The sequence below is a fragment of the Colossoma macropomum genome, unplaced genomic scaffold (assembly GCF_904425465.1).
Source record: "Colossoma macropomum unplaced genomic scaffold, Colossoma_macropomum, whole genome shotgun sequence".
NCBI classification, from domain to species: Eukaryota; Metazoa; Chordata; class Actinopteri; order Characiformes; family Serrasalmidae; genus Colossoma; species Colossoma macropomum.
The window spans coordinates 37,366,051-37,432,231 of record NW_023494791.1 but is presented as its reverse complement, the minus strand read 5'-3'; the positions used below and the strand labels follow the sequence as shown (position 1 = coordinate 37,432,231).

At 40.1% G+C, this 66,181-nt stretch overlaps 1 protein-coding gene across 1 annotated transcript; it reads left to right on the top strand.

Moving 5' to 3' along the window:
• The first annotated feature begins 16,575 nt into the window (after positions 1–16,575).
• On the top strand, positions 16,576–62,111 carry tbc1d9 (TBC1 domain family, member 9 (with GRAM domain)). The gene is made up of 21 exons (XM_036575001.1): positions 16,576–17,121; positions 26,298–26,408; positions 30,313–30,431; positions 31,579–31,807; positions 32,760–33,021; positions 36,628–36,835; positions 39,650–39,856; positions 40,977–41,150; positions 43,908–44,058; positions 45,813–46,027; positions 47,360–47,477; positions 48,000–48,285; positions 49,491–49,620; positions 49,795–49,893; positions 51,111–51,179; positions 53,067–53,307; positions 54,661–54,726; positions 55,821–55,907; positions 57,224–57,292; positions 58,089–58,192; positions 59,847–62,111. Exons 1-21 carry the CDS (start codon positions 17,001–17,003, stop codon positions 60,633–60,635), a joined length of 3,855 nt encoding a protein of 1,284 aa, XP_036430894.1. The 5' UTR covers positions 16,576–17,000; the 3' UTR covers positions 60,636–62,111.
• The last annotated feature ends 4,070 nt before the right edge of the window (positions 62,112–66,181 follow it).

The window sequence follows — 66,181 nt, the reverse complement described above, 5'->3', positions numbered from 1 at the left end:
TTTCTGGCAAACTATTTTTGCCAGGGCCCCCTGGAGGTTTAGGGACTTCTTCTCTAAACCTAAAATGCTTACAGCAGAAAATGGCTCTGGTTTTAGAGTCAGATATTTCCCTTACTGACAGGAAGAGACCCTAGTTGAGCACTCCTACTCCTACCTGAGAAGGATACAGACCCAGCAAATGTATTAGAGCAGAGAAAATCCCAAAATAAGCAGGACAAGAGTACTTCAGAGAACAGCCGTCTTAAAGGGATCATCTTGTGAAAATGGCTTCATTTGGTTTAGGCAACCAGGCCATCTGGGGTTTGTGGTAGAAAAGGGATGAACATGTGTTGTGAATGAGAAAAGTGGAAAGCCTAGTAGAGTGATACCCAACTCCAGGGTCTGGAGTACCACTGCCCAGCACGTTGTAGTGTTCTCCCTGCTCTAACACACCCTTACAAGTAGGGTTTGTTAAAAGTCCTTTACCCTGTTGAAAAAACTAGCACTGCAAATGCTGGGTTTTGAATGCTACTATGCTGGTCAGTGGCAATTAAAGCCGTTATGCAGGTCACCACCAAAACCAACATATTGTCACTGTCCAAAAAAAACATGCCTCTCTTTTTAATTTTCTGCCCTATTTGAGCACAGCAGCTGTCCTTTACATTGTGTCAAAATTACATGATGAATGGACCAATAGAAATGCTATAAAATCACTTTGGGGGAAAAATCTCTTTACTTTGATATACATTGAAGGTGAAAACGTTTTTGCGTCTCCTATAAGGTTACCATTTTGGAGACGCTCATGTTTTGGATGCTTGCATGCTCCAGCTAATCCAGCTTGAGACAAGCATAAACCAGCATAAACCAGCTTAAACTAGCATGGAATTGATGTAGCCATACATGTGTAATGATTTTTCATTAGAATTATACACATTGGCTTTCATTTCATGTACATTTACTGTTATTCATTTAACAGATGCTCTTCTGCTCCAGAGGGACAAACATTGGAAGCCAAACCAATACAAAGATTATAGAGAGAAGAATCTATAACCTAATATTATTCCACTAATATAAATTATTTTTCAACTACTTGTTCAGTTAATATTATTCAACTGCTTCTTTAGTCATTATTAGCGGACATTATCAGCCACTTTAGCATTTTTGGGTGAAGTATCCATTTAATTTTGCTTAAAGCTGCACTGTGTAAGTCTTGGGGATTTGGAGACCTCTCTGGTGGAAATGTGTAACTGCACGCAACGTGCAGAAGAACATTTGGTGACATCAGTTGTGTTTCAGACCCCTACAAGCGGATGACTCTGATGATTGCCAGTGTGTTGAAAGTGTATCGAAAGAGAACTCAGTCAAAACTTAGTGAAGAACGTGTCTTCTGAGGTTGTGAATTATCTTCTATTGTCATCATCAGTATAGTGTCAAATTTTGCATTCCTTTTAACATCAAGCTGGGCTTTCTCTTTGACGCCTCTGACATTGTTTTTCTTCCTCCTGACTCAGCAATTCTACTTCTTATAATTTTAACAAAAAAATCTTACATAGTGCTGCTTTAATTTCAATTTTTAATGGGTTGATATCACAATGTAAAGGATCCTAATGGTTTAACAGGAGACCAGTGGTTGATTCTAAATGCATTTGATGGTTTTCTAATGGGATCTAAAGGTGTTCTACAGGAAACTGAAGGTCTCTATTTGAAACTATTAAGCCAATTCGCATTGGAAAGCAACAACCCCAATGGTTTCTAATGGTCCTTTTTCAGTTGAGTGAGTAGCACTGCAGTTCGTAGTGATGTGAATTTATCAGCCAGTCAGGTCAATTGGTCCTGTCCACCAATAAGAGTCTGCTCTTACAATTCCCCAAATAGCCAGCCATAGTTACTGATGTTATAACCTGTCATTGATAAATTATGGAGAGAGACTTTACCATCTAATGAACATAATAACATTATTTTGCATTGTGGTTCTTACAAAAGCTATTGAAATAAAGGTAGAACAGGAATGGCCTACACACATTCTTTGGAAGCAGGGAATTTTTATTCTTAAATAAACACAGTTTAAGCACTGAAAACAAATCAAACCCTTAAAAAACATTACATTGCATCATAATGATAAGCAAAATACAAATATCCAATACACAACAAAACTGCAGCATCCGAAAATGAAACCCTCTCTTTCCTTCTTCAGTTACTGTTACTGTTACTTTCTGATTGTTGATATGATTGTTAATCTCTTTTATATGGAAAATAAAGGATAAAATAAACAACAGAATCGGCTCCTCAGCTGCCCTAAGATCAGCAGATAGAATCACACTACCCGGGTGAGGATGATCACTGAGGTGACCAGCACTTGTGGCCGGTCTACTTTTACTGTCTGAACCAGAAACCTCCTTTTTGCTCCCACCTGAGAATATATGGAAAGAGAATATATAGCAGTGCCCTGTTTCTCTGCTCTGTTCACATGTGAACAGTGATTCACCCTCACATGAAAACCACACTGTAACGGATCACACACACTTTCCTTTGTGTTTTGAGTTTGATTTCTCCATAACAGAAGCAGATGTGTCTTTTAGCTTTTATTTATCAGTTCAATTTTACTGAGTTTTATTTCATTCCTTTGTTGTCCCCTGTATTTTGTTTGCTTTTGGTGCCCCTGTAAACTTGTATCCCCTTAAACCGGGGCAAAACCACAGTTAGGCCAGGGTTGGCCTGGGGCTACCCAGATTGTTCACAGGCTTACTCAATCAAATCAGGAAAGAATATATATTAAGCACATTCGCTTTAAATAATGAATATTTCTGTCAATGTTGTCATTGTATTATGGCCAATCAAATCATTATGCTTTTTTGCCAAGCTCCCGCCTTCTTTTCCCAATCTCCAATCACTGCTTAGCAACTGCCTATCCACTACTGCCTCAAGCCTTCAGTTCGATGATGTTTGAATTTGCAGCTCCAGTGGTGGTTAAATGACGTAACTGGGGAAATTTAAAAATGAGGTTCCGAACGGCAGAGTATGTAATTTTCTACCCAACTGGATCCAAAAACAAATTTAAAAAACTGCAAATTTGGTACTTACTGTGTCCTTGAGTCTAACATTACTTCAGTGCATCAAGTGATTCGATGCACCAATTCATCACAGGTAAGACATAAACAGACCATAAACATTTTTATGCACACCACATGAGTATGCTTTAGCCTACCATGACTAGATTTAGGCTTTTAAGTTGTTTTCCATGTTGTTGCTCAGCTGTCTGATTTCAACTTAGTTCTTTGAAACCGCCCACTGCACCAGTATGCTTTAGCCTAGGATAGTAAGGTTTAGTTTTTTGAGTTTGCTATGTTGTTTTTCGTCATCTTTTTACGTCTCAGCTGTCTGATTTTAACACAGTTATGTTATTTTCATTGGGCAAACGTGCCTGTTTCAAGTTGATGCATGCTTTACTGAAGGGTGTTGCAGTATTGGTTGTGTTTTCTTTATTTAGGTGTAGGTCAACTGAAAGACTGATATAAACTGAAGTTGCTGTCTAATATATGACACGTCTGCAGTCATGTGCAAAAGTTTGCACACCACTTAAACATGGCATTTTCCTGCAATTTTTTAGTGTACAATTTCTATTCATATGAGTTTAACATATTAAAAAAAACATTAAATAGAAAATAAAATACAGAATGTGCCATAAGTTTGCACAGGCCACCTTTTCCTTTTAAATTTAGCTCATAAACGGTTATTGTTCGTTAAAATGTACAGAAGTGTGTTCTCTGTAGAGAAAGTGTAACTTATTTTACTTGGAAAATCTTTTGTATGCAGTTGCATTTGCTGCATGTAAAAATGATGTACACATTTGAATCAAGTAAATTAATGCATCAGTTTTTTAGTGTAATTATAAGCATGAGTTGTTAAAGACCCTTTGGGTGTAAGAGGTTTAGAAGGTCTTACAGTGTCGTTGTTGTTGTTGTTGTTATTGGTATGTGTTGCACACCAACCCCACATTTGCTGGTGTTTAATGACAAATGTTAAGCTGCCATTGTTGGAATGTTAAAGATTGCAGCCCACAAAGAGTTTGAGAATCATTCAGGGGCATCACAATGGAGGTGAATCTAAAGGCCCTGAGGACTTTAACTGCATTGGTGAGTAGTTGCATGCTGCATGTAATGGTATCAGAATGAGAATCACCAGCACAAACATTTACCAGAATTTGTCATCTGTGACCCCGGGGTCACACAAAGGCAGATAATATCAGAACGGAAATGTTTGCACAGTCTGGTCTCTTCATATTTCCTCTCTCTGGTTTACTCTCAGTCTTTCACTCTTACACTACACAATACTGAAGTGTCTCCAAAGTTTAGTCATTTAATAAAAGGCCAGTTTGAAATGTTTTTTTCTTTTATGTATTAACCACTAGAGGGCACTGATGTTCCATTCTGATCTGAACTGCAGGAACCCTGGAGATGTTGATAACAGCAATCCTGGTTCAGCTCTCCGTGTTTTGTATTTGACTTCACCATTTTATGAATTGTATCTCATTAAAGATGTTCACATTATAAAAGTACAGTGTTAGTCATTCAGAGTGGTTTGATGTGAAATGGGTTCATTGTGGAGAAACCTATTGATTCAGATTTCTTTACGGCGGTGGTGATGGGAACCAGGGGTCTTGATGTTTACAATACAAACATAGCCATTTTGTTTACTATCCAAAACAAGTACTGAACCTACACACATCCTCTGAGTTTTAATATGTAATGTGATGAATCTGACAAAAGAAGTTTTCTTTGGGGACTACTGCCTTACAATGCCCTGCATGTAACCCTCCACCAAGGATGGATTAAAAAATACATTTTAGGCCAAAAGCTTTATCTAGAAGTGTCATAAAACAATGCCTCCAACATCAGGCAGCATAGCCATTCATAGACATTTCATGTAATAGCTTTCAGCGAGGTAGCTATTAGAGTAGTGGGCTTTCACTAGAACAGAGCATTTCACATCAAACCACTCTGAATGACTTTGTTTACATCATAAAAAAATGAAATTTTGAAAAAGTTGAATTCCAATTTAAAGGAATGGATCACAGAAATAGTTTCCCATACCATAAACATAGTCAATCAGCGAGACATGTTTGGTGTCTTAGCCTTATTTAGCTAAAGTAGCTAAAATAATGAAAGTCTGTGTTACTCAACTCTACGTAAATTAAAATCTTTTTGGGTCAGAGACTTCTATAACATTAGTAGAGCTGCCATCATTTATTGATGTATTGATATTTATTAATAATTAATAAGCAGAATGTGTCATTTGTCTCTTTCCTTTTTGTATGTATCACCACTGTACAGGAAAAAACACCATCAGAATATTTTTCATGCTTAATTGAAGTTTAATGTTTAGTTGTGAGGTCTTTTCACATTAGATTTTTATGGATTTAACACACTGAAACCTTCAACGTCAAGTCCAATGCGTTTTTTTTACTTAACAATGAGAACACGCGCAGAACCCCAACTGAGAATTCTGTTAGAAAAGGACTTAAGGCTGTGTCGCCCCCTGTGGCGCAAATGGAAACTGTCCTAAGGCCTATTTGAACGGGTTTAGGTTTACATAGGGAATAACGGAGTAGTGTAAATTTCACCAGCGTTTCTCAGTGAGTTTAGTCCCATCCAAATGCGCCATGTCAATCATTTTTACTGACTGCGCACTCCAGCTTCAGGAAAGAGTCCAGCGACTTTTACCTTCCACTAAACAAGCAGTAGAAAAAAATCAGGTTATATTAATCCCGTCAAATCAACATGTCGGTAAAAATGCTAAAATCAAGCTGATATGTAACATGACTGTCCTGCCTCATGTGTACAACTCATGTAAAAATTACAGAAAAAAGTTTGATTTTATGCAGTGGACTTGACTGTTTGCTGTGAATTCCCAAGCCAGCACCACTAGCCATCATCGATAAAGCATTAACTATGCTTTATGGTGAAAATCTGCCATCAGGGTACCAATCAGTTGTGGGAAAAATGATGCTGCATTTAATAATTAGCATAGCTTGCTGTGATAGGCTAATTTACTCAGTAAACAGCGGGTGAATGTGTGCTGGGTCCAGTGCTGCTCTGTGAGCTACATTATGAAGTAGGCTTTGCGATGGTAAGATGAGTTAACTATCAAAGGTGAGTCATCTATCTATCTAACTATTCACTTTTTCACAGCTGAATACATGCTTGTGTTGTAGGTTGCCTTGTGCAGTGCTGTCTGGCTAGCTTTCTAATCGTTAGACTCATCCATAAACTGTAGTGAAGGCAGCCTAAATGAATGACTCCTGTGGTCTGTCTTATAAAATATTTTTCTTGAAGTTAAAACATTGTGCACTGAAAAAAGGTATGTGTTTTATTTACTTGATTTAAATACATAATTTCCTCATTAATAACTAAAATATGTTTTATCTGTCAGTTTACTTTCAGCAATAGTTGTACTGATGTATTATTTTATTCATATAGAATCAATGAATAGGTTTATGTAAGACTAAGAATTCACTTTTTATGTCATTTTAATACAGTCACTCTTTTTATTTAGTATTTTTCCCATCAGTGTGATACCCTAATAAAATCTCTGGGTCTTATCTGGCCACCCCACTCTAAAAGCTCTAGATACACATGTTAAATTTTAGGGTAAATGAAGTAATTTCTTACCTTGTGAACATCAGTCATAAACATTGCAGACATCATGTGGTAAACTGGCATTTATGGAGCGCTGACATCATATATAAATTAAAAAAAATGAATAGTCATGCCATATTAACGTGTGGGAACGAGATCCTATTGTGTGGCCTTGACTTAGTAAGGCATGAGAATGAGGTCAGTAAGTCACGAGTTAGTAAGGCATGGAACGAGATCATGCCTTATAGACTATGGTCAAGGCTTAATTATCTCATTCTCACACCTTACTAAGTCGTGGCCACATATTGTTTTTATTTAGACAGAATGTCACCAGCAGGGCTCCGTAGGCGTTACCCCACCTCCCTGTGGAAAACTATTCTTCCAAATAGGGCCTTTGATCTGATGACTATGTAACTGTAAAATACCCATAGTTTTAAATAATTTTAAAGATGTTAAATGTTCATAATTTTGTCAATTGTTCAAAATGTCTTATTTTCCCAGCCCTAAATATTAGCTTCGTAACTCCAGCGCAAAACTATCGAAGCTAAATTTGGAAACCAAAAGAAAAAGTGATTTGATTTTTTTCCTTTTCTTGGTGCACCATGTTAATCCTGACTTCTGAAGGCCTTTGTAACCCCTCAGTTCCTGCTGGTTATGGCTCTAAATCTGCCTGAGGCTGCTGGGTGTAGCTGTTGGTTTAAATATAGTCATGATGTGAGCGGAGGCTTCGTTCATCTAAAATGAAGGGCGCATAGATAATTAATGTGATTAATTCCACTAACTAGACAGCTGAGCATGCCGTGGCTGTATGAATGACTCACCTCCCGAATCTTCCATTCCTGTCTTCTCCCTCTCACCCTCTCGCACTCCCCCTTTCTTTCTCACTCTCTCCCTCTCATTGGCTCCCTAGTCATGATGGTGTGAGAGGAGAGGAGGGTTTTACAGGCCGCATTGGCATGGAAACAGAGCCCAGTGTCTCGCGTGTTGTCTTTGCTGCCTGAGCAATAAGAGGAAACAGGTGTGCTAAATTTAGACTCTGAGAAATGCACAGAGAAAGAAAAGAAGGAAGAGGAGAAGACGAGGAAGAGTCCGAGCAAAACTGACTGCAGCACTAGCATTTCCACTGCATGTCAGAACTAGTTTTCTTCATGCTATGGTTTGTCCTCTCTCTCTCTCTCTCTCTCTCTCTCTCTCTCTCTCTCTCAGTGAATACATAAAGGCCTTTGACCCTGTTTTGATCCTGTAAATGTAGCTAAGGAAGAGGAATGGAGATGCTAGCATTTATTCCAGCCATTTTTATAGCTACGAAGACATATTTGCAACTTTTAGAGTGATGGTTTGTCCAAAAATCAACTGGACACAGTTTCCCCAGCCTTTACCACAAATGTAGTTGATCAACCAAAACAAGTTAGCTTCATTCTTTTTCCACTGGAGCTATGAGGCTAACGCAGCTAACATGTAACGAAAGTACCAATTAGCATTGTGCTGTTAGCCGCTGTTATCAATCACACATTTGTTACAAACTGCATTGAGAAGTGAAGTAGTCTCAAACAGACTTGCGAATGTTGTTTCTGACAGTGTATGGCATTGTTTTTAAAGTTTACCTGCACTAACAAAATGACAAAATCACTGCTGTCGAACCACAACGTAGTTTTCCGACCCACGACATTCAGTCTGATATTTAATGCTTATGTTTCTCCATTCAAACATCATTTAAATCTCCAGAAACAGAGACGTAAAGTTATACCGGCTGTTTGCAGCTCCGTTAGGCGGGCGACTGTTTATCTCTCGACTGTTAACATTAGCACAAGTTATCTAAAGGCTGGCATTGTTCACATCTGTGTTAATTAGCTGATGTGGCCTTACCCTCCTATGATGACAGAGTTTTTTCTCCTCTTTATGCAACACCATGAGATCCTTTACCCACCCTTACATGAAGAGCCGGTGGGGTTCTGTGCTTTTAAATGCTTTGAGGGACCAGAATAGCGAGAGGGACTGTGTATAAGATAAATGTTAATGTCAGGAAAACACAAATTTGGTAGCTTTCCGCCAGTTTAAGCGGGACCAGGAGTTCAGGGGGGGAAACTGTATAAGAATTGCAGCCTATTTTATCGACTTTGTCGAGGCAGCGTTTATTCACTTCCAAAGTAAGGGGAGTAATTTTAGCCATCTTTCACCTCTAGTTACGTTGTTTCTATCTTGTGATCTCATATATAATCTAGATTCCTGGGTTTATCGTTGTAAATTTGATTTTGTCAGCTGTTCGACCTCAATTTACAAGAGGGAAACTTGGCTTTTCCCAGTTTTTGGCACAGTTTGAATGCAGTGTATGCTAAATACTTCAGTAAAAGTTGAAAAACATTTGCAAACTCCACTCTAAGACCATAATTCTCTGCTCAGATGCAGCTAAATATATTGTGGATATTGACTTTACACATAATCCATTTTAACTATCATAGCTTGTTTTGGAAGAATGGATTATTTGGTGTTATGTCGGCAAAGAGAGGTATGTACTAAACACAAGGGTGCCAATAAGTGTGTTTTTAAAAGAAGTTATTGTTAACTTAGTTAACCTGTTAACTTTTTTTTTCCTGAAATGGTATAACCAATGTAATAGGAGAGCTGTTCTCACATACTTTGGGCTACAGTCATTATCTTGGTCTCATTTGAAAGGCAAGACACTCAGGTTTTTCCCCAGCCAGCGTAATAATTGTATGAATTACTAAAGAGCAACAAGGGCTAGAACAGAGGGGTTTATTTTTGCCTGTTTCACAGATCGCTAAGCTGATCTCTGACTCTTGCTCTGTTATCAAGACCACATGTTTTGGATTATGATGTCACTGTGGATAACAGCAAGGCTTTGACGGTAAGAATCAACAGATTTCCTAGTGTTTTCTCATTCTGTGCTTGTGTTGCAAGTGAGATGATCATTACTGCTGTGAATAACGGATCATAAAATAGTGCTGGAATCAAATCCGGAGATTTCAAGCTTTCTAACTGTATATTGCTTCACTTTGTTGGATTTTATGCCTAAAAAAATGATGTATAAAACACCAAAGTCAACACTTCGGTGGATGTGTGCCAGTGTCTGTACAGTGATCTAGAAGAGTTTAAGCCTGTGTGAATAATGCTTGTGTAAGTAGTCTACATTTGATGTTTTAGAGGTTTCTAAGAAAAAGATATTAATTACATTTATGGGTCCAAATCCACACAAAACTCCTGTCACAGTTCCCGGACCTAAGAGGGTCCAAAAGAGAGAAGCTGGAGCCTGAACTTAGTATTTTCCAGGCCTAGCATGTATGGTTTTCCTCTTTTGGGCCTGTTGTTCCTTATGAAACACAAAGGGAAACCACAGTGATGGTAGAAAGTAGGACACTGTAATGCTGTGTGAACAGTGATGGTGTAAGTAGTCTACATTTGACAATTTAGAGTTTTTGAAAAAAAATTACATTTGGCTCTGAAAATAGTTTACTGACATCGGGTTTGTTCTGGGTGATTTGTGGTCACATGCCATACACTGTCTGAAAAAGGATACAGTACAGGTACGTTTTTGTTCACTTAGAAGGAACAATAATGGTCTTGATTGTATCAAATTGGTGCACATTAGGTACATTTTAAGGTATGCATTCATTTTCCCAGGAGAAATACACTATACAGCCAAATGTATTTGGACACCCCTCCTATTTTTTGAGTTTAGGTGTTCCAGCTACACCCATTAGGAACAGTTGTATAAAATTGACAAGCACATAGCCACGCGATCTCTATAGACAAACATATACACAAATGCTTTTCTGACTGAATGGGCATCACAAACACGTTCCAAAACTTTGTGGAAAGCCTTCCTAGAAGAGTGGATGTCGTTGTAGCCACAACTCTAAAGTAATGCTCATGGTTTAGGAATGAGATATCCAACAAGCTCATATAGGTGTGATGGTGAAGTAACAGTACCATTGGCCATATAGTGTATTTGTACCTTTTCATAACCTCATATTTTAAAATAGGTTTTCAGCTAAAATAAAAGGATGGGTGTATAGAGTCAATGTAACCCAAAAATATATGTGTAATCAAGAATGACTCAATTATGTTTCTGAAGTAAAGGTACTGAAGATAAGCCATCACAGGTAAAACCCCAGTGACAGTTTTATACCTTCGTTGGAGAGTGTATGAACATATTTCTGGTAAGTTGTAAAATCTAAAAATCTTTAAATCAGTGGACCTAATATCCACCATTGTGTCATTTTAAACTTCCCTAAAACATTTCTTATTAACCATCATTGTGTTTTCCAATGAGATACGTCATGTACTTTCACATCCTACACCATCAAACCTATAGTGTATTAGCTCACTTCCCATGTTAGCAGAAAATGTACATTTAGATGTAGATAGTTTCCCTGGACTTTGCCTATCACTGGTAAATAGATGAGAGTTTCAGACGTCACCAAAAATACCTTTGTAAAAACCTCAGAACAGTGAGTTTCAAATCACTTACCAGTTTATGGGCAAGACATGAGTCTGTAGGGACAGCTACCAGAGAAAGTACAGTTTTCTCAGTTTCAGTTTGACTCTACTCTCAGTACGGTGCAACTGCAAGTACAGCAGCGAGTCCCTAAGACTTCATTTCAGAATTGGTATGTGTTTGGTTCAGGTCAGTGGGTCAAATCAGGTACTTCACCAGTATATATATAACATTAATAATGGTGCGCTTAATTCACCACTAAAAATAAAAAAGAAATGTAACCTTTAATTTGTAAATTTATATATATAGATTATGAGTCAGGCAACAGCTATAAAAAAAGCAAGTAAAATAAAAAAAAGTATAAAATACACGCAAGTGTATTTTGACCCAACACTCAGTGAGAAGGATGGTTAGAGAGGCAACAGGTTCTCTGGGGATCATGGATGGAGATTTGCAGTAAGTAGATATCAGCATTTTGGGGTCATCAAGTCTCCAAAGTTGCAATTACACTCCACTTGTGTGCTGATACTTTGGAAGGTGAGCCAGAAGAAAGCCTCTTCTGTTATCTATCTAAGCACATGGAGTTCAGTAGTCCCTAACTGGAACCGGGTTCTGTGGTCAAATGACACAAAATAGAGCTTTTTAGCAAAAAAACGCTCAATGTGGTTTTGGTGTAAAAAGATTAATGGTTATGAATGGTTATACAGAAAAGACCACCATGCTCTCTGTTAAGTGTGGTGGAGGATCTGGGAAGTTTTTCCTCCAAAGGCCCTTTAGACCTTAGAATGCAAGGCATCATGGACTTCATGAATAACCCAGACATATTTTAAATGAAAATCTGGCCGCCTCTGCCACAAAGCTAAGGCTGAGTCATGGTGGGATCCCAATAGGACAATAATCAAAAACACGTGTCCAAATCCATAAATAGACAAACAAATAAATAAAGTTCAACATCCACAGAGTGAAGCTTTTGACAAGGCCACCCCAGTCCCTTGACTTAAATCCCGCTGAAAACCTGTGGTCTGTGAGCTGAAGAGGAGCTAGGACCCTGGAGGATCTGGAGACATTCTGCATTGTGGAGGGGTCTCAGGTTACATGCTCTGTATTATCCAGTCTCAACAAGCCTTATGGGAGAAAAGTCATTGCTGTTGTGTTGGCAAAATGAGGTTGTACACGGTTCTTAATGCAGGGTTGCCAATTATTGTGACACATATAGTTTTGTTAAAAAAAAAAAAAGTATTTTTGATGAGGTTCTTCTCAGATTTTTTAGTGTGAGATTGAGCTAATTTTTATATCCATCTTTATGAAGGGAGGCAGCTGACTATAAACAACAGTTTGGGCACAGTGGTCTTGCGGCTAAGGCCTCTTAATGATAAATGAGCTTATGTGCAAACCACTGTATCTTTACCAGCAGTGTAGGGGCAGCACCTTGAAAACTTCTCAGACTCAACAGAAAGGAACAACAGGAAGAGAAAGAAACACAGTGGTAGCATTTTATAGCTCCAGTGTGGGATGAAGTGGTTAGTTTGCATCGGATATGACTAATGTGACTCTCTATTCATTGTAGAAGTTGTCACATGAGATTGTGAAATGTCAAGGATGTAATAAACCCCTTAAACACTAAGAGACAGTCTGTCTACTTCAGGTTCTCACCATGCAGAAACACCTAGGTTGCATATTAGTTAGTCAATGCCTTAGATTAACCCCTCCAATGGCCAGGACATACTGGAAGGTTTACTGGATAATAAGCCAGAGGATGTGGTAAGCATACAGTTGTATGCAAATGTTTGCACACCCCTGGTCAAATTACTGGTTTTGTTGTTTTTTTAAGCAAAAACAGGACACATTATCTACAGAGAGCAAAATTAAATATACAAATTGTAGTGCACAATTTCTGCACAGGGCATATTTCATGCTTCATTTTTCCCAAAAAGCAGTAATTGTGCGTTAACATGCAGAATCATGTTCTCTGTAGAGGATGTGTTAACTTACTGTGACTTAGAAATTCAACATGTAATTTGACCAGGGGGGCCCAAACTTTTGCACAGACATGAATATCAAGCCAATAAGGGCTCAAAGGGTTTAAAATGTTATGCAAGAACTTTCTATTCTCCTGTTAGGCCCCACTTCCCACTTCTGTCTTGTGCAATCATCTGCACATGTGCACACAAGTGTAGTGTAAATGTACATAATATACTTCATACGGAAGGGTGACGATTTAGAAGACACCCACAAAGGGTGTCTTAGTACAATATTGGGCCACCACAAGCCACAAGAACAGCTTCCATGCACTTTTCCCTCAGTTGGTGGTTTGATGATGGTGGTGGAGAGCATTGTCAAACACTGTCTGGCACAACAGGCGGTGCTCAACAGAGTTCTTTGCATTACTGATGTAACAATTTTCAATATGTGAATCACGTATTATGTCCTTCCCATAGATCTAAATGCAGACGTGACTTTAGGCACTGAAACACTAGCCATTGAGTATTCTTTGTGACTGAAACTCCTACTACATGCCATAGAGGACGCTGGGATGTTATTGCTTAGTGGTATCATGCAGTACAATTGTCTGGAAGCATCTGCACTAGTTATGTTTCTCCACTCATTTATTCAAGTTTTTACTTTGTCAGTCTTCTATAAGCGTTGCTCACCTTTTCAGCTATAAAGACTGTGTATATGTACTGTATAACTGTACACCTCAATACTTAACCTCAGTACTACATAACTATATATAACACCATCTGAATATCTTTTACATTGTTTTATTGTATGATTCATGTTGACACTTGTTGGCACCAAGAGAACTTTCTTGTACATCTTGGAGAATAAAAATATACGGTAACACTTTAGTTGAAAGCTACCTACATAGGGACTTCATATCACATTCTTTATAAATATATTACTACACATTAAGCAATACTTGAATATTTATAACCAGCTCAGGTCAGTAATCGCAAGATTATATGAGATGTTTTATGAAGTAAATGGCATTGCATTCACATTAAACTAAACTAAAACTGCCTTAAACTAAAATGATAGGCGTATGTTCCCTTATAACCCTGTTATAAAACATCATTTCCAGGTAATGACATGATCATAAGGCAGAGGTCTAATAAAAATACCATAAATCAGTTATATAGATCATTTTAATGCCCTTGAACTTAAGTCATAATTTTCATACATATTTTCCCATACCTATGAATATACATATTTCTGTTCTGTAATTGAGTAAAAGTAGAAATACTCAAGTAGAAACATACAAAACTGATAAAGCAGTATTATAAGCATCTTATAAGCGCCACTGCTGCTGAATGATGCTTCATAACAGTGTTATAAAGTGAACAAATGTCTGTCACTTTAGCTTAAGACCCCTTACATCAATACAATGCCATTAACTTCATGAGTCATATGTCATCTTGCTATTACCGGCTTAAGCTGTTAATAAATGCTCAAGGACGCTTTGTAAATGTGTTATGTAGCCTCTATGGAGATAGCCTTCAAAAAAAGTGTTACCAAAGTTTCTGATTCTGATTCTTTAAACTTGCCACAAGATTTTCAGCAATGATATATAGACAGGCACATAACAGACACAACAACATGGTGAGTAAGAGTATAAAGCCGGTAGAAGTTCATGTAGGGATATTTCTGCAGTCATGAAACTCATTACAGATCATTACAGAACTTCAAGAGGGATCTGACAGTAGGCTCAGAAAAGTGTTTCACTTCTCTGTTCCCAGTGATCACATGCTCACAGGTTGTCTCAACACATAATCCAGTTATATAAAGACTTTTTCATTCATCATCTTTGCATTTTTTGGATTGATTTTAGGTCTTCGGAACTGAATGTGGTTCAAAGGACATCCTGTTTGTTACTTTACCTGTCAGTCTAGCGATGTGCGCCGTTGTCTCTAGGCCGCAAACCCAAAATCAATTTTGTTCCATTTCTCTACATTATGTTAGTGCGCTCTGTTATTTTCCTATGAAGAGAGGAAAGAGGTCAGCGTAAGGAACAAAAACAAACACGTTGACCGAGCTGTGAAACCATAAAAAAAACAGCTTTATAACCTCCCCCGCGCTCATCTCCCATTTGCGATTGACACCCTGCTGTGGTTGTCAAGGGGAAACCTCTGTCTGCCCAAACTCAGCGTCTCCCCCACACACCAGGGCAAAAGTGGCTGCCAAAACAAAGAGCACGTCTAGCTACACGGCTAGCTACACAGCTCATCAGCTGGTGTTAATGAGGTTGGATTGGTGAGGGGGGGGTGGGGGGTGGGGGGGTGTCATTTTAAAAAGCAAGTTTTTCCAGTTTGGCCAGATAAACTGAAGACAATAACTGCCCAACTGTGGAGTCTCTAACAGGGAAATCTCGTTTTGTGAGATGCTGCTCGAGGCTGGTATTTATGGAGTACCACCGAGTGTTGTCTTCTCCATTGTGTTCCTCTACACTGTATTATGATATTTAAAAAATCGCTTCTAGTTCAGCAATCTTACACCATCATGCTTTCTGAAAGCACGTCTGATTTAGCTCTGCACTCACTCACACTGATTTGAGGCAATAGTGAAACACCCACATTATGTTGTTGTGGACCACTGACATACACAGCACCCATCAGAGAGAGTTTCACCACCCACATATAACATTTAAATGCCATTGTTACAAACAATAAGTTATGCTGTTAATGCGTAGTATGTTCTCAAATGGTTTGTAATTTCAGTTTCTGGTGTTATTGTGATCAGTCTTCCAGTCAAACTGGGCAGACGGCTCCCCAGTTAACGTGAATAAATATTAAAACTTTAAATTAAAAATAAACAAATAAAATAAAATTCCAAAAATGTTTGTAAACTGTAATAACAACCTTCTTTCTCTAAATTGAGGCCTACCTCAGTGCTCCGCCCACTACGGTGGCATAACGGCGTGACGTGCAACTGCGTCATTTTTCCACCCGTTTTCCGACCATTCCTACTATCCCCGCCCACCTGCTTTGGTACTGGCTTGTTGTCTCACACTACTTCTTTTATTGAAGTAAATGAAAAGTTTGTGCTCTCGATATTAAACTATACTACAAGATATTATTTATTATAATTCAAGTATGTTTTATATTTTAATGTTGGATTTTTGTTGTAATTTAAGAGCAAATTTTAAGACTATAATGCAATTAATGATGAATAAATATACAGATATGCATATACAATAATTAATAAAGTTAATATACAATTAACAATTAATAAACACGGGCAATTTTTACTAGTTTAGATGTTATAGTTTCATTTGTTACTATTATTAACATTATTTTTTAATGTTATTATTATTATTATTAATATTATTATTATTAGGTAGCAGTAGTAGTGGTGGCAACGATAATACAGAAAATGCTTGTCGGAATACAGGTGGGGAAAAAAACTCCTCAACGTGAGGTGTAGTTGTAGTTGCAGGCGCTGCCTGCGGGGGCGCTGCAGAGCAGCTGTGGAAAAATCGCATTGTTTATTTAGCGTGGAGGGGAAGCGCGTAGAGCGGAGGGGGCGGTGCGGGAACGGCAGCTCCATAATAACCGTAACAATATCGATAATCTGCTTGTACTCGCTTTAATGCTGCCAACGGCGCTCGACGCTCGACGAGGAGTTCTGTTTTTAGCGCGTGTGAGGAACTGAAGCCATGCAGTGAGCGTTAACGGCTAAGCGCGCGCTGCCCGTGAGGATGTAGACAGCGCGCATCGCTTCTCGCTCGTTGGGTTTGATTTCTGCGCTTTTTTGTGCATTTCTCGCCTTTGTTTGGGGTCGTGCTGTTTGATGCCAGAGCGGCCGGTAGAGAGACAGAGAGAGAGAAAGAGAAAGAGAGAGAGAGAGAGAGAGCGAGAGAGAGAGCCGCGGATTGCTGGAGGTTCGGCTTTTTGTTGTGTTTTTGATGCTGGAATCGAGCTGAGCTGAAGAAGATGTGGGTGAACCCCGAGGAGGTGCTCCTGGCCAGCGCGCTGTGGATGACCGAGAGGGCCAATCCGTACTTCATCCTACAGAAGCGGAAAGGACACGGAGACGGTGGAGGAGGGCTGGCCGGTGAGTGCTGACTAGCGTCGGTCGCGTTCACGTTACTACACTGGGCAGTGCGCGTAAACGCGTAAAGGCCGAGGCTTTGTGTGAATGGATGAGTGAACGGGCTCCTGCTGTGGTGTCGCCGCGTGACGAGTTTGTGGTATTTAGAATGAGGGTGATTCAAATTGTGATGACTGCATGGGGCCAGGTCGTGGGTCAGGTGTTTGGAAGGGTCACTAAAGTCCACCTCATGCGTTAGAAGCAGGAATTGGGAGAATATGCGTGTTGGAGCACACGTCTTGTGTTTGGAGGGTCACGCAGGTAGAGGTGTGCGATATGGCAGAATGTCATATCACGATATTTCAAGTTTCCCACGATATTTTGTTCTGACATCTGATAGGTTAGAACAAGCCCACATTTTTAAAATACAACCGGAAACTATTTTACACTATGTCTTACTTTAAATCCAGGTAAACCTGATTAATTATGCTCTTTGTAATCAAACATGACGATATCCATGATGATATGGTCAGAAAAGCAGTTACAATCTCAGTCATGATAACGGTAAATATTGTCATATTGCTGACTCCACACACAGGTCTATCTAATGAGCCTCACAAGTTAGGTGTTTTGGGGTCACTCTTGTTCTCGTCATGTACGTCCAAGTCATGCTTGAGATGTTTTGAAGTCACGCATGCTGATTACACGTGAGGTGTTTTGGAGTCACGTGTGCCCAGTGATGCATTTCATATAGTAAAATTCCTAATTTAACCAGATAACGTCAACCAACAGTCAAGAAAAAGAGGCAAGAACCATTCCTACTGGACAGTCCTCACCTAAGTCTGAAGGTCCCTATCTTAGTGAGAAATCCTGACGTGTGGAACACCTCCTACACAATTTCTGGTGTTTATGGTCACACATGGCCGCGTTAGATATATCCAGGTCACACCTCAGTTGTTTATGCTCATGCACGGCCACATCATGGATGACCGAGTCACATTAGGTGTTTATGGTCTGGCATTTCCAGGTCATGGGCCATGTAAGTTAACATCACATATCAGGTGTTTGAGGTCACTGCTGTCCAGATGCAGGGCTGAATAGGTGCTGTCCCACTGTATGTAATTACTGTAGCAGTGCTTTACTGTTGTTTCGCAAGTATTCAAAAATAGATAATTCTTATTTAATTACAATCTGCTCTTAATAGATTACAGCGTTTAAGGGCCGTGGATACAGATCAAAAAAATCTTAGTTTAGGTCACAATACCGGAGGGATTATCCACTGAAAAGCTTTTTTAAGACCAAGATCTGAGCCCAGGTTTGATCATTGTAGAGAAAAGTGTTGAAAGATCTTAACAGTGAACAATAGAGCAATAGAGCCTACATGAATTCTTATGCGTTGAGTAACAGTTGCAAAAGTACAGTATCTTTAAAAACAATGGCCTTTTTTAAAGCTCTAAAAACTTCTGTATAATTACAAGCTCTAGATGACGTGTGACTCCTCAGATGAGACGTCCGTTTTTGTTTACACCTGACCGTGTGCTGTTCTCGGCTGTAGAACGCTCCTCTGGCACGCTTACACAGGCTCCTCTGAGTGCGTGCAGAGAAGCAGAGCTCACTGAGACATTCCTGCTGAATCATTGCACCAGCTGTGTGCATTCATTGCTTAAAGTGGGCCACCGACAGAAGCAGAGCAGAAGAATCAATATAATCCCTGAAGGTGCAGGAGGGATTGTATGAGGAGGGGGGACTCACTTTTGTTAGCCTCTCGTAATTGTGAAAAAGCAAAGCTATTTCCAGAGCCACGTTGAAGGAGCTGATTCAAGACAAAGTGTTTCAGTGAACTGTTCCCAAATGCACAACCCATAAAAAAACGCAGGTCTCCTAACAGCCACCTGCAAGACCTGGTAGACCACCAAAACTGTTACCTTCAGATAAACAGCACTTAGAGATTTCATTTTTGAGAGAGTGGAGAAAATCAACTCCACTCTTGATTCAGATCTGAAGAATCTCACAGATGTTTGTGTCCATCCTTCCACTGTGAGAAAACATCTCGGCACTATGAATCTAAAAGGATGTGTAGCTGACAAGACGGTAGTAAGAAAAGGAAATTGGCAAAAAAAAAAAGAACAAAATTTGCAAATCAAATAAGGAAGCTGCTGGTAGAACAATGGACTGACCACCCCAGAGTCCAGACCTCAGTATCACTGAATGTGTTTGGTTTTATCTGCATTGTGAAAAGAAGAAAAATGCAACCAACTTCTAAGACTGAACTTTGCAGATGCAGAAAAGGTTCCTGCAGATTTCTTTGCACATCTGAAAGCAAGTCTCCTGAAAAGAATGAAATCTGTAATGAATATAAAGAGAAATTTGATGTTAGATTTAGTGTTGAGGTCGGTTTCTGTTGAAAATATGATCCTGATTTCCTCTCTGAGTGGTCTCAGAATTTTGCGCAGTTCTGTAAGTTTTCATTTCTCACCCAAAATGGCAACTTAAAAATCTAAAAATCACATGGTATATTGCTTTTACTGTCTATATGCCACAGAACGTTGTGTATTCAGTGCAAAACAAATCAGAATTTCACCACTGAAAGCTTAATAAAGCTTTGAACAGTAATCAGTTTTAATCATTGTGAGATTTTACAGCCTTCGCTTATGTTGTTCTGATGTGAGGGAGAAAAAAAGACTGTCCCACTGAAGAGCGCTCATTCTGCAGAAGATTTTCCTTTGGGAATCATAGCATATGTGAGTGTGTCTGTGTTTGGAAAGAAGTGCCTCGAAATTACTGAGCTGCTCCTCATTTGTGTGCAGTAGATTAACTGAGGCTACTGACATTCATTGAGCTTCTACAAACGGAATGTATTCCTCAGTAGGCCATCTTAGCAGCAGTAGAGGCTATCTAACTAAACCTTACCTTATCTTACAGAAAATCAATGTTGAGTACAAAACCTGAGAAGCGTTTTGACTGACATGTACTTCTCCTAGGTCTCCTTATCAGCATCCATAGGTAGGTCAGTATGTCATCTCCCACTGCCACCAGTGTTGTTATCTGTAATTGCCCAATTGAAGCTGCGTCATGCTTTGTTGTTGATGAGATATGTATCATTAAAGGGGATGGTAGTAAGGAGCTTCTGTTTTCAGTTACTACCTAACACGCCAGGCCTTTGATTTCAGGAAGATAGTAGCTGTTCCTCAGCCAATCCGTTTGAAGCACTACACAATAGAACAGCCTTCAATCCTGATCTTTCACGTGTTGTCTGGATCTCGTCCACGAGAGCCCGCAACACTATGTGTTTTTGTTTTGGCCATGTGAGAAGCACACCTGACCGAAGATTTGATGGCAGTTGCTGTGGTTAAATCAAGCACATGTGCTGAGAAGCTGCTCACCAAGCAAAGTAAATCCTTGATTTTTCTAATCTTTGGAGAAATTAGCGGGCACATGTGCGTAAGTCCATTAGTTCCTGCGAGGGACAGGATCTTAGTCGCAGCGCGGGTGGGTGGCGATGATGTCATTGTTATGTAAATGCGTGAGCGGAGTGCCAGTTGGCGCTGAGAGGAGAGGCAGAGAGCTTGGCACACTGGCCCCACCTTTTCTGCAGCTTTGCCCGGAGAAGGCCAGGGCAGCCAGGGTTTGGATGAAAGCTCCAGAGGCACATGCACCATCCACGTTTGGCACCAAGGCCTGGGCTGAGCTGGAGAACGTGAAAGGATCAAATCTGAGATTGTGGTCTTAACTAAAGTGAGCAGAGAAGCTCAGTTGTAATGAAGTAGCTTGGCCTGGCCACATGGATGGGGGGCAACTTCGGACCATGCCAGTGGATGCCCTTAGGTTAATTAACACTATTGAGACCAAACAAGAGTGGGTAAGGTATTTATTTATGTGCATTCATGCTCCAGTACAGGCCCTACTGCCCCTTTGCAGGCAAATTCAGTCAAACCTCTGCTTCCGTATCATTAAATAACTCATTGTTTGTTGTTGCTTTAATGCCAAGCCCAGTTTCCCAGCTTATCTAACAGTCTAGGGTGGAATAAAGGCAAGAGAAAGAGGAATAATGTTGTTTTTGTGCTCTGGAGAAGTAAGCATACAGGCAGCTGCTGCCCAGTTTATTGCTTTTCACCGCAGACCTCTTAGGTTCATGTTATTCGAGACCGTATTGATTTTAAGCCTTCGCCAGTGAGCGACGCTCCGCCTGAGCAGAAGCCAGAAATCAAATGGAAGAGAATTGAAAGCAGGCTGCAGTTAAACATGACAATAATGAGAGAAATGATTATTTCGCCTGAAAGCCAGCTCTGTGGCTTCCAGCGTGGAGGACGAACAGTAGATCGGTTTGTATTGTCTGGGCTGAACTCGCAGGACAATAGGTTCCGCTAAATGACCTTGCCTCTGTTTCTATCCGCAATACATCACATGACCCTGCCTGTTCCTCTCCAGCAAGCAAGGAAAGCACGGCTCACCAGCTTTTAAAGAAGGAACCGAAATGGCCATCTGGCCGGGAGGAGTCCTCACATTTCCACATTTACGGTCAGGGCTGGAGAGAGGAAGTTAGATCCATTTGTGGCCGTTTTATCATTAGACTCATTGTTTGCCGGTTTGTGTATGTATTTTGGCCTTTTGGAAGCCCAACATGTCTTGAGCTCCACACCAGAAGATTTTGCTTTGGAATAGTCTATAGCGATTTCAAGTTGGTTGCAGTGGCTCCCAACTTTAGTCAGTAAAAATCTCTTTGATGTCTGCCATCACTCAAATAACCCCAAAGCAAGTTGAATTCATCCGTAATTCTTTGAAGATGAAGTCCACCAATTTAAAGACTACTGCATAGTTCAGTTGTTGAGATGGAAACAAAGTCATGCAGAGATGCAAAATGACTCATTGCAAAGAAACTTACTGACTTATATCTTTATAACGGTGGTTGTAGTAACCAGGAATTGCGATGTATACAATGCATACATAGACTAATCTAAAATGAACCGTGAACCTACATATGTCTTCTGTGTTTATGTGTGTAATGTTGATAATGGTGAAGTTTCCTCTGGGTACTAGTTTGCCTTAAAACATCCTGTATGTACCTCCGCCAAGAACGTAATTAAAAATATACATTTTAGACAAAAGCTTATCTCAGAACTGTCATAAAACAATGTCTTCGGCATCAGGCAATGCTACTATTTCATGTGAAAATTTACAGTCAAGTAGCTTTTAGAGGTGTTATGCTCTTTGGCCATCTGGTTCACCACTGCAGTTCTGATTTGGTTTGTCTAGAATGAAGCATTTCACATCAAACCTTTAATATCAGTACTAGAAAAGGAATTTGAGAGGTTCTCAGCCTCAGTAGCTAGATATGTTAATTCCATGACTCAATAAAAGAGATTTAGCACCTTTGTTTATGGTTGGAGATTTCCACCAAGCTATATTTGATGTGTTTACCTGTGGATTTTGGGAAAATCTTTATCTGTTATTCCTGGCTAATACTGGCAAATATCAACTTTTTTTACTTAACCCATGTAAAATCTTATAAATATGAAAAATGATTGCTCTCCTTCATAAAAAACTTGTTTGTAAATCTATGAAAATTTGAAAAGCTTGGAATTGAAGGCTAAGGTGAGCATTTATTGGTTTTGTAATGAAACGTGATGTACGAGCAATCCTGAGAATGATGTGCAAGCATTAAGGTGTTGGATGAGCAGGAAGAACAGGTTTGTTGGCTGTGCTTAAGGGTGCAATCATGTGATCTATTTGTTTCTCCACCCTCTTGAGGTTTATTTTGCAGTCCTTGTTTTCCTTACCCTACATATTAGTCACACAAGATTCTGGCCTGGCCTTTTTAGTCAAGTCACAGAATATTTTTTGTCATCTTCTTTCTCCAATTTTTTTGCCTGATTAACCCTTTACTGCTCTCTTTTTGTGTTTGTGCCATGTGTTTGTGTTAGGCATGTAAAGGTGGCTCACTCATCTGATCAGTACTGTGAATGCAGACATGCTGTCAGCCTGTGATTGTGTACTGAAATGCCAGCATCAGGATATGAATGTGGTTCAAATCAGAATGTACCCATTTAGATCTCATTTCAAGGAAAACAGCATATGGTTATTGGGGTGTTATGATTTTCATGCATGTCTAAGCATGGTCTAAGTGGAAAAACTTAAGGATGATTAGGACTAATTGGATTGCCAATATGTTGGCTGCACTTATGTTTTCAGCTCAATTTCAACCCATGGGTCCTGCTTCATCTGTCAAATTAGACAGTCAGTTCATTACAGCTGAGTTCCCTGTTCAGCGTGTAGTTCTGTGCGGGCTGTCAGAAGGACAGAGCGAAGAGGGTTGCAGATGAGGAGCGAGTGGGAGAGATGGAGCTATTGATATGTAATTGTATTCAGATGCCTTATTTAAGGAGCCCCTGAAGCAGAAGAACGGCTTCTCAGAAGACCCTGAGAGAGAGAGAGAGAGAGAGAGAGAGAGAGAGAGAGAGAGAGAGAGAGAGAGCGCGTGTGTGTGTTATTGTGTGGATGAGCATCAGTCAGTCTGCAGATACAGAAGAGAACTGAGAGTCCTCCCTGCAGACAAACACAAAGCCATGCTTCTGCTTTTACCAGAGCTGCCATGCTGTTGCCTTTGAATGACACTAATGTTGCTTTCATACACACCCCTTCAAAGCAGCTCACAACTAGCTGCAAAATCTCTAGCTTCTGTCAAAGGCTGCTGAGGTGTACTGGGAAGACTTTGGGGGAAGACCCCCCCAGTTTTCCAAATCAGATTTTTGGCTCTTCCCACAAACCCCTCAGAATCAGCCAGATGTTGTGAGAGAAAATGGTGCTAAATATTGTTTTATGTCCAAATGTGTCTCATTGACGCCTCCTTTACATATCAGCTTTCATGTATGGCCGTCAGACACTGGTATATGTTACAAGCTATTCATGCTATCAGTATTAGCTGAGAAGCTGCAGAGCTTCTCGGCTTGTAGCGAGGCCTAGGAGACCGCCGCGTCACCTGAAGCAGCTGGCTGAGCGAGGGGTGCCACAGGAATGCTGGTTAGTCTTAATACTACAAAGATGGTTCTTCAAGGGTTCTTCAGTAAAGGCAGTGGTTCTGTTTAGAATCATGAGTTCTTTAAAGATCCATTTCATGCTTAAATGGTTCATTGCATTGTGAAATAGCAGAGCCCTTTTGGTGCAATATAGAGCAGTTTTCAAAAAGGTTCTATATAGAACCATATACAACACATTCTCTATCAAACTGAAGAACCATTTTCGAAAAGGTTGTATATAGAACCATATACACGTTCTCTATTAATCTGAAAGAACCAATTCTCACTACAGGTGAGAAATGGTTCTTCAAATTAATTTGAGGAACTGCAACTCAAAAGTGCAGAATATATCCACGATATGCTCAGAATAGAGTATTGCAACATAATTTACCACAATACTGATAAATATTGTCAGTTTGCCCACCCCCGATTTGTGGCATATCAGTAAAACAGCGATGACAAAACTCATATTTTAAGAAGGTATACTAGATAAACTGTTATATCGCCCGCTAATAGGTGCCAGTATACGAATACCGAAATCAATATTCCTATTCGGGTGCTTGTTCCATTTCAGCACAGAAAATATACAGATCAGCACTTCAATGTAGTGATGCTTTTCTGTTTTAACAAGAGTGTAAAATGGTTTTGTGAGTATTGGAGGTGGGCAATATGGTAAAAATCTAATATTGCAATACTTCAAGAAATTTTTGTTGTGATATTTTTTCAGACATCTGATCAGAGAAAAAAAGAACCAGCAGTGTGGCATTTAAAAAATTGCTAAAGAACTGTGAATACAATGATTTTTATTCAATATTTGGCACTAAATCCAGTCAAACATGACTCATTTTGCTCTCATTATAATGAAAAATGCAGTTGGTCAGTGTGTACAAGGACTAATTATACCCATAATATTTTCAGAAAAGCATATTGTATTGTATTGTGAAATAATTTTTCATGATAATGATATATATGGTCATATTGCCCGGCCCTAGAAAGTATAATGGATTCTGTCAGCTCTAACTTCAGTAACAGAACAGTTTTCAGGCTGTGTCTTACTACATGAATAGGCACTGAATTGACTTTGTTAGCTGCCATTAACATTAACATTAGCTGTTTTCATACAGAACATGATTTTGCCCCAAATGATAAACTCTTACAGCTAAAGTTTCCTACCAAACAGTCTATGCTATCCTATCCTATTTCCTACCAACTACTCCTGTGCTTTACTGTCCGTATCAAGAACCAACAGGCCAAGTGGCGTTTCACTGTCTAATCACATCTTCACCTCTTTAACAGCTATGCGTGAATGTTTTATTGCAGTTCCTGGGTCACTTAAAAGGACTGATTGGCCTCTTGTCATGTTCACGCCTGTTTGGTAGCTGGTGTGAAACCATTGTGTCTTGATGCGTGAAACTGTGCCACACCAACCTAAAACTGCTGAGGTGTGAAAGTGTTCAGCGGAGCCTTTTCAGACGCCTCCAGCAGTCATTGTTTGAAGCCCAGCGACCGGCTTTGATTCATTTTATTTAGGTGACAGAAACTGACGCTCTGTATTTCCGTCTCACTCTCTCACTCACTCACTCACTGTCTCACTCACACATACACGCAGATAACCCGTTAACAAGTGGAGTACCACATTGCCAAACCTAAGAGGTGTATAATAATGGACATCCCCAGTTAGCTACGTGTCACATCTGTGTGAATCATTCCAGTGCAGTCGCTTCATCATGGTCATATGCTTCACAAAGTTATGGAAGTGTGGAATGTTTCTTTTTCACTTCCATAGTAAACATGTTGTACTCTCTTTGAGTTTAGTTTTCGGCTTGTGTGTAAAAAGAGCAGTCCAGGGTTTTTTCCAATCACACAGTCAAAATGCTGTTTTCCCTGGAACACCTTTTATTTACACCTTGACTGCTGTTATGATCATGATTTTTTTTTATGCATCATGAAATCTCAGATTTCACCACAGTTTGATTGGATTATTTTAGTATGATTTTCATACAGTGTTTGACAGTGATACATTTTAATATGTGTATTTTTCTTTATTAAATATTATTACAATTACATTCCAAAGTTTGTGCAGTTGAATTGCCATCATGATGCACTGATGCATTTTTACACTCCTATTTCCCACATTTTCCCATTCTCTCTAAAGTTACTAATGAAGAATTCCTTGTTTTCCTGCAGGTTTGCTAGTGGGAACTCTGGACGTAGTGCTAGACTCCAGTGCCCGTGTGGCCCCGTACAGGATCCTTTACCAGACGCCCGACTCTCTGGTCTACTGGACCATCGCTCACGGTAACATGCTGTCTTCAGTAACCCCCCACACCCCCACCACCCCCTTTCCACAATATTCTCTCACATCCGGCCTCTTTCTCTGGTGATCTCCGAATGCCAGCCATTACATCATGCCCCACTGGGCTTAAGGGGGGGCAGTCAAAAGCTCAGAAATCAATGATCTTTATCCTCCTTCCCTTCAAATGGTGTTTAACTGGTGTGTACATGATTGTATGATCTCAGCGCTTGAATGATTGAGTAGTAGGCATTGAGGTGGTGTTTTGGTAGGAGGATGAGTCCTTATATAAACTAGGGATGCACCATATATGAATCGTGAGCCCATGCCAGTGTAGTTTTTTGCATATATATCTGCTGATGCTGATCGTATAAAATAGATCTGTGTGTATTAACATTACAGAAAAGATCATTTTTATAGAATCACAAGCAGTGGTGTAATTGCTCGAGTGGGAGGGTGGGTTCAAATGGTCAGGTGGGGTATATATCCAAGACAACTTGGTGCGTAAATTTAAAATATGAATGACTTTTAAATATGTATGATAGATTAGGCTTATTTTCTATGCACATTTCTGCTGGTGCCAATACATAAACAGCACATTATAACGTAGAAATCCATCTGAATTAGCATTATATAGAAATGTGATGTGTATCTGTAAAGCTAATCCAGGTGGATCTATTCCCAGTGTGGCTTTTATACTGTAAAATAAATAAAATGTAGACATTTTAGTGCTGTAGCCCAGTGTTGTCTAAACATTCTGCTGTTCCAGAGAACAATAAATACATCATTAAATATTGGTTTGTAATATCGGTCAAATCTAAACATCCGTCCGATGCTGATACATCTTTTAAGCAGTTATCTGACGATACCGATATCGATATTACTCTGCATCTCTAATAAAATTGCTCAGGTCTTTGGCCGTGGTTTGTGTTGTTTACTCTGATGTGCACTGCTACTGGTGCACTATTGATCGAAGAGCCAAAAATCTCCCTCTTAGCTGCAGGCTTTCAAGAATAGTGCATCTGAGCGTGCTTAATCGAATTTGGCCTTGGCACTTACGGTAGCTGAGTATGATATTCTCCATCCCCTCAGCAGTCTTCACTGCACTGTTTAGAACCACAATCACTCTACCTGTAGTGTGAAGGCAAATAATGGCTCTGCTCAGATTAAAATCAGTGCTACATTATTTCTTTCTGCAAAAATTGTATCCTGGCAAATCAAATCAGCTTAAATGTCGTCAGTCATTTCTCCTCATTTTGAGTGATGAGTAATGTCAGATATGATTGACTACAGTTTAGCTGATGTTACTCGTTCCATGTTTACAGTACATAGAATCATTTCTGTTATTACTCATTATGAGTGTGCTGCGAGATTATTTTTGGAGAATCTGAGAGAGAGAGAGAGAGATGGAGGGACTCCTCGCCCCCCCCTGAGGGAGACAGTGTTCTCTCCAGGTCTTTAATGTGGTCTGAGCAGGACGGGGGCTGCTCAGAAGGGGTGGGCAGATTTTACAGCATTCACCACTTCACTGCTTCACTTCCTGCACAGCGCACTTCATTTCTTTAGCTCACTGTGAGTGTCCCTGAAAAACTGTTGACATATATTTTTCACTAAATTTTCTTCCTTCCTTACTTTATTGTTTGTTTGTTTTTGTTTGTTTGTTTGTTTATTTGTTTCTTTCTTTCTTTCTTTTTCTTTCTTTCTTTCCTTCTTTCTTTCTTTCTTTCTTTCTTTCTTTGTTTTGTCTGCATATCCATCAGTTTCTTTTGTCTAATTTCTTTCTTTATTTCTTTCTTTCTGTTTCTTTTTTCCTTCCTTCCTTCATTTCTTTTGTCTACATATCCTTCCGTTCTTTAGTTTATTTTCTTTCTTTCTTTCTTTCTTTCTTTCTTCTTTCTTTCTTTTCCACATCCATCTATCTTTTGTGTAACTTCAAGGTGCCTGAAATATTGGTTTACAGTGCATGTATTTTTCAGTAGATTTTTCCTTCCTTTCTTCCTTCTTCCGTCCTTCCTTAATTCCCTCTTTCCTTCTTTTGTTCCTGCTTTCCTTCCCATCTCTAACCATAAATCCATTTCTTTATCACACTGTGAGTGATCGTGTGTGTGTGCGCGCGTGTGTGTGTGTATAGTACTCAGTAATATTCCCAGCTGTATGTCAGATTGTATGTTGGTCAGGGTTTTCGTTCTGAGAGCTTTTGAAGTGACTTCTCTCGAGAGTCATTACTGCACTGCTGAGAAATATCAGGCCATAATGTACGGCCCCATATTATGCCTATATTTCTTTGACTATGATAGGTTCGGATTCTGTATCTGAGCACACACCAGTGTTAAAGGACTAATACCAACATCTTGACCAAAAGAACAGCGTCTCATTCTGTGTCAGAACTCCAGATCTGGCACCAGAGGAAGCTCACGTTTTGCCTTTTTTGCCTTCTTTTTAGCCTTGCTTTTAATTCCGTCTTGATTATCACTGAAGCACTTTTGATGCTGTGCACTTCTTATTAATTACTCCCTTTGTGAAGAACAGTTTATGGCTTATCCATGGATTATGGCATGTTAATATTGGAATTTCGCTTTATTAGAGCCTCTTTCAGTAAGCTCCAAAGCCTTTTAAAAACAGCTGCTATTACTGCAACACCTGCTGCAGACAATCAAATCTTATCTACAGTTTGCAGATTAAGCTGTCTAAAAGAAATGACTCTGTCAGCTCTTATAGATGTTTTAGTGTGAAAAAGTAATAGGTGTCTAGAGAAGGTGTAGTCTGGGGCAAAACTGTTTGGAAGCTGAGACCAAGTTAATGATGGTAAGGTACTTACGACAGCTGTTAATAAATATTGAAGAGACTGCACAAGCCGGACCCTTGCTTTGAGTCTGTGTCTTGTTAACGACAACCTGGGCACAGTGGATGATTTTCTAGCTCTGAGTCTGTCAGACATTAAAGAAAATGACAAAAAGAGGCCGGCAGAGACCACAGCCAGGTCATGCTTTCACCATGTGAGCACCCGAAACATAGAAAACAGACTGATTATTACGTAATGTAGCCGTATTTTTATGTGATACGGCTGCAATAATTGAAACTTTAAAAAAACCTATTTGGAGTTCATGCACACTGTAGTGAGATAGAAGCAGGTTAGAATAACTTACAACAGGCCTACTGTTAGAGTTTTAGTGAAGCACTGATACCTTGTATATTCACCAGCTGATGGTGACTGAACCTGCTGATTAAAAATGCAATATATTAACAAGCTCTAGTGTAATGTAAAATTTTGACGTCTTTTGAGGTCCGTGCCGGTCGCGGTCAAGCTCCAGTGATCTGACGTGAATTGAACCTTGTATATGCAGGTAACTAATGGAGGCCCGTTGGAGCTAAGATAAGCTTATTATGTGGACAGTGCAAATGGCTAATATGTGAAAATTAGTGTAGGTCCATGGGGAGCTGTATAGATATGGAATATATAATTAGGCCATGTATTACATTTAAGCTAAGCTCTGTCATTTTCTGCATTTTTATGTTTAGCAATTAAAGACAGTGTTAAAGGTTTGCTACAGAAGAAATTGCCATTTCATTGTGAAGAAGAAATTTCAATTTGCACAATTGTTAGAGCTGCGTGATGTGGACAAAATACTAGTATCTCCAGTATGTTACATAAACACCTTGTTTCTTCAGAACACTCGTCTGGAGTCATGATTGTGTGCTGTGAGCAGGTTAACCCGGGTTAGAGGGCTTATTTGGACATGGCTTCTGCAAAGGCCAGTGTCCTAATAATGATAAACAAACAATATATTGTGCAGCTCTAACAGTTTTCAGTTTATTATTTTAAAATTGTTATGTATTAAGGTGAATAGCTTGTCGCTATCGTCTGTAGATGCTCACGGTTTGTGCTGTGTATGTGTGTATATTTCTCAGGGAGCTCCAGAAGAGAGATCACCGAACACTGGGAGTGGCTGGAGCACAACCTCCTGCAGACTCTGTCCATCTTTGAGAATGAGAACGACATCACTACCTTCGTCAAGGGCAAGATTCAGGTGAGTATTACACCACGCTCAATAACAATAACAACACGGAGCACGGCCATTTTTGTTAGCAGGTTCTGTTGGTCCGTGTGAGGTGGTTTGGAACAGGACTATTGTTTACTGAGGTTCAGGTTCATTATAGAAGGCCGTTCATTCCACAGTTATTCCTGTCAGACTGTAAAAATACTGACACTACAGATTCATTTTTGATAAAAATCATGGATCTTGTAGGTAATCACTTAAATGATAGTCCTATCCAGGTAAAAGTAATGGCAAAATGGGCTTTATAATTCTAAGGGTTTGAAGCATGTGGTTTTTCAGGGGAAGACTATTTAATAGCTCAGTTCTTCTTTCTCTTAGGCCTCATGAGGGATCATGAGACCAAGATTAGTTACTCACAACTCACTGAATTTGCCCTTTATTAGCTTTTGAAGGAACTGTTTTAGGCCAGCATATTAGACTGATGAATGTGTTGCATAACATATCACACACTTGGTCATCATATAAACATACATAGCTTTAAAATAGATCAGATAATTGTTCATATGGCTACATTCTTTAAAAATGGTTCTTTAAAGGTTCTTTTTTAAAAGGGGATGGTTCTGTTTAGAACCATGAATGCATACATAAATGGTTGTTTGCATGGAGGTTGATGGAGAATGTGTTGTATATGGTTCTGTATAGAACTGTTTTGGGAAAAAAGGGTCCTTTTATTAACATGATGTCAAGCTTGCAACAGTAGAAGAACCTTTTTGGTGCTATCTAGAATCATTTTTAAAAATGTTCTGTATAGAACCATATACAACACATTCTCCATCAATCAGAAAAACCATTTTACCATGCAATGAACCATTTAAGCCTGAAATGGTTCTATGTAGAACTCAAGTAAACTGTAAGTGAGTGTAAAGGTTACCCTGTAGGTGAAATTGGTTTGGTAAATGTTATGTTTATGTTTATGAAATTAGTTCTTGTTTTTTGTGTTGCTCGTTGCTTTATGGGCCGAACACAGAGACAAAAGAGAGTTGTACCTGTTCCCTGCTGTTATGTTAGCGAAAGACACAGATGATAGGAAACAGATGGTGTTTGTATTTGCAGTTGCTTTCTGTCTGTCTCTCTCACTCACATTTCCTCACTCACTCCTTCACTCCTACCCTTACAGGGTATCATTGCCGAATACAACAAAAATCATGATATCAAGGAGGACGATGACACAGAAAAATTCAAGGAGGCCATAGCGAAGTTCCGGAAGCTCTTTGGAATGCCGGAGGAGGAGAAGCTGGTGAACTACTACTCCTGCAGTTACTGGAAGGGTAAAGTACCCAGGCAGGGCTGGCTCTACCTCAGCATCAACCACCTCTGCTTCTACTCCTACCTGCTGGGGAAGGAGGGTGAGTGTTATAGCGAGATACAAGCACAAAAACATCTCCTCTCTATTGTAAAACCTTGTGTCTCTGAAATGGTCATTTTATATGGGAACAAAAACAATGGGCTTCATTCACTAACTGTGCTTAAGAAGAACTTTCTTCTGAAAAAACACTTATGCAGTTTGCACAGTGAGTCTGACATTCACCAGTGTTTTCTTATTTGAGATTTGTTCTTAGGTAAGAACAGAATCTACAGACACTCAAGAGCACAAAGTTTTAAACAGTTTTGCACTTTAAGAAGACATGCACTATAGTACAGTTTATATGTATAATGTATGTATGTTTTTCAGGGCCTATGGCCCTTTACATTGTGTATAAATTTATTTTTTTATAGTTTTAATTTAAGTTTAAAAACTTGTATTGTAAGTGGCAGCTAGTATTTTTAAATCTTGAACATAACAGTAGATAAATAACAAATAAATTACTAAATGAAAGTTATAAGATCTTATGATAGCAATGATATGTAACATAATCAATCTGTGTAAATGCACACGACCAGTCATGTTAATCTAAACTTCTACTTTATTGAAAGTAAAATTTGTTTCTCAGATAGGCTGAATCTGATGTCTGCTGTAAATTCAAATGTAAAAAAGTAAACAAAAAAATGTTTTAAATGCTGAATAAAAAGTGAATCTCAGAAACAATAAAGTCTCATCATATAGCTGATTGAGTGTGTAAAGCTGCATCAAGGCAAAAGGGAGGCTAATTTCTAAAATATCTGCATAATTCTGTAGATCTTATTGCATAGTTCTGCTGTCTTTTGTTATGATCCAAAAATGTAGAAAATAAAAAAAAGTAAAAGACAAGATCGACCTTCTATGAAAAGATGTGTCCAAACTTTTGACTGGTGCGTGAGCAGCTGCTTATGGAGTTACTGTGGTGTTAACACTGCTGTTTGTTCCTCTCCCCATTATAGCCAAGCTGGTGGTCCGCTGGGCAGATATCACACAGCTGGAGAAGAATGCCACCCTCCTGCTGCCGGACATGGTGCGAGTCAGCACACGCTGCAGCGAACACATCTTCTCTGTCTTCCTCAACATCAACGAGACCTTTAAGCTCATGGAGCAGCTGGCCAACATTGCCATGAGGCAGCTTCTGGACAACAAGGGCTTTGAGCAGGACCGCTCTCTGCCCAAACTCAAGAAGAAGTCACCCAAGAAAGTGTCAGCCCTCAAGAGGTTAGTAGACAGTGCTAATGACTTTCGTTGCCAATGCTAATAAACAGAGCTAGAGCGAGGTTTGAAGTAGAAAGGAGAAGGAAGTGAGGCTGCATCTGGTTCACTGATAAAGGGTGCATTAAATAAACATGGCATACCTGAAGAAGTTGGCATAAGTGTTTATAGCGTACTCATATTTAGCTTTCAAGCTTTTAGACCAGACTGGATCTCTGTAGAGCTTCATTCTTCTGCATGTGTCCTCCCTACTCGTAATACATTATCGATTATAGACCTCTGAAGTCATTTCTAGCCGGCATCATGCCCATATAAGGAATTCTAGGTTTAGACAGTTTTCCTTTATAGGAAAAATAAATGCTGTTTTCGAAAATTGCTGCTGTCTCACCCTGTGTTTAAACAAAAGTGTCCCAAAGTCAAAACGTTTTGTCCTGCATTGATACTTAACCCAAATGTTACTGGGTCCTGTGGTTAACAAGGTCATCACTGAGTCAAAATATGAATAGTGCCACATCCATGCTACCAACACGCTAACACTCATGCATTGAAATGATGCTGCATGAAAGTTAAGTCTGCTACTGTACCTTAGCAACGTGTTCACCGCTACTTCAGAATGTTATGTCATTAAGTTGCAATTACAAGACCAGAGCCCAGTTGAGCTGACCTGCTGAATGAAACAATGGTTTTAGCAAGCTGTAGTTAGTGAACTGGCTAACACTGTGAGGATGCAATGACCTTATCAGTTGAGGAGGATGCAATGACCTTTCAGTGTCATTAAGTTCAGTTTTACATTTTGTGGACTTTCGCGGACAGTGGTGGTCTGAAATATGAGGGGGGCTGTTTAGCACTATTATGTAACAACATCAGCAGCTTGAACTCTTGGCTAATACTGCCACAGAAACTTAACTACCACACCTTTGGGACATTGTTTTTTCCCCACAGAGAGCGATTTGCCGTAGAGAAATCCAGCTTAGACCCAGTGTTCCTAGTATGGGCATGACGCCGACTACAAAATGTCAGCATGACTTCAGTGGTCTTTAGCACTGGCAGCACATAGACCTCTGAAGCTGTTCAGTCATTTTTTAGTTAGTGACATGCCCATATAAGAAACTCCAGGTCTAAATCTTTTTCCCCATTGGGTCTGTTGGCTCTGTTGTCAGACGCTGTTGTTAGTGTTTCACCTGCCGCATCTTGAGGGTAAATAATTCTGCGTAAGATGTTAGATGTTTGACTGGAGTGTGGACTGTTCATTTTCCAAATACGCATTTAGCACTAGGGGTGGGAATCACAGGCCATCTCACGATATGATATTAACACGATACGTTGCCCATGATATTGATGATATCATGTTACTGCGATTCTGTGATACTCGATATATTGCAAGACAGTACTTTATGATACATCACAATATCTGTGTAACTGAAGAAAATAAAATACTCCTAAACAGGCAAATAGCAGGAATTATTTATTTATTAGTGTCATAGAATTTGACCAACAATATGAAACAATGTGCACCAAATCGCATAGCTTAGCTTCACGCCTCTTTAACACACGTACACCGACTGCACGTGTCATCATTCCACTATTAAATAGTCACAACTGTGCCTCAGTGAAATCTTAACTGTGTTAACGAAAAAATATGTACAGAAATTATACATTAATGCATATTTTGCTTTCAGGCTTTTCCACTAGACTGGATCTCCATGTGTGCTCCCTATTCATACTCAATACATTACCAATCGTAGACCTCTGAAGTCATTTCTAGCCGGCATCATGCCCATATAAGGAATTCTATGTTTAAGCACTTTTTCTCTATAGGAAAAATGAATGCTGTTTTCGGAAATTGCTGCTGTCTCACCCTGTGTTAAACAGAAGTGTCCGAAAGTCAAAACGTTTTGTATTGAATTGAATTGTACTTTAAATTTAATTGTATTGTAAATATACACAGAAAAGATATATTAATGCAAAAATACGCATTTCTCTTTCAAAATACTGGTAGCCCTCGGGGACATAAAAAGGAAGTTTTGCTTAGAAACTGTATTAATTGTGGGCTGACTTTGAGTTGTGATAACATTAGCTCTTTTCTCAACAACCAGATCAGGATGATGACAAAGAAGTTGGCTATTCATGTTTGTTGTGTTGTCCGTGTACTTTTTTAAGAGTCAGTTCTTGCAAATCGCAGAGTCTTTGTCTATTTAATTTGTCCCTTCAATGCTGTAAAAGCCAAAGTGGGCCCAGACCTTTGACTTGAAAGAGGACGGTGCCTGTCTGACATGTGCCCCCCCCCCCGTTGTCCGCCATTCCCCCCCCCGTGAGTTTCTTTTGTCTTCACCGCAGGTTTACTCTATTAATTTGATTAGCACCTTAGCGCCACCATGTGGAGTCATAAAGTAGTGAATCTGGTAAATCAAATTGTAGGGGGGAGTCTGTTCAGAGCGTTTACAGCACATGCATGTTTCAATAAATAAATCGATATTTGGCTCCAGTTTATCGATAACGTATCGCAAAAGAAAGCAATACGATACATCAGCGTATCGATATTTTATCCCACCCCTATTTAACACCCATATCAGAAATGAAGGTGATGACCTGTATTTTTCAGAAAAGCGCCAGTGGTAGGTGACCTTGTTAGTTTGACCTTTTCACTCAAAGTTGAAAAGTTGAATGTGCCAACAGTTGTTTTAGAGTGCCAGTGCGCTGCTGCTGAGATTATGACAGCCACCTGTGCGCTGCATGCTTATGAAAATGATTTAAGCCTCAGTGCCGAACCCAAATTGCCCTTGTAAAAGAATTTGAGTGTTCAAGCATTTTATGAAGTGCAGAAAGATTGTAATGTAAATCTTTGGAAAATGGCCCGCTGCCAAGCTTATAAAACTGAACGTCGCAAATCTCATTTTTTGCAAAGCAAGCACACAGCAGTGCTTCTGAAATTATAAAAGCTTTCAACCTCAGTTGACTGGTGATAAATAGTTTTGCTGCTTGGTTATTAGAGTTAGAGCTGAAAAGATAGATATGCAGTCTTTGTGGATGTGTAATTTTAGTAATTAACTTGCTGCAGTGGTGTAATGGCTGGTCAGCTGACTGAGAACTGGTTCAGGTCAGGGTCGGGGAGTGGAGATCAGCTGAAAGTTACTCAACTCCAAGTTGCTCCTGAGGGAAAGAGCCTGTAGTTGGCCTATAAAAGCTGCTGTAGCCAACAGCATTAGATAAATGAAACAAATACTAATATGTTAGTCATGAATGGTGTTAATTATAGAAATAGTTGACCATGTACAGAAAGTGTTCTGTAATGTTCATGTGATACACGCTGTCATTCTGACAGATTGTAAAGCCTTACAGGAAGCCTAAGATATGGCCTCTATTGTTTTGTGCACCATAAAAGAAGAAATTGCTTGTTGCACAGATGAAATGTTGAATGATGTGGCAAAATAAGAGGAAATGACAGAAGGCTTGATAGGAAGATTAACTGATAGTAAATTAACTGAATATAAGTCACTGGTTTCATTGACCATAGAAAGCCCTAATGTCTCAGTGATGTTTCAGAAAAAGGGATGTTCTCAGAGCTGATGTTTCTGTTCTGTTCATCTCGTCCTTATATTTCTGCATCTCCAGAGATCTTGATGCCAGGGCCAAAAGCGAGCGCTACCGAGCGCTGTTCCGCCTGCCAAAAGACGAGAAGCTAGACGGCCACACAGACTGCACGCTGTGGACCCCCTTCAACAAGATGCACATCCTGGGCCAAATGTTTGTCTCCACCAACTACATCTGCTTCACCAGTAAAGAGGAAACCACCTGCAGCCTCATCATCCCCCTCAGAGAGGTCAGTCTGGGTAAAGCCTGAAGCAGGGCTGGGTAGAGTTTGTCGAGGATCCACTTACATAGAAAAAGATACACAATTTGAAAATACAATTACTGCATTAGTACCGATACACAGGTTACTTGTTGTGGCAGTGGATTTTAAAGCGACAGAGCAATTACCATCATACAAATGTAGACCAGGTCATGTTAATGTTCTTTTATAAAACAGCGTCGGTTCTAAAATCTGATTGACGGATCTACGTTCAAAGCTGTTGTCCATGTGCATGCAGTACTGTGCAGAACAGCCTTGATTTATTTATTTCCAGTCAGAATGGCCATTGGCAGACAGCCAAGTTATTAATTTTTCACAAGATATTTCCTTGGAGATAAGATGCTAATCTACTTGTATAAGAAAGGAGAAAGGAGAAAGTCAAAGGAAAAAAAAACAGAAGTTTCCAATAACAGAGTTTAAAAAATTATTAAACGATACAGAGAAAATGAGACTTCTAACAACTGTGCAATCACTGGTAGACCACCAAAGCTGTCACCATCAGATAAACAGCACTCAAAGCTTTCACCTTTAGGAGAAAATCAAGTGGGAAACTTTTACAGTGATTTTTATTATGAATAAGTGGGAATTAAGGTCTCTGCTTTTGTGTCGTGTAAAATCACTAACACACAGCCTCTTGTAACATATTGCTCTAACATACAGTTACAGAGATAATAGTATAAAAGTCAGATGTTCGTGTTGCTGGATGGCCGAGGATGAAAATGGTGATGTAATCACCCATCTGAACTGTAAGGTTCATGTCAAAAAGTGGTCAGACTTGCTAGTGTTATAAATTTTACCAAAAACATGGAAGTTTAGAATACCTATCAGGAGTAATTCCGCTTCTTTTGGGGTGGTTAATTATTTCTGGATGTTTTGACTGACACAGGAAATTACCAGTGCTGTACTAAATTGATGAACAAGCCAAGAAGCCTCAGCGCTGTTCCAAAGGTGTTGTACCAATAGTTAATTTAAACCTTCAGAGTAAATGGAGCAGCCATTAATGTGTTATTGTTTAGGTCATTATTTACATTGACTCTAACATCCATATAAAAATTGAAAATTGATTTTTGCCGAAGCCAGAGACCCTGCAGATGAAACAACAGAAAATAGAAAAGTTTGAAAAATTGCTTAGGTCCAGATAAACAGCCTGACAAGCATAGCTCAGAGGTAATAAATATCTGGAAGGTTTCTAATACAGCAGTATATATGTCAACATAAGACACACCTGCAGGACCTTATTGCTGTAGCACGTTAGCTCCTTTGTGAAGTGCATATCAGTTTTATTACCTGCACCGTGACACCGTATCCAGCTGGAGTCTCCTCTGATGGAAGCCTGCGGGTAATAATCTTTACAGAATATAATACTTGTATTGAGTCATACATAATACTGCAGTAATTACTTTGCTTTTCTCTTTGATCTGCTGTTTGCTGTGGATGAATAGGGTGTGCTGTTCAGTAATGGCCAACCGGACTAGCTGCTGGTTCATTTATCAGTGTGTATCAGCTCTCTGTTGTGTGTGTGTGTGTGTGTGTTCTTGTACAGGTGGGTGTTGATGAAAACTGTGTTAGATGTTGTGACAGTATGAAAGGCTGATGTAGTGAGCTGTCAGGATCTGTTAATGTTTGTTAGTGTTTGCCAGGACCCAGCTGTCTGCCCCTAACTGGATACGCTGTCCATGTTGCAGGTTTACTAAATGTTGTATACTATGACTGCTAGGTAACATATTGTACAGAAATACGCAGACTGCACACCTTTGGGTTGGAGTCACTCTTGGGTTTTTTGTACATAGGCACATTTTTTTTTGTATATGTACACACACACACACACACACACATAGACAAAAGTACTGGGACACTTACGCATTACACCTACAGGGGTTTTAGGACATCCCATTCTAAATCCATAGGCATACTAAAGGCATATGTATCTAAATATATTGAGTGAGAGTCTGAATGTATGGAATAAACCTTGAGAAGTTTTGTTCCATATATTCAGACTTTCGTTCCATATTCTCAAGTTTCATTCCATGTATTTAGTTTCCATATATATATATAATTTTCAGTTTTTGTCCTTTTTTCAGGCCTTTATATTGTGTGAAAATTTCATGATGAATGGACCAACAGAAATACTCCAAAATCACTTGGAATTAAATCTCTTTACATTAACTTACATTAGAAGTAAAAAACGGTTTTGTCTCCTTCTCAAAATTTGCCATTTTGGAGACATTTGTTCTTCTTTGGTCAGTGGCGGTATGTTCTATACAACATATTTAATGTATGTATTAGTATATTGTGTTTTATCAGTATGTATACATATTTCTCTTTCAGTACATTTTTTGAATTTCCTTTCTTGCTAATTAGTGTTTGTATAGTAACTTTGAAGGGCTTGATGATGTGCAGAGTAAGAGTTGCTTGGCAACTACAGCCTACTATAGCCAAACTGCATTGCATAAGTGAAGAAATGTATTATGATTATTATCAGAAATACATTATTTATTGAACACTCGTGTTTTGTATCATATTATATGTTATTACAGTTTTAAAAACATCACTCTAGGCCATTTGTTGCAGTGATTTTACGGTTTACGGTTTTACTCCCTCTAACCATACTAGAATCACTGTGCTGCAAAATCACTGTAATGTCCCTCTGTTGGTTTGTTGCTTTATTGTATGCAAGTTAATATCACACTGTCTGTCTTGCTGCCAGTTCTGTATCTTTACTTTGAGGCTATAAAAATTTAAGAGCTCAATTTCATGCATAATTATGCAACACCTGTCCTTCAGGTGACCATCGTGGAGAAGGCAGACAGCTCCAACGTCCTGCCCAGCCCCCTGTCCATCAGCACCAAGAACCGAATGACCTTCCTGTTCGCCAACCTGAAAGATCGAGACTTCTTGGTGCAGAGAATCTCGGACTTCCTGCAGCAGACCTCCTCCAAGATCTACTTCGAGAGGGAGATCACAGGCAGCCTCAACAGCTCTGACGATGAGGTTGGACACCATAATTACCATCTGCCTTTTCCGCCTTGTCTGCAGCTGTGTGCTTTCTAACGGTCTCAAAGCTCAATCTGGAGTCACTGCAGGCCTTTTTTTACAACAATAGAGTATTTCAAGGAGCTTTGGAAGGTCTGCTTGGGGCTTTGAAGGAGACGTATTAAACAAACCTGCTTTGTTCACATATATGTTACTTGGCTTTCTATCTACTATTTTCCCTTCCACAAAAGGCTCGTGATTCTAGTCCTGTCAGGATTTGCTGCTCAATCCTGTGTCACAGTGAACAAGCGTCCCACCCCCCGACTTGAACAAAAACGTCCACCCAGCCAGTCTGCATACTTGCACATCAAACTACTGTGCCAGTGACTGGTACAGCCGACTCTTTTTCATGTTAAAAACATCATTTTCTCTGGGGACTATTCTGTTCTCACTAAAGTAACCAAACAGGCTCCAGAGACAGGCTTTAAGTTTAAATCTTTACAGAAGGAATCAGCATCCAGACTATAGCATACAAAGTAAAGAATAGGTTACTTAAAAGGTCTGTTATGAGGTTCAGATATCTGCATTTAATCTTGAGATCTGCTTTAAAATGTAAACATTTCAACTCCTTTAGCTTGATGCTAACATAACAGGCAAATCCCTGTTAGCAGCTAACATGAATCAGCATCTTTCAATGTGTGTTTTTTCATTAAACATTGCTGTGACATGCCTGGGTGGCACATGCTCATGATTTTGTGACTGTGTAGTGGGCCACACCCCTACCCCACCCCCTCTACTGAGACAGCCAATGAGAGTAGTGAGAGTACAGAATATACAAAATCTTCCAGAAAATGAGCTGTTCCTCACAGAGGAGTAAATGACAGGGTAAAACACATCATATAAAGACTGGATTAAAGTAGTTGCAGTTGTTTTTGAAAGAGCTCAGGGAACTATTTAAAATTGGAAAAAAGAGTAAAATATTCCCTGGAAAGGTGTAACAGGATTAGTTACTAATACCTTTATGTAATCATCCATTCACCCAACACTGTTTGTTTGCCATTGCTGTCTTTGTATTTTTGTAATGATTTCAATGTGTGTGTGTGTGTGTGTGTGTGTGTGTGTGTGTGTGTGTGTCCAGGTGTACTCCCAGCAGGGCAGTCTGCTCTCCTGCAGTCCTCAGCGCAGCAGTCTCGGCTCTGAGGGCGAGAGTGAGCGCCAGTTCAACCTCAATGACAGCAGCGTTCCCACAGCAACACAGGCCCTCATGACCATGTACCGCCGCCGCTCACCCGAGGAGTTCAACCCCAAACTGGTACACACTTGTACACACCACCATGTGCTCATCAAAACAGTAATAAACAAATAATAGTATATTGAACTTATATAGCAACTTGTAAAATATGTTTACAAAGTGCTTTACAGGTAAGCTGAGTTACAAATAAAGTACATAGATAAGGATAAAAATAAAATAAAATTTGGCAAAGATAAATTGTGTGCAAAGGCAAATAGATCTGGAATGAAACACAAAGAGGAAAACCACTAATACACTCAAAAAGAATTGCTCCCTCATGTTATACACTAATGTTTAGCAGCAGTTTTGGATGTTTATTCTGTCGATTCAAAACAAATGACAGATATTCAAGACGATGCAAGATGCCACACAGTTCATTAAGTGGAATTCAGGCATGTTTTGAAACCCATTGAGATGTTGTGGGGATGCATTGGGAGAAGTCTTGTGAGGAGAACATCTAGGGACTGAGTAGGGTGGCAACAAATTGAGTGTGAAATTTCTAAACTAATCCAACGCCTCATGAATGGTGTGCTCATCAACACTGTCTGAAGGACAGCAAGCCTGTTGTTAGCCCATGGATGTAAAGTAAGTTAGCATGCCTCAAAAGTCCCTCTTAAAGACTCCAGTTAAGCATGTAGATGTCACTAGTGCGGAGAACACGCGACACGCAGCAAGACTAGGAAAAACAGTTCGGTTTCGCAAGCTAGCTTGTTTTGCTTGTGTTACTGATTGTACTCCTGACGTTAAAAGAGCATAGACTAGATGAATTTGGGGGTGGTTTTAAAGAGGGCATTGCTTTGTTAGTTTAACAAGTTGTCCCTGTACATGTCTTGTTATGACATCATGTCTGGTTTCGCGAGACTACATTGAAATATGTGGATAAGAACCACTGTAAATGGTCTACGGACAGCAATGAAGAACGTGTAGGACGCGTTTCCTTTAAATCAGTGGTCACAACCCTGGTTCTGGAGATCTACGTTCCTGCGGAGTGAAGTTCCAACTGCAGTTGGCCACGCCTGCTCCAGCTAATGAACTTCTTCAGAAGTGCTTGATTGGCTGGATCCAGTGTATCAGCTATGTGAGGAGATGGGCAGCATGTTGCATGCAGGTTAGAACTATATCCTGCAGGAACTCTGCAGGAAAGGAGGTGGGATGGTGACGACTGCTTTAAACCGTACAAAAACAGTTCCACTTTATTCCGATGGTCTGTCAAAGATGATCTACAGATGCATAAATTATTAACAAACTTTTTAGTGATAGTTGGTTATCAACAACAGTAAGGTAAAGGTTAAGTTGAGGAGTAGGTGCAGGTTTTGGGTTGAAGTTAGGGGTTAAATATAATTTATCACACTCAGCTTCATGCATTCAATATTTAATAACAACAATTATTGTATGACAGCAACAATATTTATAGTCAAAGCAGTACGAGGTTGTGTTTAAGCCTAGAGGAGCTACAAAATCACTGAATTGTTGGAAAAAAATGATTAAAGACTTTTTAATTAATAATAACACACATACTAAAAATTTCACTTAATGAACTGTGTGGCATCTGGCATTGTAAATATATGTAAACACTTTCAGTTACCCAGAACATTTGCGCTATATTCTGGTGTCATATCTAAACACTCATGCATGGAGTGCTCTTGTACTGAAATGACATGCTTATTTACAGAATGCTAAAAATGACAGCACTTTACACAGCAGTGACAGTTCTCTGCACACTGCGCTGATCTCTGTTAGGCTTTGAACTGTACACACACAAGCACACACACAAGTTCAAGTCCAAGAACTGACATGAGTGGGCGAGTGGAGGCAGAGTGCAAGAGAGAGTAAATGGACCAAAGCAGCACAAGTCCTTAAGCAAAAGTAACCTTTAAGTATAACAGAAAAGCATCTATATAACCATCCAGCTAAATGATGTTGTGCAAGCAGAACTCCTGAAAATAATGCATTATTAATACCAACGGATAAACATGGATCCTGTGCATTTTTTTAAAATGAATTTAATGAGAAAGAGCAGCTAACAGTTGTTAACTGCTCTTGAAGAAGAACTTCACTGTCCAAATGTCCACATAATTTAGACACTGAGATGTTATAGAAGTCTTTGACTTGAAATGATTGTATAGAAACATACGGTTTTAATTGTAGAGAAACATGCAGATTCCTTTACAGTGGTGCTGATAGGGAACTGGAGTCGCCATATCTACAACACAAATAAAGCCATTTTATTTACTACACAAATTGACAAGTGAACCGACACATCTTCTGAGTTTTTATATATGATGTTGATAGTAGTAAAATAGTGGCACGTGTGAATATATGGTTTTTTGCCTTAGAACATCCTTCACGTGGCATGAATGGATTAGAAAAAATATGTTTTAGGCCAGAACTGTATCTCAGAGCTATTGTGAAACAATGTGTCTGGCATCATGCAGCGTATTCTTAACTGTTTCATATAATAACTTTCTGTGAGGGAGCTTTCAGAGGTATTAACCTCTTCGGACGTCTGGTTCCTATCGTCACCGCTGTGAACAATTCTGACTTGGATTCTCTAGAATGGTGCATTTCACATCAAACCACTCTTAATGACTTCGTTTAAGTCTTAAGCATTTCTAGTCATAAACCGAGAAAAGACCAAGTGCAGCGTATCTGAGACTAAGTAAAGACAAAGATCAAAATCTGGTTGTTGGAAGCGAGACTGCTCTGGAGTCCTACAGCTACATGAAAGGTGCGGTTTTGTAACTGTGTGTGTGTGTGTGTCTGCTGATATGTGTTCAGGCTAAGGAGTTTCTGAAGGAGCAGGCCTGGAAGAATCACTTTGCAGAGTACGGGCAGGGCGTGTGTATGTATCGCACAGAGAAGACCAAAGAACTGGTGCTCAAAGGAATTCCAGAGAACATGAGAGGAGAGCTGTGGCTGCTGTTTTCTGGTGAGACACAGGCACATACATGCATAGATAGACACACATTGACTCACATACAACTAAAAGCATGCTCAAGCTGTACTGGGGTGCAAATGTGGTCTAATAGATGGGGAGACCAATGTTGGGAGGTTAAAGCTGACATACAGCAATACAAATGTAAAACTAGGTGAAAAAGTATGTGTACAGTTACATATTGTCATGGTGTCTAATGGCTTATAAACCAATATTAAAAAAGCAATTATTAATAGGAATAACATCATGCATTTTATGCTGTCAGTTTCTTGCCTTTATAGTAGCAGAATTTGTTCCATTGTTTGTCACTGAGATTCAAAAACACTATGATAAATGTTAGAAAAGAAAGGACTGCAAACTAATGTAATTGCATTGAGTCAGTGAATGATTATATAGTATAGTACAGTAAATAACTATTGCAGATGATGTAATTTATAAATGCCTTAAAGGCACAGGAGATCAGCGCTTCATTTCTGGATTATCTTGCATTGTAATACACATAAAAATTGCAAAACTCCTCAGAGTGCACAGCTAAGATAAATGAAAGTTGACAATGCAATTCCCGTCTCACACACGACGGCTGCTAAACGTACATAATTAAACTTTTATTGGGAATATTTGCAAACATCCAACAGCTGTTTCACTGCGCCATCGGCTGAAGTTATGTGTCTGGTTTATAAGCTGAATAAAGGTAATAATAGGCTGAAATATGTCCTGATATGAAGCAACTGAATGGTCTGGTTCACATGATTCTTTTTGACAAACTCATGCTCTGTATGTGGACATTCTGTAGAGCAGATAGACAGTAATCTGATCATTTTGATAGGGGAAAAGTTGGTGTAGTTGGTTGTTATGCTGGCTGAGCTGCACACAGAAACTGATTTTCTAGTTTTTTCGTCCCCCCCCCCCAATAGTTATTTCCTTTTACATGCATGCATTGCAAACACTTGCAATAACACCAACACCACAAATCTTAAAGACATAGACAACAATCCCCTCTTATCTCCCTCTTATGTGGTTGAGCAGCCAAGAGCTGTGTAGTGTCTGAAGTTTTCTTCTTTAGTTTTAGCACTGAAGCTACAAGGCTAATGTAGCTGACAAGTAGTGGAAGCTTATAGCCCAACAGGTATTACTGTGCAAGCTGTATGTCTAAATGAATCACACTCTTGCCACTGACTGTTCTGTTATTGCATAACTTAAAACAATATTATCAGCCTTCGTGAAGCCTGACTTAGTCAGTAATTTTGCCAGTGCTGGAAGCCACATAAACAAATCTATTAGAGATCATGTGGTGACTTAGGCATGCAGTTTGCATAATGAACACTTGTTTACTACATTAGCTCCAGTGTAAAACTGAAGAAGCAAACTGAACATTGATTTCTACGATCTTTTACCTCAAAAACTGAACTTTTGTTAGCTCTGGCCGTCGTTCATTGCTTCACTGGGTCATGTTAATTTCCTTCTGCAGTGTTTAATTTAGAGATTGTTCAGTAGCGTGCGGTACATTAAGTTAATATGGGGAGGAAGTGGTCACAGTGTTCAGCTGCTTTTACACACTTGTCTAATGTATTTTTATGTATGGACACGCGCAGCTGCATTCACGGTTGCACCCACCTGTTGGCCTACTTTCTCCAGTAGTCTCAGTAGTGCACACACACCTTTGGCCTAAAACCATTTCCTGTTTACAAGCTGTTGCTGAAAGTAATGTAAAAGTCACACTCTGTGTGTGTGTGTGTGTGTGTGAACAGGGGCGATTAATGAGATGGCCACTCACCCGGGGTATTATGAGGATCTGGTGGAGAAGTCTATGGGGAAGTATAATTTGGCTACAGAGGAGATAGAGCGGGATCTTCACCGCTCGCTCCCGGAGCATCCGGCCTTTCAGAATGAGATGGGCATCGCTGCCCTCAGGAGAGTTCTGACCGCATACGCCTTCCGCAACCCCAACATCGGCTATTGCCAGGTACACACACACACACACACGTACCGTGTTCATACCTTATGTATGCATATATACAGTACTGTGCAGTCTTAGGCATCTATGCAAATTGTTTAAAGCATTTCTCTCTGCAATAAAAAAGCTTTTTACATTCAAACATTGAAACAAACTCTATACATCATTACAATAAATACAAATAAACATAAATACAGTAAAACATAGCATGAATGTCATATTTTCAAAAAATCTCATGAGCTAGTTAGAAGAACAGAGTTTTCTTTCCAAATTTCTCCTTGATGCACCAGCCATTGCAAAGTTTTGTGCAAATCACACCAGCACACCTGATTTAATCTAATGAAACATTGATTGAGCCAACCAGATACTGGATGCTAACTACAAGTAATACTGGGCTGCCAAAATAAGAGATTTCTGGAAATGAACACATTGACATACATAAAATCACTACTTATTGTAATAATGTTGTTTGTATTTATTGTAATTTTAGTGTTTTTCTGTGCAAATAAATTCATACTGCCTAGATAGCCAGTATTTGCAAATTATTATTTTGTGTTTAAAACATTTGTACAGACCTATATGTAGTAATGTGTCATATATGTATTATATAGATGTTTATACCTATTATTAATTTCATCAGAATGAAGTCTAATCCTAAACCTAATCCTAAATCTAGACCTTGTGAGTTTCCTCACTGTGGGACTAATAAAGGATTATCTTATCATATCTTACCTTAAACCTAACCCCAATCTTTACCTAAGTAACCAAAAAAATGTTTTGCCAATTCTATTTTAAGCAAATGAAAACAGGCACTTTACAGTCTCGAGCATTTTGTAGGTGCTGTAGATTACCACAGTTTTTTGTTGTTTTTTTTTCCCACTGGTTTCCTACAAACTCTGGACGTTTTGTCTTGAAAATGTACAAAAACAAACCCACACACCTTTCACAAAGCAACCTTTGGTTAACACCAGGTGCACACCCACGTGTGCTTTCCACAACGCCACCGCAGGTTACGACCTGATACATACATACATACATACACACACGCACTGCAGCATCAGTTACCACCAGCCACACACACATGATCATAAAACCCACACGCAGCGTACAGCGCACACCTTCCACCAGCACAACACTGCTACTTTTAACTGCAAGCAAACATGACACGTGCATGCACATAATACAGGCTTTCCACACACAAGCACACACTCTCTGAACAAACGCCGTCCAGAACCCAAACAGTGGCTAAACTCCAGCACGTACAAAACACACAAACACGGTAGAGAAATGAGCTGTTTTAGTGATGCTGTATAAAACAGTGGCGTTATTGTCTTTGTCCAGGCGATGAACATCGTGACGTCAGTGTTGCTGCTCTATGCTAAAGAGGAGGAGGCTTTCTGGCTGTTGGTGGCGCTATGTGAGAGAATGCTGCCAGACTACTACAACACCAGAGTCGTTGGTGAGTGATGATTACACCAAAAACATTTGGTCAAACATATAACAGTTTTATATTTAAAGCTAAATCTTGTTTAAATAGTGATGCTGAAGTGAACACATTAATAATCAGTTTTTAAACACGGAGGTGTTCAAAAACTCCAGCAGCACTGCTGCATCTGATCCACTTGTACCAGCGCAACACACACTAACACACCACCACCATATCAGTGTTACTGCAGTGCTGAGAATGATCCACCACCCAAATAGTACCTGCTCTGTGAGGGTCCATGGGGGTCCTGACCACTGAAGAACAGAGTAAAAGGGGGCTAACAAAGTATGCAGAGAAACAGATGGACTACAGTCTGTGACTGTAGAACTACAAAGTGCTCCTATATAGTAAGTGGAGCTGATAAAATGGACAATGAGCGTAGAAACAAGGAGGTGGTCATGATGTTAGGCGTGATAAGTGTATACCACTGTTCTATGTATGAAATCGGATCCTTCTCTGTGTGCATGATTTTTGTGTCATGTGTTCTCTCTTCAGGTGCATTAGTAGATCAGGGTGTGTTTGAGGAACTCGCCCGTGTCTACGTACCTCAGCTGTATGACTGCATGCAAGAGCTTGGTGTGATCTCCACCATCTCGCTCTCCTGGTTCCTCACACTCTTCCTGTCCGTCATGCCTTTCGAAAGCGCCGTGGTGGTCGTGGACTGCTTCTTCTACGAGGGCATCAAGCTCATCTTCCAGCTGGCGCTGTCCGTCCTGGATGCCAATATACACCAGCTGCTCAACTGCAAGGATGACGGAGAGGCCATGACAGTGCTGGGCAGGTCAGCGATGAGCTGTACATCTATATGTTTAGTTTTAAAGCAGTAGTTAAGTAAAAATGAGCCAAGACATGTTAGGCGTCTGAGGTCTGTCTGAGCCAAGACAGGTTGGTGTCTGTTTTTTTTCCTTATTTAGTTTTGGAGCCACAAGGCTAATGTAGCTAACAAGCTTATACACCACCATTTAGAACCAGTTAACAGACAGTATGTAACCAAAAACCTGGACAAAATTCCAGGCAAAATTCAGGCTACGGAGTGGCTGCTACCACTGTTTTTAGCCATGTAGCATTCTTTTGCCCATCAGAAACCACTTATGCAAATCTGTTTGAGATTGTTTAATAACTTGCCTCAAACTGTGCTGTTTTGGGTGTGCAGATTGCCTGATGCTAATTGATGAACTATAAGCTTCAGACATCAAACTTGTCTTGGCTGAGCAACTGTATTTGGGGTAAAAGGGAGATTTTTTTCAGTTTGATTTTTCGCTTTAAGACCGATGTTAACATTGGAAAGAGAGCCATCTTAAGCTGGTCCTACACGATTTTTGTAGCCTGATTTTAATGCCAATGGGCTACTTCTGACAAATTTTCACAATCTGAAGCAGTTTTCCAGTTCAAGAGCTCAGTCTCAAGTGATTGACAGCTTGGATCATCTGATACAGTGAGAGGAGAAATGAGTCCATCTTTAGCCTTCCGATCAAGCTCCGAAGTGAACGGAAGCCCTCCGGTATTTTCAAGTGTTTTTGCTTTTTATGACTCAAAACGTTCAGAGGTCTTGTAGAATGAGATGATCAGTGAGAGAGAATAAAAGAGACTTGCATGCACTCTGCGTGTTCAGTGCAGGGACAGAGGAGCTGCTTGTTGACACTTTTTGTGTCTGTGTGAAAGTGCAAACAGGTCCAGTCCAGTCCAGTTTAGCTTTGTTTGTGTCATATGATAACAGTGTTTTCTGGGTTTTTCTTCATAGCTGAAACTTTTTGCCTTATCGTCTAATGCCAAAAAGACAAGAAACTGATAAATATATTTTTCTGTGTTTTTGGATTCTGTTAGTTTATTAAAAGTCATGCAGTGTGTGGCGTGTAATTTGTATAGGTGATATTTTGTACCATAGTCATTTACATTTTAAACAGAATAGCTGAAATGGAAAGTCTGGAGTTAAACACATATGAAAGAATCAGAAAATTCTGAGTGTATGTTTGTGTGTGTGTGTAGGTATCTGGACAGTGTGACCAATAAGGACAGCACCCTGCCGCCAATCCCACACCTTCACTCCCTCCTCACGGACGATGGCGAGCCTCACCCTGAGGTGGACATCTTCAAACTCGTCCGCAGCTCCTACGAGGTGTGCAGTTGTTGTTGTTGTTGTTATTGTTGTTGTTTTTTTTTGTTCATTTTTTTTGTGTGTGCATTTCTGTTCATGTGGCTAAATGTCTGCAGGCTCACAAGGCGCTCTCTCTCTCTCTCTCTCTCTCTCTCTCTCTCTCTCTCTCTCTCTAACACTCTTTGACATTTGCAGAAATTTGGCTTCATTCGAGCGGATGTGATTGAACAAATGCGCTTCAAACAGAGGCTCAGGGTCATCCAGACTATCGAGGACACCACAAAACGCAACGTGGTAATGACCCTTCCTTGCATATTTTGTCCTACACCATTAACTGCTTTAATAATTTATTGAGCCTAATAATAAAAAGGGCTATTTTTTTCCTCCTCAAACATAACCCTAGGGCAAATAGTGTGAGGCCAATTTAGTTGGCACTTTTGGAATTCTTGGTAAATCTCCAACCCTCCAAGTGAAAAGCTTTAATTAAATAGAAGTGCATTGAGGCATTTCTGGTGTCAGCTGAGGTCAGTGATTCAGGGTGAAGAAAAGACTCCATACACATACACTTGTGCTTGGAGACAAAAGCAGAGCACATGATCATGAAGCTGTTACTATACACACACAGTCAGCGCTGTGTGAATTCCCGCAGGAACAGGAGAAATGTGCTTCTCCACCAGTTGTAAGCAGCAGGATTATGACTGCTCTGATTGTTTAGAACATTTAGGAGCTACTCTTATGTAATGTGCCTTACGTGATCTTCTTGTCTGTTGTTTTATTTATTCGTCTGTATATGTCAGGGACTGTGTGCATTAATTAACCTAAAGCTACTTGTGCCAACATAAGCCAAATGGCTAATTTTCAGTTGTAGTCCCTGAGACCTGGGGAGTATTTTACAAAGGAACATTTGCCAGATAAACCCAAAATCAAGCCTGTCCAATAGGAAAAGAGCTGAGGGACACACCTATTGGATGGACAGTTGTCAGCTTTGCACTTAAGTTAACTAGCTGACTGAGAAATCCAGCTTTGTGAAACACACCCCCTGATGTTATAAGCCAGAATGTATTCAAATAAACAAAAAAGACAGCTTACATACAGCCAGACCTGTATTATAGATGTAGAGTTCAGCAAAGACAAAGCGGAGATGGGAGGGAGTGATTTACATGGAGGCAAATCAGCATAGCAATATACATGATACAAGTCTTCTCTTCTCTTCTCTTCTCTTCTCTTCTCTTCTCTTCTCTTCTCTCTCTCCTCTTCTCCTCTTCTGTCACTCTATCCCTTCCTGTCGCTTCCCATTCATTCCCATCCCTTCCCTTTCCTTCCCATCCCTACCTTTCCCTACCATTCCCGTCCCTACCCTTTCTGTCCCAACCCTTCTCTTCCCTTGCCTTCCCTACACTACCCTACCCTACCCTACCTTTACCGTCCCGTCCCTAACCTTCCCTACCCTTTCCTACCCTTCCCTTCCCTTTCCTTCCTTTACCTTCTCTTCCCTTCTTTCTCTGCTGAAGGTTCGCACCATTGTGACAGAGACAGCCTTTAGCATCGATGAGCTGGAAGAGCTGTACTGCCTCTTTAAGGTAAGTCACAGGAAGCTTTTGTAGAGCTCTTCTAAAACTGTAGTTGAAGCGATAGTTCAGAGAAAAAATGTACAGATTTCCCCTTTATTCCAAATGTAGCAGTCATATTTGTGGATGCAAAGCTAATGTAGCTAACAAGTAACAAGTTTCCTACCCCATCACTTAGCATCATGCAGACTGCATGCTTAAACACTTACACACTTAGTCCAAACACTGAAGTTTTTCACTCACTTTTGCTTATTACATTCTGAGAATTGTGCTGCGTGTGTTCTAACCAAGTCTCTAGAGACTTCTTTTTAGATGTACTTTTACATTGAACTAATGCTCTAATTAGTGACTCCAGGGCTATTTATTTTTTTATTTTTTTATTTTTTATCTTTTTTTATTGTATCGTTTTTATCTTGTGTGAAGCACCTTCACCTTCTCCTGAAACTGTGCTATATAAATAACATTATTAAATTTCGTTATGAGTTTTGATGCTGAAGCAAACTTTCGATATCCCTTTTGACTAACGGACTGCATTAAAGGTAAGGAGATTATTGTGTAAGTTAGATTTTTGGCTGAACCATCACTTTACATGTGGTTTAAGTGTGAAGTGTACAGCCAATAAAAGTAATTGCATCATTAAATGGTAAAAAGATGTTAAAACCCAACATAAAATGTCAATACTGATGATCGCAGTCTGAAAGCATCAGCCATGCTCAGGTCTGGATTTTGTCTGTACTTTTATACAGCAGCAAGTACGTGATTTATGCATGTGGTTTACACAGTGCTAACTGGTGGAACATGAGCTTTTGCTACTTGCTTGCAATATTAGTCTCATAGCTCCAGTGTAAACCTTAAGGAGCAAACTTTGCCAGCTCTTCACAGAAAAGCACTTCTAGCCAGTTGTTTTTACTCCCCAAAGCTGCTCACAGCCCAGTCCATAGCAGCCTGTGCTTGTGTGTAATGAGAGCTAGATGAAGATGCTACCCATCATTTTGGCGCTGGAGAGGCAGCCGGGAAGGCATGGCCTGTATCAGTGTGGAGTGAGTGAGCTACAGTTTGACTTTGTGCTCCACCCTGCTCTTCCCCTGCTCTCCATCACTGGCCATTAGCTACCACACACCCCGTCACGAGGCATTGAGACGCTTACAGCTCCCCTCTGGCTCTCTCCCGCACTGCGATTTATGCCTTCATAAGCCCACTTAACTTCACAAAATACTGCTGCTGTCACTCTGAGCCTGGCCCAATGGAGGACAGTGTTACCAAGCATTAACTAGGAGTGAAAAACTGTGCAGAGAAAATATAGACTGTGATAATCAGTATTGACATTTTTTTGTTTTTTTTGTTTAAAGATGCAGTTACTTTTATTGGCTGTATACTTCACACTTAAACTTAAAGTGATGCTTTGGTCAAATATCTATGGAATATTTCACTAACCCCAGATGTAGTTCATAAGCCAAAAGGGGATATCTAAAGTTTGCTTATTTAGTTTTATACTGGAGCTACAAGACAAATGCAGCTAACAAATAATGGAAGCAAGTAGGCAATCATTAGCACTGTGGTTACTGCATACCTAAATAATCACCCACTTACCTCACATCACGTCAAGTTGTTAGACTTTGTCCATTTTTATAGATAACAGTATGTCTTACAGTGTCAGAAACTGATGTGATGCATTTTGATGCAGTTTGCATGTTGCTAACGGGTAGCTATGGATGCTTCACTGTGTTTTCCGTAAACAACGCATGATTGTTAGGTTAATAATAGATTCAAAGACTGTCACTGTTGCTCCAGTTTGATCACAGTATTTTAATGTTCAGCCAACTCATAGGCTGGTGTAATTCTTAGCCTGTTGTGAATTTTTAATTAAACTCTCTGCTGATCTTCTGATGATTCCCCCAGGCAGAACACCTGACCAGCTGTTACTGGGGGGGCACCAGTAACCCAATGGACCGCCACGACCCTAGTCTGCCCTACCTGGAGCAGTACCGCATGGACCTGGAGCAGTTTAAAGGGCTGTTTACTGTGCTGTTCCCCTGGGCCAGCGGCACGCACACCGACAGCCTGGCCCTGCGCTTCTTCCGCCTGCTCGACCAGAACGCTGACGCGCTCATCAACTTCCGAGAGTTCATCGCAGGCCTGGGTGAGTGCAGGGAGGGAAAGAGGGTTTGTGTCACGCTTTTGTGTGTTTGTGACGGTGCGTTTACATTCATATTCATGTTTGTGATTCTGCTACAGGCCAAAAATGTGGAAGCAGTCAGTGATGGTTTTTAAAGTTTTAGAAATGTTTACAGTTAGGACACTTTTGCCACCAGCCAACACAACACAGCATGCTTATTGACAACTATTCTAACCACAGAAGTGTTTCCAAAGTATTCCATTGCATTGCAGAGATTTACACTGTGAAAAGTTCTTCTTCTTCACTCCCTCCTAAGAGTACTAACAGATTTTGAAAGGCTGAGTATCTCACAATATTTGACTGATTTTTGGTTTTTTTGGTGGTAGTGGGGATCAGATACTGCACAAGGTACACATTGCACAGTTTTTAAGTTGTTGAACTGAACCAAACTACCCAAGTCACACGAACACACGTGATCTCCCATTACTAAGAGATTCAGATGGCAAACCAAACATTGAAGTGAAACATTAATAAGAAAACTAGTTAAACACATCCGAAAGTCCGTCCCAAAATCTGCACGCTAGAGCCAATTACGACAGACTCAGCCTGACTGAAAACTGGGGCTAAAATCAGGGTATTATACAACAGTTAGTTCCAACGACACAGTCGTTCTAGCTGTGCTGTTATTTGTGATAACATGTTTTTTTCCAACTTTCTCATTCCGCTGAGCACCAGTTGCTAAGTAACGACTACTTTGTAACTAACCGTTTCTATTAAGTATGTTTCTATTTTACCACATACAAAAACAGAAAATGAATTCATTAGATCCTTTCTATATATATTTGTTCTGCAGCCTGTTTGTTCTGATTCTAAAGAAGTGTGACAGCAGGACTACATCAAAGTCTGAAACTGTATTTGTCACTAAGCAATACTGAAATTAGCCGGAAACAAATAGAAGACAGTTCAGCAAACATGATGGGCTGTGAAGTGCTTTATAGACTGGCTGGAATAAAATGACATTGAAGCTCATTTGGAAGATACTGAAGTGCTGAAAAAGCTGAGCTGAACCTGAGATTGCAGTTCATCCCTAATACAAAAGGATATTACTTTTTGAGGTGGAATGGGTGGCCAGTATTAAAACACATTGGATTTAATATTCGAGGCTTCTTTGCTTTACCGAATCACAGCTTTGATGTTATTCTTGCCTCTCGTGTTCTATTGTCTAAGTATAACCCAGGCTTTAAAGGGGAGCCCAGTCCTGGAGGGCCACAGCACTGCACTTTAGCATTCCAGCTCAGTGAGCACACCTGATTAAGCTCATCAGCTAAGTAGCAATTCATGCTCTGCAGTGGTTCACACTGTAATCTTATGTTGTAGGTGTTCTGTGCCACGGCGACCTGACAGAGAAGCTGAAACTCCTCTATAAGATGCACTTACTGCCAGGTAAGAGTGTGTTTGGGTGTGTGTGGGTGTGTGGGTGTGTGGGTGTGTGTGTGTGTGTGTGTGTGTGTGTGTGTGTGTGTGTGTGTGGAAACAGGGCACTTTGTGTTTGTGCATGTCAGTGCGTGGCTCGTAGCTGGGTTTAATCTTCCTGGCTCTGTTTGGGCCTATTTGCTCCAGAAAGCAGAAATGTTTGCCCTGTCTTTCCTTCCCCATTTGGTTGGTTATGTAGAGCAACTGTCTTCCCCTTCTGTCTCTCTCTCTCTTTGTCTCTCTCTCTTGTGCTTTCCCTCTTTGTGCGGACCGGCTGTGTCAGCACCCTCACTGCACGCTAGGGAAGAGCGTTCAGAGCAGAAGGAGCTTCTAAAACAGCCTCTTGAATACAAACTCCTTTAGTTTCAGTTCTTTTCTGCAGCAAAATCATGTTAGTTTTTTCTTTTCTTTCACAGCCTGGTGCAGTGTCAACACGGCACGCAGCACTGATCCATTATTACAGCTAGATCTCTCCTCAAACTGGCATTTATGAATGCAATATATGGTGAAGAGTAAATGTGCTTGATGAACAGGCTTGGGAGGCTTCAGACACCTTAAACTGCAGGCTTCTTATTCACTTATTAATCTTGAGACTTGTTTAGTAACTGCTATAAATTATTCAGTTACCACTATAAAAATAAAACTAATACGTTATGACTGTGCAAAAGTCAGACCACCTTGCAATTCATTTACTTTCTGGTCAAAACAAACAAGTCCAAATTGTTTATTTTTTTACCTTCAGGGATAAAAAGCAGAACATATGTTTTTAATAGAAAATTCCTCAAAAGCCTCAACAACTAAATGTATTATTACATTTTTCAGGTTTAGTGTGCCCACCAGTTGCTTTTGATCAGTTTTTTAACTGTCCTTATGTATTATCCTTATTAACTTTATGGCTGTTTGAATTGGAAATGATATCAATGAAAGGTGGTCTCTGACTTTTGCATAGTACTATATGAGAGCAAGGAATTGAAGTGCGGACCCACATATAGACCCTTACTGTTTAAGGGGTTAACATAATGAAGTTTCCTCTCTCTCTCTTTTCCTCTCTCTCTCTCTCTCAGAGCTGCATCACGAGCAGGACGAGCCAGATTCCGCTTTTGAGGCCACGCAGTACTTCTTTGAGGACATCACCCCTGAGACGTCCCACGGTAGGCCTACACACTGCAGACTGCACTCACAGTGCTGTAGTTTAATATGCCGTACATGTCTAGATGAGCTGCTGCGCATGGTTTGATCTCTGGAGCATAATCAGCAGATAAAATGAAATTTCACTCTTTTTTTGGTCAGCATTTAGATCAGCATTTGTGTAGATCTTTCAGCTGGAGAGACCAACTCAGTTGAAACGTTTGTGATTCTTCTCAAAGCAAACATTCAAAATTGCAAAAAGGCAAAGCTGAAACAGGAACAATTGTTTGTTACATCATAAATGTATACAGACTCCACTTATCAATTCTTATCTCTGTACACTGGGTCCCAAAGGGGCTAATCGAATTATCATAAATTTTATAAAAGGGCCAAACAATGAGAACTGAACAAGAACAAACAATGCTTAGCTGTAGCCAGTGTCTATTTTTCAAAGGAGTTTAAGTATCTCGGGGTCTTGTTTATGAGTGATGGGAAGAGGGATTGTGAGATCGGCCGCAGGCTGGGACAGGCGGCAGCAGTAATGTGGTCACTGTACCGGACTGTAGTGGTGAAGAGGGAGGTGAGCAATAAGGCAAAGCTCTCTACTTACTGGTCGGTCTACCCCACCCTCACCTATGGTCGTGAGCTGTGGGTAATTAGCGTTCTTCTCAGGGTGGTGGGCTACACTCTACCTGATAGGGTGAGGGGCTCGGTCATCTGGGATGAGCTCAGAGTACAGCTGCTACTCCTCCACATTGAGAGGAGCCAGTTGAGGTGTTTCGGGCATCTGATCAAGATGCCCCCTGGATGCCTCCCGTTGGGGGTTTGCCAGGCACAGCCTACTGGGACGAGACCCTGTGGTGGTCCTAGGACCCGCTGGAGGGATTATATCTCCAAGTTGGCCTGGGTGCGGCTCGGGGTCCCCCAGAATGAGCTGGAGGAACCTGTGGGGGACAGGGTCGTCTGGGACTCTCTGCTCTCCCAACTGCTTCCGTGACCCTGTCTGGATTAAGCGGTTAAATGTAATGAATGAATGAATGTTTCTCCAAAGTACTTTACTGGTGAAAGATAAACAAAAAGTCTTAAAAGGGCTTCGTTTCTTACAGTAAGAGAAATGAGTATTATTATAGTAATTTCACGCATACATTATACTCAAGCAAATTACTAGCTAACCACTTCTGATTCTCCCAGAAAGTAAATTTTAGTCTGTGATTTTCTTTAATCAGCTAATCGTGACGAGCCTAATACTCACATGCTTAACATCTGGTCTGAGATCTGATGGTCGGTGTACTTTTTTTGTTTGTCCTTATGTTGACCTACGCCCTCTCCTCCATTGTAGGCCATGACCACAAGGGCAAAAATGAGAAAGATGATGGCTTTGTCAGAGTCACCTTCAAGAATGAAAAAGGTAGGAAATACACATGCACTTATCAGCATGCATGCACATATGTCTCTTATTGTTCTGTAAAAACTACTGAACGCAGTTTTAATGTAGCTCTGATAAGCAGAAAGGAAGTTTGGCTGAGATGCACCGTTTGCTCACTTTTTGGTTTAAGGGCAATATGTAGTGCCCTCTTGTGGTTGTTCCCACAAATTGTGTTATTTTTTGATTCATTGGTCTTCAGCATTACTGAATCAGAATTTAATCTTTAGCTATAACTTCTTCATTGCCCCATTTTAAGGAAACAGATGAGAACAGCACCATATAACATTAAATATGCTCAACTGCTTTTCTCACCACTCAAAGGACCATGAATTTTCATACATGAATTAATAGCAGCAGGCCTCAGCTGGATTGAGCAATCTACCAGTTGATTTGCCGTAATATTGAGCTGTGTGGGAAATGAAAGCCTCCGAAGCATATTTTTTTTTCTCCTCTTGCTCAGTGCTGCCCTGTAGTCTCCATGTGTAATATCTTTTCTATTCGTTTGAACCTTTTAAAACCTCATTTTGTCCACAGAGCCCATGGAGGGGATTAAACTTTAACAAGAGCAACTTAATCAAATATGCAGTGACAGAATCCCTTTTTAAAGTTTAATCTACTGTTAAGAAGCATATGTTTTAATAGCTTTTTGAACTCTGAAACATCAAAGTCATGACAGGGTTCTGAGAAAGTAATATATACTTGCTGAGTTCACAGTCTGAGTTGTGCATTTTTTGCTGCGGGCTTGATTTGGTCTTCTCCCTCTTTCTCACCACCGCAGTGAAGAAGATGCACACGCCGGACTACCGTACTTACCTACGGCTGTGGAACCAGGAGACCAAATCCAAACCAGAGAACATGAAGAATCTCCCAAAACTCAACCAGGTACACATGTACTACCCTGCATGCAGTGTTGTGTAAAAGTCTAAAGTTGTTTAGAGCTGTTTTGGCAGTGTGTGTTTATTTGCTTGGAAAAACACTAGTATGTCATCATAATTCATTCGGCTGATCTTTGTTTTCATAAATTATACAGCCACATAATTTAGGTAAGATGTGCTAGTCTGCTAGTTAATGCTACTGTAAAATCACTTCTTTTTCAATGCGTGTCATTTTAGACTGATTTTAGACTTTTTTTAAAGTGTCCGTTTTATAATGTGTTTCACTTCACAATCCTGTCTGACTGACCTCCTTGATGATGTGGCTACCAATTACTTTAAAACGCAACAGTAAAATCCCTTCATTTTTGATAAGTGTGAAATGGTATATACTCTGACTTATTTATTTATTTATTTATTTATTTACTTACTTATTGGACTGTTTACTTCATGTTCTCTCAGTTTTGAACATGCTGCTAAACATTTTTAACCCAGAAGCAGTAAAACAGAATGATGATTTTGTTTTTAATCAGTCGCGAGTGAAATTGTCCTGGGAGGATATGAAAAGCAGCTTGCTCAAACACACTGCAAACAAAAAAATCAAATGATCGGAGGTGGATCTGTCCTAATATAGCCAATAGCCAGTCCATTAAAATATGCCTGGATCAGCCTCCATCCTGACTGGAACATGACTGTAATGTAATAAATAGAAATAAACATCAATTTAAGTTGTGGTTTGTGAGTTTATGTCAGTGTGTTAGTTTAACCATCTCCAAACCTCTCCTGGAGCCAGCCTGGTATATACAGGTACCTTCCAATACATAGTTGTGCTGATTAATACTTTATTAAGTTAAATTGAGTGTAATGATGGTGAAATTTAACAAATTGATGTACTGGCTTGGTTGCATGGTGGAGAAGAATAACAAAGCCTGTGTTCTACTATTTGGCTCACAAGATGACATTAACTTTCCACTGTTAAAACAAGAAATTCTTTTCTCCTGCTTTGTTCCTATTAAACTTTGACATGGAACTTGTACTTGACTATAAAACAAAGCACCTCTTATTTATATTAGTATCTTTGGCCAAGAAATGTATTTACTTTTGTGGTCAACTCCCCAGTTTCCATCTGTTGGTCTCTGGTTGTCCCAAGTTACAACAGTGCTTCCATTAGAGCAACTGACTATTAAAGATTGTTAATATCTTACCTTGAGGCACGATCCTAAATAGTCAATTTCTTCCCCTTTTTTTTTCTCTCCCTCCTTTATTGTATCATGTCCACTGTTAACCATGAGTATGTATGTCCTAAGGTAACTGTATCTGCAAACCTGATTGTGTGCGAAAATAAAATGTTAGTTAAAAAAAACATTAGAAATAGCAGCTAGCAAATAAACAAACATTCTTGTCATTGTTTACCGCATGCTTATTTGTAATTGTCTTAATGTAGCATTTTAGAAGCAAAAACACTTCCTTATTACCCAGATAATTGGTTTGAAACTATGTTCTTGGCTAGCCTAAGACTCATTGGCATAACTACCCTCATTTACTTTCATTTTTCATATTACAGCTTTTACTTTCAACCTCTCCACAGATTAGAAACATAGACTATTAGTAATAAGGAATAATCCGAAAATTTTAAACAACAATTCTCTCTTTCTTCCTCTCAGGGTCAGTTCATAGAGCTCTGTAAGACGCTCTATAACATGTTCAGCGAGGACCTCAGTGAGCAGGAGCTCTACCACGCCACAGCCACCGTCACCAGCCTGCTGCTAGAGATGGGCGAGGTGGGAAAGCTCTTCTGCAGTCCTTCCAGCAAGGAGGACGAAGATGACGATGACGAAGAGGAAGAAGACCGACCCGTGATGCACAGGAGGAAGCAGCAGAGGGCACGTGGAGACTCTTTCCACTCCTCCACTGATGAGACACATGCAAAGCTCTCCAGCACAGGGCCTGGCGGCGCAGCTGATGGTGAGCTAAACTCCAGCTGCATCACTGGGCCCATGGAGGACATTAAGCTGGAAGACTCGTCGCCCAAAGACAACGGCACATCCTCCGCCATGCTGATATCGGATGATGAGACTAAAGACGACACTTCCATGTCCTCCTACTCTGTCCTGAGCGCCGGCTCCCATGAGATGGACGATAAGCTGCAGTGCGAAGACATAGCAGAAGACACAGTGCTGGTGCGCAATAGTGGGCCCCTTGGCGGAGCTGGGCCTCACAGTGGAGCCGGGCCCCATGGCGCGGGTGGCCTTCCACACAGCGCCAGCATCGATAAAGACTGGGCTATCACCTTCGAGCAGTTCTTGGCCTCCGTGCTCACTGAACAAGCCCTGGTGCAGTACTTTGAGAAGCCCGTGGACATTGCGGCTCGAATCACCAATGCCAAGAATGTGCGCAAAGTGGGCCAGGCGCATGTTTCCATCAGCGACTATGAAATCTCACTCTCGGGCTAATAACGTGCTATTTTAACGTGTCCATTTTAAACTGTGTCCATATTGCAAACTGATTACGTCCAAGCAAAAGGGGCACAATCTACATATTTACATGCACACGTTTCATCTCTTCTCAACTACCTTTTCCTCGGCCAGTCCCGGCCTCACCTTGAAAGTCCATATATTTCTCTAAGACACTGGATATTTTGGAATGAAAAGAAATGGCTCTTGCCTGTGTATTTTCTCTAATGTGAATTCATCCTGAAGAATCTGGGCCAAAAGAAGGACTGTGAATGGTTCTCACTTGTTGCAGACTGAAATGGATCTTTTTACCCATAGAAAGGCTGAATGGACCTATCCACATATTATATGCTACAGTGCGCTTGGTGTACTTTATATGGAGTAATGTTGACAACTAACAGTATGTAATACAGGTAGACTGTGTATAGTAGTGTTGTGTCTACACTTATACTGCCTAGTCAGGGAGTGACCAGTCCTTGTCTTTGAAACTTGAAAGGAGACGGTTTGTAACGTTGAAGTGGACTTGTAAGGAATACTTTGCCCAAAAGTGCTTCAGTCACTAGTAACGAATGCAAGCTGCTTGGGTTTGGTTAACATTATGCAAATCCAATTACTGTTAGCCATGTTAGCGTTTCTGAGCTAAACTATTCCTCTCTACCATAACAATATCGCAAATCTTGAATGTAGGATAAACAAGACAGGTGGAGACCTAGTCTTAAGGGAAACTGTGAGGGCGCAAGTGGATCGAGTGGAGGAAGAGGACTGAAATGACCAAATTCCCTGATATAGAGAGTTAGCATGGCTGACCTGATTCAAACAGTTCTTGTGGGAAATCACTACAGGCTTATGTACAGATGTCTCTGGCAGCCTCTCAGTCCACTGTCTACAGTTGTGTCTTCTTATTTGACAAATAGTGCACTAGGTAGGGAACAAATCTTAGCATAAGGCTTATGTAGTGTAATATTTGTCAAATAGGAAGCCATCTGGGATTCAGCGTCTCTCTCTCTCTCTCTCTCTCTCTCTCTCTCTCTCTCTCTCTCTATCTATCTCTCTATCTGTCTGTCTTTTCTCTCTGTCACTGGCACCTGCACTTTGAGTTATTTTTTGCCATAAAAAGGAGATGTACTTTACAATAGGGGACTTAGCCTACTAGCCTTCATTTAGTGGTAACAGATCAGGTAGATTGCATATATATGGCCCTGTTTCACTGTAGAAGGTGACAGCAGTGTCTGATACTTAATACACCCCCTTCTCTGAAGAGAACAAAGGTTTACAACTTTATTTCTTCCTTAATTTCGTTCTTCACCCATTCCGGGCATGTGGCATGGCTGTCCACTTTTATGTACATTTTTTAAAATCAGTTTTGATTTGACTGTTTTTATGCTGCTGTTTTTATTAGTTTCTCTGTGGATGGTTTTAAGTGTACTGTAAATGATTCACTGCAAAATAATTAAAAGAACAGAAGGAGTTATCCTACGCTACATATCAAAAAGCCTTCTTTTTTATCTGTCTTTTATGTGTCTGTGTTTTGATAGTTACTTATTTTTTAGTTGTTTTAATCTATCAAGCAGTTCAAAGCATTTACAATGCACACTTCCTTTTCTCTCATAAGTAATAAGTGTAACGTTAAGATTTCATACAAAATTCTTACAAAAACTTGGTGAAGGACATTTCTGGCTTTACAGCTGTTTTTAATTTACATACTTTACTTAAAATGAGATTAACAGTTGTATTAACATCTAAAAATAGGCACTTAATCAAACACTCTTCTACCCCACAGGGAGAAACACACAGCTAACAACATCATATCGCACAGTATGAGTGTGTGCTGTTACAAGATTAACAGACTTAACTTTTTTTTTTTTCTCTGATGTCAAATCCAGAGTTTATTAGGCATTTATGATATTGATAAATTTATGATATGTTTATGATATTAGGCAAAACCGATACCTGGTATTAATACTGATGCTTTGCAGGTTTGATGGTGAGCACATTTCTACTCAGGGTAAGTGTTAGGAAGACCTGCCCTGCTGAAATAGTCATTCAGCCACTAGAGGTCAGTAAATGTTTATGTTTTCTTTTTAAATTGCGAGCCAGGAATCAACATCAGTGCCTGACCTCACAAATGTTCTTTTGACTGAAAGGACACACCGATCAGGCATAACATTACACAACTCGTACCAGCACAACACACACCAACACGCCACCACCACATCAGTGTTACTGCAGTGCTGAGAATGATCCACCATACATATATACACACACACACATATATATATATATATGTGTGTGTGTGTGTGTGTGTGTGTGTGTGTGTGTGTGTGTGTGTGTGTGTGTGTGTGTGTGTGTGTGTGTATGTGTATATATATATATATATATATATATATATATATAATATCAATAATATTCTACAAGGTTTTGGAGTGTGTCTGTGGAAATCTCTGTCCTTTCAGTCATAAGAACAGTCATACAGAACTAAACTAACTCCATTTCCCTTACAGAACTAAACTAACTCCATTTCCCTACCTTTCTTCCGAGAAAACGACTGCCCACCTGTCCGGCCGGACACTGCTGGATGATTGTTTGTAGAGCTCTCCGGCTACCCGCTCCAGACCAGTTACCCACAACCCAGTCACCGCCACCTGCCTTGGACTGGCTGCCCACTCTACACTGAAGCCTCCTAACTATTACTACCTCCTAACTATTACTACTACTACTATTACTATTAATATTAGTAGAATAATAATTTTGTACGTAGTTTGACCAGAGGAGGATGGGTCCCCCCATGTGAGCCTTGGTTCCTCCCAAGGTTTCTTCCTCAGCTCTGAGGGAGTTTTTCCTTGCCACTGTCGCCCCTGGCTTGCTCACCTGGAGGATTTACAGTTCATGTTGAAACTTTGTTCTAAACGGATTTCTGTGAAGCTGCTTTGTGACAACATCAGTTGTAAAAAGCGCTATACAAATAAATTTGATTTGATTTGATTTGTGAGGTCAGGCACTGATGTTGATAGATAGGAGCACTTTGTAGTTCTATAACTACAGACTGTAGTCCATCTGTTTCTCTGCATACTTTGATAGCCCCCTTTACCCTGTTTTTCTGTGGTCAGGACCCCCATGGACCCTCACAGAGCAGGTACTATTTGGGTGGTGGATCATTCTCAGCACTGCAGTAACACTGATGTGGTGGTGATGTGGTGGTGGTGTGTTGTGCTGGTACGAGTTGTGTAATGTTATGCCTGATCGGTGTGACACCTATTCATCACACCCATATGAGCTTGTTGGAAATCCCATTTCAAAACCATGGGCATTAAAATGGAATTAGCCCCCACTTTTGCGGCTACAACAGCCTCCACTATTCTGGGAAGGTAACATTTTGGAGTGTGCCTGTAGGAATTTCTGCCCATTCGGTCAAAACAGCGTTTGTAAGATCAGGCATTGATGCTAGACGAGAAGGCCTGGCTCCCAGTAGACATTCCACTTCATCCCAAAGGTGATGTGGTTATGATGTCAAGGCTCTGTGCAGGCCACTGGAGTTTCTCCACACCAAATTTGTCAAACCATGTCATTATAGACTTCGCTGAAACAGGAAAAAGCCTGCCACAAAGTTGGAAGCATGTAACTATTTAGAATGTCTCTGTATGCTGTAGCATTAACATTACCCATCACTGGAACTAAGGGAGCCAAACCCTGAATACAGTCCCAGACCATTATCCCTCCACCACCAAACTTTACTGTTGGCACTGTGCATTCTCATAGGTAACATTCTCCACCAAACCCATTTTCATCCATCAGACTGCCAGACTGAAGGATTCATCCCTCCAGAGAACACGTTTCCACTGCTATAGAGTCCAGTAATGGCATGCTTCACACCACTCCAGCCAGCGATTAGCACTGCACGTTTTGATCTTAATTTCATGAAGCTCCTGACATGCAGTTCTCATGATGTTGCTTCCAAAGGTAGTTTGGAACGCTGTTGTGAGTGATGCAACAGAGGATTTTTATGCGCTGTACACTTCAGCATTTGGCAGCCCTGCTCTGTAAGTTTGCATTGCCTACTGCTTCATGGCTGAGCTGTTGCTTCTAGATCCTTCCATTTCACAATAAACAGCACTTACAGTTGACTCGGGCAGATCTAGAAGGACCTTTTGGCAAAGGTGGCATGATACGACAGTGCCACGTTTAAAGCCATTAAGCTCTTCAGTACGACCCGTTTTACTGCCACTGTGTGTGCCTATAGAGATTGCCTGGCTATGTGACTTTATACACCTGTTAGCTGTGGGTGTGGCTGAAACTCCTGACCTCAATTAAGGAGGGATTTCCACATACTTTTGGCCATATAGTGTGTGTATATATACATCAGACAGAAAAAAAACAAAACATTATTAACTTATACTGGAAGGTAATGTAACAGAATTTTTTTTTCAACATATCTTTGGACCATTTCTGTTGGTTCGTTCATCATGACATTTTGACAGTGCGAAGGGTAACTGGAATTGTCAAACCATGTTACAAAAAAAAAAGACAAAAATGGAGAGACAAAATGTTTGCGCAACAACAAGGATGTGTGTATGTGTGTGTGTGTGTTTGGTCTGTTTCACTGTCACCCTGAATTTCTGAGTTGTTTGATAAATGGTTTATTTGTATTTCTTCACGTCTCTCACACGTTTAGAGCATTGACCCCCACACTGAAAGAGACACCATGACCTTGTGTTTTTAGTGGAGTGGGGCCAATGGTGGGGCTTTGTTCCAGGGATTAATACCATAGCACATCCCAGAGCACCTCTCCCTGCTGTCTGCTCTGGATACGAATGAACTAATGATACCAAAGTCTGCCATAAAAGTGCACATCATCATTCATATATTAGGCCAGGTATTTTGAATTATTGACCCAGCATAAAAATCCCAGATGCAACATTATTTTATACACATACATTATACACTGATCAGGCATAACATTATGACCACCTCCTCGTTTCTACGCTCATTGTCCATTTTATCAGCTCCACTTACTATATAGGTGCACTTTGTAGTTCTACAGTTACAGACTGTAGTCCATCTGTTTCTCTGCATACTTTGTTAGCCCCCTTTTACCCTGCTCTTCAGTGGTCAGGACCTCCATGGACCCCCACAGAGCAGGTACTATTTGGGTAATGGATCATTCTCAGCACTGCAGTAACACTGACGTGGTGGTGGTGTGTTGGTGTGTGTTGTGCTGGTACGAGTGGATCAGACACAGCAGTGCTGCTGGAGTTTTTAAACACTGTGTCCACTCTCTGTCCACCTTGTAGATGCAAAGTCAAAGACGATAGCTCATCTGCTGCTGCACAGTTTGTGTTGGGCATCTTCTAGTCCTTCATCAGTGGTCACTGGACGCCGCCCACAGGACACTGGAGGACTATTCTCAGTCCATCACGCTGTCAATCATCAACCCTATAAGTACTGTAAATGTATAGTTTTTACTGGTACCTTTGCTGCCTGTAGATTACTGTAAATTGATTACTAAATAAGCCATTGTAAACAACCCTGTATTAATAGTTTTTATATTA

What these genes read in the sequence shown, in the direction of transcription:
- tbc1d9 (XM_036575001.1), top strand. Translation starts at nt 17,001, where the DNA reads ATGTGGGTGAACCCCGAGGAGGTGCTCCTGGCCAGCGCGCTGTGGATG. An exon ending in CGGTGGAGGAGGGCTGGCCG is followed by an intron (nt 17,122 to 26,297) that starts GTGAGTGCTGAC and finishes GTTTTCCTGCAG; the next exon opens with GTTTGCTAGTGGGAACTCTG. An exon ending in TAAGATGCACTTACTGCCAG is followed by an intron (nt 54,727 to 55,820) that starts GTAAGAGTGTGT and finishes TCTCTCTCTCAG; the next exon opens with AGCTGCATCACGAGCAGGAC.